The sequence below is a fragment of the Cornus florida genome, unplaced genomic scaffold (genome assembly GCF_030987335.1).
Source record: "Cornus florida cultivar Cherokee Brave unplaced genomic scaffold, ASM3098733v1 CherokeeBrave_3.0.0_Hap2_Chr08, whole genome shotgun sequence".
NCBI lineage: Eukaryota > Viridiplantae > Streptophyta > Magnoliopsida > Cornales > Cornaceae > Cornus > Cornus florida.
In genome coordinates, this window is record NW_026775578.1 from 7,111,076 (window position 1) to 7,183,164 (window position 72,089).

The 72,089-nt window shown below is 35.0% G+C and overlaps 3 protein-coding genes and 1 long non-coding RNA gene across 15 annotated transcripts in view; all 4 read right to left on the reverse strand.

Annotated features, from left to right (window-relative positions):
* LOC132269141 (uncharacterized) overlaps window positions 1-6,191 on the reverse strand; it is a 9,155-nt gene extending 2,964 nt beyond the window's left edge. The window contains exon 1 of the mRNA XM_059770198.1: window positions 4,935-6,191. Within this exon, the coding sequence (XP_059626181.1) occupies window positions 4,935-5,476 (542 nt within the window). The 5' untranslated portion in view covers window positions 5,477-6,191. The remainder of the gene's footprint in view (window positions 1-4,934) is intronic.
* The window catches only part of LOC132269142 (uncharacterized), a 27,071-nt gene extending 9,276 nt beyond the window's left edge, over window positions 1-17,795 (reverse strand). The window contains exons 1-3 of one of the 3 annotated variants that reach the window (XR_009469424.1): window positions 17,581-17,795; window positions 16,528-16,607; window positions 15,261-15,486 (exon numbers count right to left, since the gene is read on the reverse strand). This is a non-coding gene — a long non-coding RNA (uncharacterized LOC132269142). Of the gene's footprint in view, window positions 1-15,260; window positions 15,487-16,527; window positions 16,630-17,580 lie in introns of all 3 variants that reach the window. The other 2 variants (XR_009469423.1, XR_009469422.1) reach the window with 2 other exon arrangements.
* On the reverse strand, window positions 6,648-14,588 carry LOC132269140 (uncharacterized). The gene is made up of 2 exons (XM_059770197.1): window positions 12,341-14,588; window positions 6,648-8,802 (listed from the first exon to the last, which is right to left on the reverse strand). The coding sequence occupies exons 1-2, from the start codon at window positions 12,571-12,573 to the stop codon at window positions 7,983-7,985; spliced, it is 1,053 nt and encodes a 350-aa protein (XP_059626180.1). The 5' UTR covers window positions 12,574-14,588; the 3' UTR covers window positions 6,648-7,982.
* A 6,998-nt stretch (window positions 17,796-24,793) lies between the features above and the next one.
* On the reverse strand, window positions 24,794-57,645 carry LOC132269143 (uncharacterized). Of its 10 annotated transcripts, none has more exons than XR_009469425.1 (9): window positions 57,543-57,645; window positions 56,183-56,248; window positions 54,509-55,639; window positions 52,823-52,860; window positions 52,413-52,576; window positions 51,750-51,821; window positions 51,573-51,635; window positions 25,151-25,363; window positions 24,794-25,033 (listed from the first exon to the last, which is right to left on the reverse strand). XR_009469425.1 is itself a non-coding variant. In XM_059770203.1 (8 exons), exons 3-8 carry the CDS (start codon window positions 55,540-55,542, stop codon window positions 24,974-24,976), a joined length of 1,431 nt encoding a protein of 476 aa, XP_059626186.1. In that variant the 5' UTR covers window positions 55,543-55,639; window positions 56,183-56,248; window positions 57,543-57,645; the 3' UTR covers window positions 24,794-24,973. The 10 variants fall into 10 exon arrangements, 6 of the variants coding, with proteins under 6 accessions (XP_059626186.1, XP_059626184.1, XP_059626182.1 ...); XR_009469428.1 differs by having other exon boundaries at window positions 25,151-25,367; XR_009469427.1 differs by lacking the exons at window positions 24,794-25,033; window positions 25,151-25,363 and adding exons at window positions 40,540-40,893; window positions 40,987-41,154 and having other exon boundaries at window positions 57,543-57,644.
* Window positions 57,646-72,089: the final 14,444 nt, after the last annotated feature.

Genomic DNA, 72,089 nt, shown 5'->3' on the forward strand with positions numbered 1-72,089 from the left:
TTTACCCCATTGCTATTTTTCTTCTATCATGAGCGCTCATGCACGTAAACAATAGCCAAGAACTCCATTATCTCTAGTCTCCATCTCGACCATCCATGGCTCTCTCTTGAATAACTAAATAAATAATTTTCTTTCTATTCTTTTCATTGGCAATCCAACTCTTCCTCGAAGAAGTGCAAGTCCTAAGATGGTAAGAAAAGTACTAATTAATTTTTATCGTTGAGACAAAAAATTAAAAAAAAAAAAAAAAAGAAAAAAAAAAAAGAAAAAAGAAAAAAAGGCAGAGTATATTTATTAATTTATTTGCTTGTGACCTTGCCATTGATCCTATTAGTTAGGACTGTCACACAGAGATTGAGAAATAAAAATTTAGTATGTTGGTTTTTTTCTCCCCTGAAAGTAACACACGTACACATGTTGCCCTTGTGGAGACTTGAACTCGGAACTTTACACTTTGAGTGGTAGAGGAGATACCACTGAGTTACTACTCTTGGTGGTATATTTACCAATGTTTTAACATTTCAAAACATAAAACTAGTTAACGACAATTGTGAATGTATTTTACAAAAATATTATCAATCTATAATTAAGTTTAATATTATTTTAATTGATTTCTTTTACCTTATTATTATTTAAAGTCGCCCCCACTGAAACAAATTTTTAGGTCTGTCACTGGCGTTATTGCTGTCAATGAATGCAGCTGAACAATGATAGCAATAGCATTCATAGTATAATATGGTACTTGGGTTTTGGGTATGGTTTAGCAATCATATCGAAATGGGGTAAAGTGCAGAAAACACCCATATTGTATGCTTATAGTGCGTATCACACGCCACATGTACAGAAAACACCCCCTTAAGTATGAATTTGTGCAAATAAGTCTCACCTAACACATTTAAGAAAGACTTTGTCCAAATTACCCTTATGGATACAATTTACACATTATTTTAAAAAAATTCATTTTGTGAAATGACAAAAAAGGACATGAGGGGTGTCATACGCACTCTAAGCATACTATAAGGGTGTTCTCTACACTTTACCTTTTTTTTTTTTTTCTTTTTCTATTTCAGTAAAGATTATACACCAATTTGTTGTTATGTAATGAATTATATGTGTGTGTGTGTGTGTGTGTGAAAATGTAGAGGGCAGCAATACAATGTTTTTGGTGGCAGATGAAGGTGGGGGTGATTGAACACCCATTTGTTCCTATATAACGAATTATATATATATATATATATTGTGAAAAATAATAACTATATTAAATTTTAATTGGGAATAATTTTTTCTTTTTTATAATTATAGAAAGAACTGAGGTTTTCACTCCATATGATATATTGAACATTTGACAAGTATGAGGACAAAGATATACATATATATAGACACATATATATTTTTATTGAGATATTTTTATTATTAAAAAGGACATGAGGGGTGTCATACGCACTCTAAGCATACTATAAGGGTGTTTTCTACACTTTACCTTTTTTTTTCTTTTTCTATTTCAGTAAAGATCATACGCCAATTTGTTCTTATGTAATGAATTATAGGTATGTGTGTGTGTGTGTGAAAATTTAAGGAGTAGAGGGCAGCGATGCGGTATTCTTGGTGGCAGATGAAGGTGGGGGTGATTGAACACCCATTTATTGCTATGTAAGGAATTATATATATATATATATATATATATATATATATATATATATATTTTAATTGGGAATTTTTTTTTCTTTTCTATAATTATAGAAAGAATTGAGGTTTTCACTCCATATGATATACTGTACATTTGACAACTGTGACGACATTGATATATATATATATATATATTGAGATTTTTTATTTGCATTTGACCCCTAAAAGAAATACATGTATTAGAACTTTCTAACTTATCAGTGGTACTGAGTCCTAAGAAATATAAAACAGTTAACTCGTAGTGAGACAATACAGAGAGATAATATACTATTAGGGAACATATATAAAGAGATTTTTTTTTTTTGAAAGGCGAGAGAAAATCCTAAAAAGTGGGTTAAATATAGTTAATGTGCACATAACACCCCTGTACTATGAGATTATGGTTAATTTAACCGACACCCGTTCAGGTTTGGACAAATATCACATTGAAACGCCTTTCAAAAATTAATATAATTCACATTACAAACGTTTGGTCCGTTTTTCACTCACACCCCAAAAGTTACTTTTAAAATGTGTTTTACATGTAAAAAGACATTGTTACCCCTTTGACTTTGTGTTGACTCATTAAAAAATTGAACTACCCATAAAACCCATATTACCTGACCAAAGTACCCATTGCAACTAGTCTCACACACACTTTCATCAATAGCCACTATGACCATTGATCCCCACCGTAGCCGCCGCCGCCACTAGTCACGTACACACACATATATTATGGGTATTAAGCTTGGTTGGCTACTCCGCACGTGAAAAAAAAAAAATAAAAAAATAGAACTCTCTCCCTTCATGTAACGACCACCCTCTCTGAAACACCAACGCCGAAGTGGAGGTAATGTTACTTTTTCTCTAGGAGATTAAGGAAGTAAAGGAGTGCGTAGACAAGGGATCATGTGCCTAGTAGGGATAAAGTGAAAACCTATCCATATGGATATCCATTTGGAGTCGGACTTTCAAATAAACCAAATTAGAACATCACATAGTCTCTTATCATTGATGTTTCTGAAAATTAGTCCGTTTTCCCTATAAAGAGATTTTCATATTACATGAAGTTCTTTGCTGTTAAAAGTGAGTTTTGCATTTGCCACCACCAAAAATGCCCCCACCACCGGTTTACCAACCCCAAACCCATCACCTCCACCAAAATCTATAGAAAGAAAATTAGAGAGAAGAGTTATATAAGCTCCACATGTCTCTTCACCAACAAATCGTTCCTACCGTACAACAAAAATGCAAGACCCAATGCTGGACCATCAGTTTCGACGCCACCGGAGACTTTGACATCACTTTTGTCTTCTCATCGTCTTTTAATTTGATGGCGTAATTGGCCGAATTCCAACTCGCAGCAGTGGCACTCATCCAAGTGCAGCTCGATCAACCTGAATATGCCATTGCCAGAATTCCAGAACTCGTAGGAGTTTTCCGGAGGCTTCGCCGGCTGTTAACAGATGCTAACTCTAGAACACATGCATAGGTATATATATATAGGTGAATCTCTAAGAGCTATATATATATTGGCTTGTGCAATACCAATCTGTGTACAAACTTGGATGTAATCTTGTTGGTTTCTTAATCAAAGCTCATGAATCCATGCCCTCCGGCAATACATCACAAAGATCATCCCATTTTGATTTCTTATTGTGGTGTGTATCAAATATGATTAGCTAATATGGTTAGACTACCAATAAAATTAAGATATTTTTGCAATCTATATCCAATGATTTATCTCAAGGTCTTGCGCGATTCTTCCATCGAATGAGTGATTACGAGAGAGAGGGGAGTGGGTAGGTTAGAGGAATGAATTAGGGCAAAATAGCCATTTTAGATTGCTGATATTTTGGAATAAAAATTATTTAAAAATTAGGGACAAATTTTTCTTTTCGCACGTTTTTAATGGTATCATTGACAAAAAAGTTGTTTTGGACCTACGTGATAGTAATTTTCGAAAGTTGTTTCAATGTGATATTTGTCCAAACCTGAGGGGGTGTCAATGAAATTAACCCATGAGATTATAAGCATACACATCGCCTTGGGCATTTTCGGAAGGGTAAATGGGTAAAACGCGCATTATAGCATTACTTTATGACAGATTTCTGTTTGAGAGGTGTTTCCACACTATGTTAAAAGAATAAGGGGGTTATTAACACACTTTTTCAACAAAGGGTGAAAGTGTTACGTGGAGTATACATTAGGGGTGTTTTCTGCACTTCACCCTATCGAAATGTATGGTATTTAGGTTTTGGGGTATGGTTTAGAGACATTTGAATTGAGGTATTTAGGTTCTACTCTACTTGACTCATCAAAAAAATAAAAAATCTTCTCTACTTGATATTATTGCTTGCCTAAATCCCTTGTTAAAAAATGGGAAACCTTGAAAGACATTCTTGACTAGGAGTAGAACCTTTAAAGTTCTTTAAGAATGAGACCTTTAACAGCCACTTTGCTAAGGGCCTCTTTGGCAAGTCTTGAACAATCTCAAATCTGATCTTGACAAACATGATCGATTTGAATATGATGACACTGTGATGGCATTGGGCACAGAGAGAGAAAAAGTTGCCAAGAAAGAACTCTAGGAGCAAATGTACAGAAAAAGAGAGTTGTAGAGATTACTAAAAATGTTAGGGTATATTAACATTTCAACAAAACTTTTGAACTATTCCCTTTGAACGCATTCAACATTTAATAATAAGGTTTTTTACTTAAAATTTCAACCCTTTTAAATTGAAACTCAATCTTTTTAGATGGCATCAAACATAAATTAATTGGAGAATCGCTCAATTTGTCCAAACATAAATTAATTGGAGAATCGCTCAATTTGTCCAAACATAAATTAATTGGAGAGTCACTCTGTCATGCATTTGTTAAGTTTGAAAAACTCACCATACCATAAATGATAGAATATGCTCAAACAAGCAAGCCATGAAAACAATGAAAGGATATACAACACAAAGAATGCAAATACATACTCGAGGTCAAAACAAAGTGATCTTAATTGTGAAACAACCATAATTTATAGATTAGAGTTTGTGTCTTTACCTCTTTGAGTCAAAATATTATTGAAAAATAGATTGTAGATTGCCCAATGCTTCATTTCTGGTAATACTTGGTGTGTCTTTAATTCGAATGCATATCATTTGTCCCATTTACAAAAGGGGTTGAAAAAACTCACCATACCATTCATGATATAATATGACAAGCAAGCCATGCAAATAAGGAAAACAAAAGGCAACACAAAGAATGCAAATACTTACTGGGAGTTAAAACAAAGGGATGTTAATTGTGCATAACCTAAGCCATCCGTATTCAAGGCGCAGTCATCTGAACTCAAGATGACCGGTTCCATGCTCTCAGAAATTTTCAGGGTGATGATGGTGACATATTGAACTTTACTACGAGACCTTAAATCGAACTCAGTCCTCGCCACACAAAATTCTCTATTTCCCAAATGAACAAGACATGAGGTGTATCTGTCTTCTGGAAACATTGGTGAATGCAGTCGGGTAATTATCCGTGGAGCACTGAGAGATTGAATGATACCATCGCCAGAAAATCTGACACTATATGCAACCAACAGACAACAATCTGCCAAAAAGTATACCGAATCATCAACACATGCAGCCCTTCCATCGAAGTAGTAATATGGCACACCCTTTTCTTCCTTTTCGACGAACTGCCACTCCTCCATGGAACTCCCGACTTTGTAACAATAGAATTCACCTGGGCTACTAGAAAATAAACTTACAACTGAAATGAGGATATTGTCACCGATGACTGCTTGACCCGAGACATACATGCTTTCATTTTCCTACGCACGGTACTCAGGTAGGATAGCAGAAGAATCCCAATCGCCTTTAAGATGATCCAAACGTTCAAACGAAGGGGATTTTGTGAGAATGCCGGAACACATGGTATCTGAAGCAAGCACATAAAACCCTCTTCCATGCACTGCCATCACTCTCGGATAAGGTTTTTTTGCTTTTGGCATTGGCAACTCCATGAGCACTTTGGCATCTGTATTGAAAACAAGGGGTTCGAACGGGATAAATTTGTGCATATCCAGTGGTCTATACGAAGCCATCAAGCATATCTCCGATCCTATCAGATCACAATCAACCACTGACTTACATCTTTCTTCAAAGCAAGTAAACAATTTACACGGAGGATCGATGAATTTAGCTCCTCCGTCACCAATTTCGATTTCATAAATTGCACCACAATGTTCGCCATTATAAAAACACGCAACCAAAAACAATGATCTTACCATTGCCGCCGCCGCCAACGGTGGTTTCGGAAATTAGGGTTTTCTTGCCTTGAATCCTCTCTCTCGATCACAAAGGGGATTGTATAATGGGTGTCGTCGTCGTCAGTAGCGTGCGCTTTAGCTAGGTCTCAAACGGCATTGATACCCTTTTGAATCCTTTTAAGTACCACTAGGGTCTATCTATCTTTTTATTTATTTATTCTTTTTTCTTTTCTTTTAGACACGTCATTTAATTCGATACACCTCTCTTTTAATATTTATCTGTTAATGTTTCTCTCACATCTTGTAAAAAAGAGATAAATGTCATGAATTTATTGCAGTAACTTTGGCATAACTTTTGGAATATACGATTTTATAAACTGTATGTTATATCTGTGATGGCGCAAATGCGAATTCGTTTGGAAAGCGTTATAACACGTGGAGATTATTAATGTTCCAAAGCGTGATGATAGGGCCTTGGCTCTATTTATTCTTACTTACAAAAATAAAAGGCGCCATAATTTAATTAATTAAAGAGTTTTTGCATTATTATAATTTAGTCAGCAATATGATTGCCACATAAAGATGAGAAAAATGAGATGGTATGAAAGAGACAAAGAAAACTAGCAGTTTTAAAAGGTTGGCAGGGCCTGAAAGGACCTTATTTACATTATAAGTGTGAATTGCAAAAATACGGAGGCCTTCCATTAACATCAACCATTAAGACTCTATTTTTATTATCAACTGCAAAAATTCGACCCTTGAAATACATGACATCATGGATGCCACAAAAATCTCTTTTTATCTATGTAAGTCCAAGCTTCATCTCCTGCCCGAATAAATGCCAGGTTACAACAACCATCATAGATGGTGGTAACAATATAGTCATTAAGAGACAAAACATGATCAACTGACAATATAGCCTTATTCACTTCAAGCTCAACCTAAAAAGGACTATCATCTTCGTTTTCAGGAGGATATTCTAAGAGGTCCATAATTGGAGGAAGCTCGATGGTAACGCCAGAGAACGGATTCATTAGAGTTATGCTTAAGGACTCTTCCACTGTAAACACCCAACCATGTGAGGAACAAAAAAGCCTCTTTTTATAAGGCACCCGTAACTGAAAATCATATAACTTATTATGAGTGATGCTGTATAGACTACGTCTTTCGTCGCTATTATCTTTCGAAGGCACCATCAAGAATGGAACTTGTCTGAAGAACTTATTTTGAATGAATTTAAATTTGTTATCCATTGCCACAGACTGCCATGGTTTGCAAACCGCACCAAATCGAACATATTCAGAAAGCGATACCAACTTGTCCAAAATCATATCCAATAAGTTCTTTGGAAGCCATGCCAAATTTGACTCCTCCTCCATTGTCATATCCAATAAGTCCTTTGGAAGGGATGGCCAATCTGACTCCTTCATTGAACTCATCATCTTTATTTTGCTAATAGCACTGCGATGTCAAACAAATATATGATTTATAATCACAATATATGTTATGAAAAAAGGATCGAATGGGAGTTTATGAGAACAAGAGAAAATAAATGATAAGAAAAAAAAAATGACACACACAAACGAGACAAGGATTTACGTGGTTCAGCTATGCCTACGTCCACGGGGAGAAGGCAAAACAATATTTTACTATGGAAATAAAGAGATACAAGGCAAAGTGGCTCACACCCAAAACCTAATTACACCCAAAACTCTCTCACTCACTCACTGATATTACAAACTCACTCAATTGATTTGGGATGCTTTAACACCATGGAGGGCAAAGCTATTTATAGCCAAAAAAAACATCAACATATGCTTGCTGATCAAGTATATTCTTGTTGACCACGCATGGCACAGCTTCTTGAACACTCACCTTGGCTGCCAAGAAAAAACTGACTTAAGGGATGATGCAATATATTTGCTGATCACACAAAATTGTGGTCCCCAGCTGCAGCCACAATTTGAGCCATATGTTCAACAAATCTCCACCTTGGCGAAAATTCAAATGAACCACTGTATCTCTGCAAAACAAACTGTCTTCTTCACAAAAAAAATTAATTAAGAATTTTAGTTAAGTTTGAGTCATCCTCAAACTTAACCCTCGGGCTTTCATTCTTCAACCCATGTATGTCTTGCGCAGCCATAAACATACCTCCAGTATTTGTGTCAAACTCTAAATGTTTACCAAAAGCAACCTCAGAAATTCCAAGTTTGACATCTCCTTCAGCAACCTTCTCCAACCGCCCACAAACCACCGATTGGTAATGAAAAGTCATCATCTCACCCTTGTGGAGAATAGGACGTCCTTGACTTTTCCTCGCATCTCTGTTGTGACCAACTACTTGCCTCCCACGCATCTTAATGGCACTCGAATGGACTATCTTATTGCCATCAAGATTATTGCAAGTCAATATCACACCCGTCCTCATCGGTCTACCTCCCTGTAAGGACTGCTGCAATTTCGGTTGCCATCTGAAAACTGATTTCATTCTCCCACCATGTTGTGCAGTCCCCTCACAACCCTTTTGAGAACTAGGATCGTCACACCTCTTTCTAACTCTTCTTTTGCCAAGACCTGAACGCAGATTTCTGCTAGCTGTAAAAGACCCTGTAGAAGCTCCACCTGTTACTGTATTCTCTTGGAGAATATACAAATTTTTCACTTTGGTGCCCTGTAGCACCACAAGAGAATCCATCACGACCATCATTACTCCACCCTCTGTTACAAACTTGTAACCTTTGGAGTCTAGCACACCTACTGAAATAAGATTCATCTTCAGATCCGGTACTTGTCGCACATCTGACAATGTTCTCACCAACCCATTATGCGTCTTGATCTTGACTATTCCAATTCCCAAAATTTTGAAAGCTTTCCTGTTCGCCGTCAAAATCAAACCACCTTTTACCTCTTTATAGGAAGAGAAAAAATCCCTATTGGGACACATATGAACAGATCACGGGGTGTAAATGAATTAAACCCTTAATTTTTTTTAAAAATCTTCAGCTAAGATGGTGCTTAATGTACACCCAGTAAACCGCAACAAGGATAAAAAAACATTTGGCCTCCTTCAAAGTTCAACCCTAATGGGTGACCAAGTTTAGGAAATCAGTATGATAGATTAAGCCAATAAATTGACTATTTTCATTAAGACACAAGTACCATGGAAAAAAAATAAAGTGACCATCTAACTGCAAGATCAACATTTAATAACTCAATCAAAAGAAAGCCAACTATTAAATACTTTTTCAAATAGTTTAAAAGCAAGAAAAAGTAAAATATAAAATATAAAATATATATATATATATATATATATATATATATATATAAAGGAAAGAAAGAAAGATAAAAAATATTTTTTTATTTTTAAACTTGACAAGAAACACGTGCATTTATCCTAGTGGGGACTTTAACACTCAACACTTCCTTTGCAAGGTTTAGGAGATACCAATAGACTACATTGTTCGGTAGATTAAAGAAAATCAATATGAATTCACTAAAACTACCAAGAGTTGTAGCTTTGGTAGTGTCTCTCCCAAAATGGAAGGTGAGGTCTATGAGGATTCAAATTCCCATATGAACCTATGAGCGTTTGAGTTTTATGTTAAGTAAAAAAATTACACAAAAGGTGAAAATAAAGTTTACTAAATGCATTAACTTGAGTGACATATCTTGCCACTCTCCATGGGGAAGTTGCAAATCTTGATTCCCTTAGGGAGTTGGGACACTTAGGTCTATCCTACCCAAAAAAGACAAAAGAAAAATAAATTTAATGAAATTGTAAAACACCATAACAAAATTAAACCACATTCTTTCTAATGTGGTAAAATGCAACGGCAGAAATAATATTTTGAAAAATTTGAAAACAGTAAGATTTGTACATTTTCATCGGTTCGTTTTCCAAAAAAGGCTGAGCTGACAACTCTTTTTCTAGCAGGCTGACTACACTCAGATACTGACTCCAGCTTTGGTGGATCAGTGTTCACTGGCTGCAAATATGTGTCAGCATTGAGACCCTCAAAGTACTCAGGCCAATCCTTAAACCTCCTGAAATAAACCCTTTAACACTTTTGAACACTTTTGAGTTCCTAGATGGAAAATCCATCATTAAAGCTCCAAAATAAAATATATCTGACACAAACTATACAAGCCATTGACAGAAAAGTCTTATATGATGGGACTTCACCTCAAATACTAGGGAAATGAGATTTATAGAAAAAGGGAAGTGCATGTAAGATATTTATTACTAATTGACTTTTTTTCCAGGGTATTATTAAATGACTCATAGCGGTAGAACAACCATAATTTATATAATATTGTTGTGTGTGTCTTTAGCTCCTAGCATCGCAATATCATTTTAAAATAGATTGTAGATTGCTTAATGTTTTATCTCCGGTAATACTTGTGTGTCTTTAATTCAAATGCATACATTTTGTCACATTTTTGTAAGGGGTTGAAAAATTCACCATACCATAGCTGATAGAATATGACAAACAGGCCATGAAAATTAATTGGAGAATCACCTGATTTGTTCAAACATAACTGTTTTCCTCAATCACAAGTCCTTTATCCTTAAAACCTCATTCCTCTATTCTTTAAGCTTTGAGTAATGCAACCATGTTTTCCCATATAAAAAGTTGTCTTAATATGAAGTTGGCTTGTCAAAATGGACAAGCTTCAGTTCACTATAGTCTGATCAATGGGCTTGTACGATATCGTTGCTCAAGTTTAAGGAGGGTTTGAATTAAGGTCTAGATGTTTCAAAAGCATAATTTTTTTCTCTCAAAATTGTCAGTTGCAAAGGTCAATACAATCAAAATAGTGTGTAAATGATTGAAAAAACATTTAATAACTCTCTCTCTCTCTCTCTCACACACATTCACGCGTGTCAACAACCTAATTTCAAGTGTTAGCCAAGGTAAAGTGTAGAATTAAGGGTATGGTGCATGTGGGAGGATGTATATTTTTAATGTGTAAGTAAAATAAAATGAGGAAAAAGGCAGAAGGAAAAAAAACGAAGAAAGAGAGGAAAATAAACGTAGTTGCACTATAATTATAAATAAATAAACAAATGGCATGTCTTTGTTTTTAACAGTATCATTGACAGAAAAGTTATTTTGGACCTAAGTGATAGTAATTTTCGAAAGTTGTTTCAATGTGATATTTGTCCAAACCTGAGGGAGTGTCAATGAAATTAACCCATGAGATTATAAGCATACACATCGCCTTGGGCATTTTCGGAAGGGTAAAAGGGTAAAACGCGCATTATAGCATTACTTTATGACAGATTTCTGTTTGAGGGGTGTTTCCGCACTATGTTAAAAGAATAAGGGGGTTATTAACACACTTTTTCAACAAAGGGTGAAAGTGTTACGTGGAGTATACATTAAGGGTGTTTTCTGCACTTCACCCTATCGAAATGTATGGTATTTAGGTTTTGGGGTATGGTTTAGAGACATTTGAATTGAGGTATTTAGGTTCTACTCTACTTGACTCATCAAAAAAATAAAAAATCTTCTCTACTTGATATTATTGCTTGCCTAAATCCCTTGTTAAAAAATGGGAAACCTTGAAAGACATTCTTGACTAGGAGCAGAACCTTTAAAGTTCTTTAAGAATGAGACCTTTAACAGCCACTTTGCTAAGGGCCTCTTTGGCAAGTCTTGAACAATCTCAAATCTGATCTTGACAAACATGATCGATTCGAATATGATGACACTGTGATGGCATTGGGCACAGAGAGAAAAAGTTGCCAAGAAAGAACTCTAGGAGCAAATGTACAGAAAAAGAGAGTTGTAGAGATTACTAAAAATGTTAGGGTATATTAACATTTCAACAAAACTTTTGAACTCTTCCCTTTGAACGCATTCAACATTTAATAATAAGGTTTTTTACTTAAAATTTCACTTTTAAATTCAAAATTAATCTTTTAGATGGTATCAAACATAAAGTAATTGGAGAATCGCTCAATTTGTTCAAACATAAATTAATTGGAGAGTCACTCTGTCATGCATTTGTTGAGTTTGAAAAACTCACCATACCATAAATGATAGAATATGCTCAACAAGCAAGCCATGAAAACAATGAAAGGATAACAACACAAAGAATGCAAATACTTACTCGAGGTCAAAACAAAGTGATCTTAATTGTGAAACAACCATAATTTATAGATTAGAGCTCTGTGTCTTTACCTCTTTGAGTCAAAATATCATTGAAAAATAGATTGCAGATTGCCTAATGTTTCATTTCTGGTAATACTTAGTGTGCCTTTAATTCGAATGCATATTATTTGTCCCATTTACAAAAGGGGTAGAAAAAACTCACCATACCATAAGTGATAATGTGATATAATATGACAAGCAAGCCATGAAAATAAGGAAAAGGAAAAGTAACACAAAGAATGCAAATACTTACTGGGAGTTAAAACAAAGGGATGTTAATTGTGCATAACCGAAGCCATCCGTATTCAAGGCGCAGACATCTGAACTCAAGATGACCAGTTCCATGCTCTCGGAAATTTTCAGGGTGATGATGGTAACATATTGAACTTTACTACGAGACCTTACATTGAACTCAGTCCTCGCCACACAAAATTCTCTATTTCCCAAATGAACAAGACATGAGGTGAATAAGTCTTCTGGAAACATTGGTGAATCATTATCCGTGGAGCACTGAGGGATTGAATGATACCATCGCCAGAAAATCTGACACTATATGCAACCAACAGAAAACAATCTACCAAAAAGTATACCGAATCACCAACATATGCAGCCCTTCCCTCGAAGTAATGATATCGTACGCCCTTTTCTTCCTTTTTGACGACCTGCCACTTCTCCATGGAACTCCCGACTTTGTAACAATGGAATTCAGTTTTGCTACTAGAGAATACACTTACAAGAGAAATGAGGATATTGTCATCGATGACTGCTCTACCCGAAACATACATGTTCTCAGTTTCCTCCGCACGGTACTCAGGTAGGACAGCAGAAGAATCCCACACGCCTTCAACATGGTCCAAACGTTCAAACGACGGGGATTTTATGAGGATGCCGGCACACATGGTATCTGAAGCAAGCACATAAAAACCTCTTCCATGCACTGCCATCACTCTCGGATAAGGTTTTTTTTGCTTGTGGCTTTGGCAACTCAAGGAGCACTTTGGCATCTGTATTGAAAATAAGGGGTTCGAACGGGGTTAATTTGTGCATACCCTCTGGTCTATACGAAGCCATCAAGCATATCTCCGATCCTATCATATCACAATCAACCACTGAATGACATCTTTCTTCAAGGCAAGTAAACAATTTACACGGAGGACCGATGAATTTAGCTCCTCCGTCACCAATTTCGATTTCATAAATTGCACCACAATGTTGGCCATCATCAAAACTCGCAACCAAAAACAATGATCTTACCATTGCCGCCAACGGTGGTTTCTTCTAAGTCGCAAATTAGGGTTTTCTTGAATCCTCTCTCGATCACAAAGGGGATTGTATAATGGGTGTCGTCGTCGACGTCAGGAGCGTGCGCTTTAGCTAGGTCTCAAACGGCATTATTGATTTATTTATTTATTCTTTTAAGTAGGGTCTATCTATAGTAACTCTGGGATAAAATTTGGAATATACGATTTTATAAACAATATGCTATATCTGTGATGGCGCGAATGCGAATTCTTATTAATGTTCCAAAGCGTGATGATAGGGGCCTTGGCACTATTTATTTTACTTATAAAAATAAAAGGCGCCATAATTTAATTAATTAAAGAGTCTTTGCATTATAATTTAGTCAGCAATAGGATTGCCCCATAGAGATGAGAAAATGAGATAGTATGAAAGAGACCAAGAAAACTAGCAGTTTCAAAAGGTTGAAGACGGTGGTGGCGTTTTATACCACAGGACCTAACCACTAAGGATCCGGATTGTCCAAAATAGAAGATATATTTATAATTTCGCTTAACAATAAGAAAGGACCTTATTTACATTATAAGCATGAAGGGCAAAAATCACAATTGTAGTTTTAAAAGTGTACATTCTTAAATTCTATTTTCGTAATTTTAGAAGTCTGAAAATGAGGACTTTTGACCTTAAAAATTGACCTGTGTGGCTCGTGCAAGTCATGTAACCAAAAAAAAGTTTTAATATCAACAATGCCATTTTATAGTACCCAAACAACCTTTTACTTATTTTCTTCCTCATTTCTATATATATAATACTCCTTATTTAATTAATTTTCTTTCCATAAATACTCTATTTTAAAAATATTTTACATTCAAACAATCGAACTTAGTGATATACTGTAACCAGTATTTGTTGAGTTTCATTATTGTCATTTGATTATTTGAAGGAGGATATTGGGCTATTTTATGTCTTATATTTTGAATAATTATTGAAAAAAAAGAAAAGAAAAAAAAGAAGAGAATCTGTTGCATCAAGTAGCTGTGCTCCTCCACCACGACATTAAAAATAGGGATAATTTAATAAATAACAACTTATTTTGGTGGTACTATAAATACATCCATATGTATAGGAGTGAAAAAGCTAATAAATAAAAGTAATTACCAAAAAAGTAAAAATACTCTTTTTGTCCAAATTATCCTCACTATTTTTAAATTTTCCACCCACCTCCTTTCCCTCTCTACTCTCTCTCTCTACCCCTCTCCATTCCAACCACCCTCATCTAAACCCACCACCGCCTACCACCTCAAGCGCACACCTCTCCATTCCAACCACCCTCATCTAAACCCAAACCCAGCCCTCCACCATCATAGCAATATACATAAACCAAACTTCGCTTGTTAAGTGAAGTTAACATCACACTCGCATAAATTTCAATATGATGATGCTGAGTTTTGCGTTACATATTAACTAAAGAGTAATGACACAAAAGTGAAGATTCAAATGGTGGGTACAAAAACCAATTGATATTTATATCATTTTCCTTAAAATTAAGGACACAAAATGAAGACGTAAATTACCCTTCTAGTAGAAGAGGGGTATTCATAATTAGCTTAATAGTAATAAGAAAGGAACTTAGTTACATTACAACTAAATTAGCAGAAGCTTTAAAACATTGTTTCGATTTCAAAAAGGGCAATCCCTTCACTACTCTGAAAAAGCCGGTGAAAAGGCGATTCCTCTGAGAAAAAAGATAAGTAGTGCAAAAGTCGAATGCATTTAACTGTCCTAATCTTGTTATTATAATTAATGACATGATTAGGTCGTTTCCTACTCACATCAAACTTTCACTCTTCCCCCTAATAAAGTAAAGGCTATATATTCCAGCTGCGACTGCATGGAAAAATAGAGAAGAGGAAAAGTGCAAGAAAAGTATTAACCTGAGTAACCCATTCCACCGTGATCAAAACTTGATGAAGCAAATTCAGATACAATGCATGAGATACAATGGCACAGATCCATACAAAATCTATCAGGAAATTCGGCTACAAAATTAAGGGTTCAGAATACCAACTCCGGCATCAACAACTCCTCCCATGGAATCAACCTCAGCATTTACTAGAAGAGCAGATTCTAAGCTACATCCATGCATTCCTGTGCTAATACCTACAAATGTTCCCCGATTCAAGGTTTCAATCAAATTCCAAGGGAGAGAGAGAGAGAGTAGTGAGTAACAATGAGGATAAAAAATATCATTACCAGAATAAGGAAAAAGATAATGTCTTGAAAATATATATATATGTCTACTTTAATTAGGAAAAGGCTACAAATTAATCTAAATATTATACGGCAAAAGATGTTTAATGCATGCTTATCAGCAAAATTCAACTCCTTGGGATACAGCTTGCATTATTTCCCATGTATGGACCAGAGATTTCAAAATCCAAGGCACAATAATTTAAATATTGCAATATCAATACAAATAAAAGGAATACAGCGGAAATAACAACAGTTCATGACAAAAATGTGTGTGTTAAAAGCATAAATAAATTATCCCACGCCAACATTTTGTGTCTAAAGGCGCCAATCCTATAATTAGTATATAGTAAGAATCTGACACCATTGCTCTGTACAAGCATGCACGCACATACATAAATAAATTGATTGCCCTCCCCGATATATTGAATGGAGGTTCTCCATTCTCATGCTGTTGTGTATAAAAATTATTCAAGGTAGGAAGGTTACCATGCCATTGGTACTAGTGGTTTATTGTATAGTACGTACTTATAGTCCGCATAACAATTTGATCGTCGTAACCGTAAACAAGCATGCATCATACTTGCACATAGATCAATTTACATTGCATTAGTACATGAAATAAATCCTTTTCTATAAAGAGGGAAGTTTTAACTATGAAATTTTGGAAGTTGACAAAGGGCTAGTAATCTGAGAAGGGGATACAATTCTACAAAGGAGCCATTTTCAAACACCTAATATTTGCAGGTACTCCTGACACGTCCAGTAGATCCTGAAAGTGTTAAATGTTAATTATTGGACACTCTTTGGCACGTCTTACATTTTGGACCGTCATATACAACTTCCATTTAATTTGTCTCAAAAGATTACAACAGTTTATCCTGATTATTTGTATGTACATATTTAATTTAAACATAAATATTATGTATGTATAATGTTGTCGTTCCATACCATGCTCGAGTCTTGTAAAAATATGTCAACTTGCTGTATACCATCCATTCATATCCCGTGTTTGCATCAATACAGCAAAGCTATGAACAAAAATGACATCATCTGCAGATAATCTCAATTTGATATGCCATATTCAAGATACATGTCTATGTCATGCATGATAAATACTAAACATTGATCAGCAATATATTTACTTTCAACCAAACTCAGATCCTCTATTATGATTGAGCCCTTAAAAGTAAATTCAAGACATGCCAGGGAATTTTAAAAATACAAAATAAAAAATTCAAAAAAAAAAAGCAACAACCACACTAATATTTAATTAAAGGTCTTACAAGCTTGATCCCATATTTTGTTACAGCAAGAGATAAAAACAGATTATTTTACCACATAAAAATGTTAAGCAGAAAAAAACTAAACTAAATTAACTCTAAACAAAATTTCCTAATAGCACTGACTCCTTCGTTGAACTCATCATCTTTATTTCGCTAATAGCACTGCGATGTCAAACAAATATATGATTTATAATCACAATACATCATATCTGCAATACTCCATACTCAATTCGAATGGGTTTATAATTTAAAACTAATTGATTAAAAAAAAAAAAAAAAACTTTCTGGATATAGTATGAATTGGTTATTACTCTGAAGGTAACAGAGTTGCTACTACAATCTATATAATCGCAATAACTTACATCATATCTACAATACTCAATTCGAATGGGTTTATACTTTTAAACTAATTGATTCACAAAATACAAAATCTTGCTGGATATAGTATGAATTAGTTATTGGTGCAATGTTTCTTTCATCATCGTTTTTTTTTTTTTTGGGTAATTTCAGGTAACAGACTATGACTCTTACCCCGCTATGACGAATAAGTCCTCACAGGTCGATACTTTACTCTTTCTTGTATCTCTCTCCAAGGAGATGGAAAAACTATTCTAATAAAATTAATTTTCAACATTAAAATCTAATTGAGCCACTACCAAATCCAAATCCCATAAAAACAATATATTTATTGTGAATATGAACAATCAAAACAACTTACCTCAAGCCTGCAATAATCTTAAACTTCACAATTGGCGGCGATCCAAAACTTATGAGTAAAGCTGATCAATATATATATATATATATAGATGTAATCTTTTTCTAATCAGGAAGGAATCAGAGGGAAATTTCGAACAATCCTAATAGAACAATGAGTGGAGAGTTTATTTCCTCGTCAACTCTCCGAAGAATAGAGTACAACGACTTGGATTTTTAGAATGTAAAAGTCAGCGTAAATTGCATTTCAACCCACTCACCAACGATTAAATTGCACACAGCGTCCTTGTCAGGTAAATTGCACTTCAACCCCTCACCAATGACTAAATTGCACAGAGCATCCTTGATTACTTTGTAATTTAATAAAAAAACCCTCCCATCACAAAATTTTGTAATTTATTAATACATTCTTATGGGTTATTTTTTCAATTCGAGAATCTGTATTTAACTAATTCACCAAATATTAATAGATCAGGACTATCTAATAATTTCTCACAAATAAGAAATATTAAAGACAGTTTGATCACATTTGTGTTAATGGAATAGTTAAACTTCCTTCTTTATTTTATATCTTCATACATACCCAGCTGATGCAATTTCTAAACCCAGATCTCATATAACACAACATTCCTCTGGCATCCCTGCACATTAAATCAAGGGAAATAATACTCTCATAGTTTTTTATTTTTTCACGAGGCAAGGTACAAAAAAAAAATTTAATGGCACTATTTAATAAAACTTTATATAAAAAAATTGATCTTATCATATATATAGATATACCTTATTTATCTACTAGTTTTCAGATAAATTTAAAATGATTGACCGTTTGATCATTGTAAATGAACTTCAGTACACTCATGGAGTCCCTAAAATCACATGAAACTTGACCGGTATTATCTGCATGCATAAAACTTAAGTTGAAATAAATTTGTGTGATGAGTACATTGAATTATTATTATTATTTTTTGACGTGTGACATTACTTCTAAAACTAAACACCCAAATTAAAAACAATAAAATTAAATAAAAAAGAGATCAATTAATTTATAGAGAGACAAACCTCTCTCTTCTTTGTTCAGGGATTAATCCATCCTCTTTTGGATGCTTGGATTTGTGACCAGCTCTGTTAGAGCTGAAATAGACTTTGCAATCTCCTCTGTTAGAGCAACCGGTGTAGAGCTGGTTTTACCAACGGGGAAGTCAAAGGGGCTAGTGTGGCGCTGACAAATAGTGGGTCCCATGTGAAGATTCGCAAAGACAATTAGCAGGAAGCATACATATTGGGAGTGAAAATAGGCCCACAAATTGCAAAGGTTGAAAATATACTCTACACCTCTACACTGGTTAAAAAAATAAAAGGATTAATTTTCTTAACACATCCTTAAATTTAGTTAAATATTACATTAAAATAGCATTCCAAAGATTAGTATCACTCACGCAATAAAGATTTGTTTCGTCTTTCAGTCACATCCAACCGTTACCTATACATAGTGTTAGAGATGTAAAATGACTTAAATACCTTTTGAATTTGTCAAAAGAATTCTTTTAACTTAAAAATTATATTAAAAGACTAAAATATCTTTAAATATTTTATAAATTTACAAATTAAATTATACATCTTTATTGCTTCTTATATACCGTACTATATACAAATATATAGATTATAGTACATATATACTCCTCAGGCCAAGCCAATGCCCATGCAAATTAACCTTGACGTGTTTCTTCAGGAACCGAGGAATAATCCTGCCTTTAGAATTATTTACCCATTGGCTTGAAGAATAAGGTGACAACTGACGTGTTTCTTCAATTCAAGATTTTTATGATTTTTTGGTAGGGCACTGCAATAGTTAAATTTGTTACACTTTGATCGTTATCATGGCATCTTTTTGCCCCTTTTTTTTATTTTTTTATTTTAGATCTTGCATCTTTGCTTTTATTTATTTATTTATGCCATTTCTCTCATTATTTTCTCTCGAACTAGGACAGTATTTGAGCTAGGTATGGTTTTATGTGCACAATTAGAGTCTCTCTCTTTTCTTTTTCTTTTTTTTTTTTTCTTTTTTTTTTTTCCTCTTCTCTGGCGTAAATGGGTTCATGGAAGTTTGTTTGTTTTTTTATTTTTATTTTTTGAAAATATATTATCATGGCATCTTTTTGCCCTTTTTTTTTTTTATTTTTTTTATTTTAGATCTTGCATCTTTGCTTTATTTTATTTTATTTTATTTATTTATGCCATTTCTCTCATTATTTTCTCTCGAACTAGGACAGTATTTGAGCTAGGTATGGTTTTATGTGCATAATTAGAGTCTAATTTATTTATTTATTATTATTATTATTATTTTCTCTCCCTCTTCTCTGGCGTAAATGGGTAAATGGGTTCATGTAAGTTTGTTTGTTTTTTTTTTCTTTTTAAATTTTTGAAAACCTATTATCATGGCACCAATCCTCTCTCTCCACTTGAATCGCTGGAGGTGTCTATTTTTGTATTAGAATTTGCATCTTTGTTTTTTTTTTTTTTTTAATACTTATAATTCTCTACTTTTTGTTGTTGTAATGTTTGTTATCGGTTCATTATTTTTCACTTTTTTGTTTTTTTGTTGTTGTCATTTCTAGCTATGAATGATCCAAGAGGTGACCTGTACCAAACTTTTAGGAGACAATTGGCTGAATTAAAATCTGAATTAAACAAGACTAATGAAGGAACTGAAGTAACTGGGAGCAAACTGGTAAGTTGCAGTTTAATTAAATTTAATATGCAACTGAATTTCAAAATTTATTAAAATGTATGAAAAAAATATATATGCACATATGTATCTATTTTTCCAGATTGGTGGTATGAGGGCATATGAATTTAAATTTCAATGCTCTGAAGAGGATGAGCGACATGAAATAGCATGTGAAGGAGATTTGTCGCACCTTGGAAAACTGATGGAGAAAGCAAGATTCTTAGCTTACAAGAAGCTGGATCCAGTTGAAGACATCTATTTACAAGAAGCAGTTGAGTTTGTCTGGGGTACTAGAGATCTGAAGTGTCCACATTTGTTGATTGCAAAAGATTTATCTTTAGATGCCTTAAGGGAAAAAATTGTGGTGGTGCATGAGCACTTCCAAGACTACTTTGACAATTGGCTGGCAAACCATCCCCAAAACATTTTTGTAAATAACCAATTGAGCGATTTCTGGAAGCGGTCAATCAGGTAAAGGAATATGGTTTAGATTATATATATAGAGATATTTTTCAATTCCTTGTACCTAATATATTTTTTTTATGTTTTTCAATTTTAAAGGAATATGTTGAAGGCTGTGAAATACCTCCATGATATGGACAGAGCACATGGCAGGCTGGATCTTGATTCCTCCTATTGTATGGTTGGGGGAGATTTAAGAATGATGATGCTTGCAATGAAAACATCCACCAACCAAAAGGTTTTGGAGCATTATAAAAAGAAGGATTTGGATGAATTTTTAAGTTTTTAACCAGACATATAACTGATCCTGCTCAAGCACAACAAATTCCTGCTGCGTGGACTAATTTTGAAAAAAATTTCAAGGTCAACACTTTAGTGTAAGTTATCTTTAGTCTGAAGTATTTCCAATTAATGTTACTTTTTTTTTGATATATTTGAATCTTATTGTCTTGTATTTAATGTTATAGGGTTAACCAGTTAAAAAAGTCTCCATTATTGTTGACTGATCTTGAAATGCACGCTCATCTGGTGATAATTTGCAATCGCATTGCTTGTTTTACTCCGGCATCACGTAGTAGATTTTCCAAACGGCTTCGTAAGTGTACAAATGTATGGGGAAAATGGGACAATGCGCTCACTGAGGGGTACATGGCGTATGAGGTTTTTCAGTATCAGCAATCCAGCAATAAGCCATATGACACACAATCTCTGGAAGACCTGATACGCTTTCTTCGAAACATTCTACATCACGCATCAGAACATTCACAAAGGAAGCTTCAGTGGGTATGAATTTCAATTTCTGATCTTTTTTTTTAAAAAAAAAAATTATTCGTTTGTTTATTTATTTATTGTAGTTTTTCTCTCTCCTCAACTAGCCCCAACCGGAAACGGAAACTATAAATGAGATCGAGACGCTATATCCTGGAATCTTGTCGTTCTTGCACAACTTCATGGTTGAGAATTTTCCAGAAGCAGATATCTGGGAACTTGAAGGTTTCTGATTTGAACTTCCAAAGGGTAAGTGATTGTTTCTGTTATGAAGTTGCAACATATTGGGACCTTTCTTTCCAGAAATAGTTTTGCGCTTTCAACATGCAATGCATAGGGTAATATTTGGGAAACAAAAAAAACTTGTAAAGGATAATTGATAGTCTGTGTTTTGAACTTGCAAAGGATAATTGATAGTTTGTTTTGAAGTTGCAACATTTAACATGTTTTCTCCTTTCTTGTATTGGATTGGTATCACGTACTCAGTATATTGGATTGGTAACTAATATGATGCCTTTTGTCTTATTGAACTCTGGGTAATTTTGATGGTTTCTGTTTCAAACTTGTTTTTAAGTTCGAACATGATGATGATGCTTTCTTCTACTGGATTGGTATCTTTTACATTGGAGCTAGGGTAACTGATACGAGTGCTTGTTTCAAGTAGAAGAATAGTGATTCAATTATTATTATTATTATTATTTTTTGGATGCTAGATTGTCTAATAGTTTCAAAAAGTTCTATGAAACTAAGATACCATTTATTAATATCTTTTATATTTATAACTATAATAAAAATGAGTTGCTGATCTTCCAAATCTTACGTCACCGGGTGAACAGATGAAGATGCAGAGTTTTGACTGACATTTTGAGTTTCATTTAGCTCGTAGCTCTTACTTCAAATAGTTTATTAACATCTTTTATATTTATAACTATAATAAAAAGAAAATGAAAGGAAAACCTTTATATACCACTATATCTACGTCCATACTGCTATTAAAAATAATAAATTTTCTAATTTTTATGTACACTTCAATTCTTTTTTCAAATAATGCAAAAAAAAAAAAAAAAAAAAATTGTTGAAGAGTTAGTTACTTTCTTAATTATAGATCCCTCTTTTATTTTAAAATAATTATTTTCTATATTTTGCATAAAAAAGTTGTGTTTCTAAGTCCCAAAAGCTCTCTCTACCAATTCTTACTACTACTTAGTAAAAAAAAAAACTAAGTGATCAATTTTTAATAAAATTTTAAAACAAGATCCTCTTGACATATTTAAAACATATGTCCTAATGAGCAAGTAAGCACAATAGTGAATGACAATGACGGTCGGTATCATGATCAAATTTAGACTATTATTTGAAATATAAGGTCAAATTCAATTTTACTACTATCATCGTCGTAGAAAAACAAAAACTGAGTTTGAAGAGATAAATAGAGTTGGTACGTGAAACATTGATACATGTCAAAGGAAAAGGATGTTCCACCCCTATACCTCTCAAGATATGATGGGTTAGGCTGAGTTTATCCCGCAGTTATGCGGATCAGGATCCTCTCCGATCCAGTCTGGTTCCATCATTGTTTTTTATATACAGAACCACAAGCCGTATATATTATATATAAATCACAAATATGTCGTCTCCTTCCCTGTCTTCCGAGATGGGATAGTTAATAATATTGATTTGTTTTCAAAAAAAACCAGAACTCTATTTCTCCATTACTGTGTTTCTATAAATTTCTTCTGTTTCTTCATTTATGCAAGTCATTTAATTCCAAATTAACAAGCAACACAGGAGCATAGAGAATTATTTTCAGAAGAAATCAATGGCAGAAAAAAGAAAATAATTACTAAGAAGGAAGGAAGATAAGTGAACCATACTTAGAAAAAAGAAAGTAATCATCCGTTTATTCGTTTGTTTCGTGCATAAATTATTTGGGTTTAAAGTAGATACAAAGATTTGCTGAGCAGTTTCAAATATGTTCTGGACTGACATGGTTTTTTTGTTTAATTATTTGTGTACTGCATAATATTTCAAGCAGTTTGTAATTTAAGTTAATATAAGTTGTACACAACATCACAACATAATCCTACTAAATGATATGCAAATACTTCTGTGCATAACATCTAAACAGTTTGTATTTTAAGTCAATATAAATTGTACGCAACATCCCAACATAATTCTACTGGATGGATGATAATCATTTACTCTAATCGGAGAAACACAAGTTCAAATTATAATCACCATAATCGTACTCGATGATAGTCATTGACTCTCTAATAGAAGAAACACTAGTTCAAATTATAATCTACTTAACATCCCAAACAATGCATAGTTTGTTTCATACTTATGTTATATGTAAAATCCCAAGCAGTATGTACTTTATTTCATGCTTATGTTATATGTAAAATCCCAACAAAATTCTACTAAAGAGAGTAATTGCAGTACGTAATTGAGTAGGAGGAGGATCGGGAACAGACACGAAGAGATAAAGAGAAGAACACCAACACAGACCGAGTTTTTTCTTCAATTCCATAGCAACAAATTATGAATCAATGAACAAACAATTTTTAGACAAAGTGAAGGGAATTGACTGTTATCACAGGAATTCAAGTTAAATCACGTAAACAATATGAATTTGGAATGAACCAACAATTGTTAAAACAAAGGAAACAAATTTAATGATAATCAAAGGAATTTCACTGGAACCCCCAAAATAAAATACGAGAGACCAAGGAGAGAGAGGAAGACGATCTAGAACATAAAAATGAGAGTTAAATAAAATTAAACAGGACCCACCTTCTCTATAAAAATAGCTTATATCGTAAATATCTATTAAAAAAAAACTTTGAAAACAAAAAACAAAGATGGAGTCGTCACATGAATTCATTTTCTTGGGGTTAAATATGGCAATTAATACCACATATATTATAAACACTTCTCGAATAAAAATGATACTTGGGCATAAATGGCCAGCCAGCCCAGGCCCTTGCATCCAATGTGAGCCCCAAGAATTGTCAGAAGCAAGGTTTACTTGGTTCTGAAGGCTGTCGTGAAAAGAGAGAATCGGAGACGCGGCTCAATTTAGTGTCCCAGGCAGAAAAAACAAAGTGGCCTTCAAGGCATCAAGCAGCGTCCCATATCAGTGCTCCATGGTCGGTTTCTTTAGAGGCTCTTTCACCAAGTATGATCATGTCTGCATGTGTTTCACTATTAATATATTTTAATCCAATGCATTCATTCTCCCATGAAAGGCAGACCGCAATTATCCCCCAAATGATCCATTAAAAGGTAGTATGAGTAGAACATTTTGGCAAATAAATTATATTTTGAGTTCTAAAACATATAATCTTAGCCTGGGTGTTTCTATTATCTTACTAATTATAATTTATAATAAAACGTATATTACACATTGAAATTCACCCAAGCAAGCAAAGGAACCTAGTCAACTCCCTAAGGTCAAACCTTCGGACTTAAATGCCGAAAGTATCATCATTCTTGGACCCTGAAACAATCAAAATGAACATAAAATGAGCAAGAGACTAAAAGTTTGGAGGGCCGGAGTCAAATATCTTACAGATATAATAAAATAAAAATGGGAAAGAATAAAGGAGAAGCATACTTGAAGTTTTGAGTTCTATATTTTTGGATCAAGTTCATGATAAAGCCACAGATGCATCATGCATTGATCTTCATCTAAGCATACTTCATTATAACGTTGTCACAGTGAGTGATGTATGTAGGGGCAAGAAACGTTCTGACATCACTTGCTGTAGGTTGGTATGGGTTTGGAATCTTCTTTCCATCCCAACAGAGTCTGCAGCTCCGACCTAGCCTGACTTTAAACGGGAGAAAATGAAAAAGATGAAGCCCCCTAGCAAGCCTAGACGGTGAAACCCAAATAAATTTTTTTCTTAGTTTTCCTAAACTACAAAGCCCTAGACGTATGCATACACATCGCTATATGTGGTGTGGGGGGTATACGTCGCTATATGTGGTGTGTGTGTGTGTGTGTGTGGGGGGGGGGGGGGGGGGGGGGGAGGAGAATAGAGATGACATCACCATGATTATGATGCATAGAGAGGTTCATTCAGTGAATGGTTCATACATTCGGCTTATGCTTCCATTCTCACATAGTGCTCCAAAACCCGTAATGGTTGATAATTAGATGTGTATTAACCAAGCGGTCCAAGCAGAAGAAACTCAAAAGTCACCATGTCTAATATTCACCAACTCTGTTCTTGGTAGAAGAGTAATTAGGTTTTACATATTGCAAATGAATAAACAAATATCAGGACTCAAAAAAACAACACTTTGATGACTGATGTTGCATCAACCAAGAGAAGTTATCGTAACTAATTGACCTGGTTGGAGGAAATAGCTGTTACTATATTGAGTGAACACGTACCAAACAACAAATAAATAAATAAATAAATAGCAATGGGTCTTGGCTCAACAAAGAATTTTAAGGTGAAATGTGAAAACTAGTAAAAAATAGCTTATGTAAAAGCTTACATGTAAATAGGTAATACCAGAGGGGACGGGCGGAGCTAGAATTTTAATTCAGAGGGGATGCAGTGTAAAAAAAAAAAGGATAAAGTACAGCCACACCCCTTAAAGTTTGGCAAAACGACACTCAGGTGAAACTTACTTGTTTTTTAGACAAAGACACCCCCTGAAAGTTTAAAAATGGGCGAAGACACTCCTTTACATGAGAAATTGACCAAATTACTCTTTAATCGTTTAGGAGATTTTTTAACTATATCTTTTAATAAATTGGACTAATCTACCCTCATGAACAAGTTATGCATTAAAAAAAAAGTAACAAAAAAAAAAAAACCCTTTATATTGTTCGCTTTTTTTTTTTTTTTTTGTTATTTACTTTATAAATGTCCCAACTTCTTAAAAATGTAGACGTCTAAAATGATTTTTTTAATCCAATACATATATTTCAAATAAATTATATTTTGTTATTACTTATTTTCTTTTTCTTTTTTATTTTTAAATTAAAATGCTTAATTCTTTCATCTAAAAAAATTAAACCAATGTCTTTTCCTTAAAAATAAAAAATATGGTACTAGTATAACTTTATGCATCTTAAATTAAATATAAAAAATTATGCATTTCCCAACATAAAAGGGAAAATAATAATAATAATAAAAAAAAAAAAAAACAAAGGCATGCATAAAATTATACTGGTACATATTTTCTTTTATATTGGGAAATGCATAATATTTGATATATACTTTAAGATGCATAAAGTTATACTTGTACCATATTTTTTATTTTTAAGAAAAGAGATTGGTTTAATTTTTTTAGATAAAAGAATTAAACATCTTAATTTAAAAATAAAAAGAAAAAGAAATGAAGTAATAACAAAATATAATTTATTTAAAATATATGTATTGAATCAAAGAATCATTTTAGACGTCTATACTTTTAAGAGGTTGGGATATTTATAAAGTAAATAACAAAAAAAATAGGTGAACAATTTTATTTTTTTTTTTTTAACTTTTTTTATGCATAAATTATTCATGAGGGTAAATTGGTCCAATTTATTAAATTGTAAAATTAAAAAAGTCTTTTAAACGGTCAAAGGGTAATTTAGTTAATTTTTTATGTAAAGGGGTGTCTTTGTCCAAAAAATAAGAAAATTTCCTTTGAACGTCATTTTGCCAAACCTCAGGGGTGTAGTTGTACTTTACCCAAAAAAAAAATTACATACTATATACATCATTCTTAAGTGCAAAAAAAGAATGTTAAGAAGTATGGAGCCAAAAAATAAGAAGAAGAAAGAAGAAAAAAAAAATGAGAAATTTGAAAGGAAAAAAAAATAGAAGTTGAGTAAAGAAGGAAAATTTAGCCTTCCGGGATGGGATAGTTGATAATATTGATTTGTTTCTAAAAAGAACCAAAACTTTATTTCTCCATTACTGTGTTTCCATAATTTTTTTCTATTTCTTCATTTACGCAAGTCATTTAATTCCAAATTAACAAGCAACGCCGGAGCACAGAGAATTATTTCCGGAAGAAATCAATGGCAGAAAAAAGAAAATAATTACTAAGAAGGAAGAAAGGTAAGTCAACGATACGTAGAAAAAAGAAAGTAATCCTCCGTTTATTTGTTTGTTTTATGCATAAATTGTTTGGGTTTAAAGTAGATAGAAAGATTTGCTGAGCAATTTCAAATATGTTCTGGACTGGCATGGTTTTTTTGTTTAATTATTTATGTACTGCATAACATCCCAAGCAATTTGTAATTTAAGTCAATACAAGTTGTACACAACATCACAACATAATCCTACTAGATGATATGCAAATACTTTTGTGCATAACATCCGAGCAGTTTGTATTTTAAGTCAATGTAAGTTGTACACAACATCCCAACATAATTCTACTGGATGGATGATAGTCATTGACTCTAATCGGAGAAACACTAGTTCAAATTATAATCACCATAATCATACTAGATGATAGTCATCGACTTTCTAATAGAAGAAACACAAGTTCAAATTATAATCTACTTAACATCCCAAACAATGCGTGATTTGTTTCATACTTATGTTATACGTAAAATCCCAAGCAGTATGTACTTTATTTTATGCTTATGTTATATGTAAAATCCCAACAAAATTCTACTAAAGAGAGTAATTATAGTACGTAATTGAGTATGAGGAGGATCGGGAACAAACACGAAGAGATAAAGAGAAGAACACCAACACAGACCGAGTTTCTTCTTCAAATCTAGAGCAACAAATTATGAATCAATGAACAAATAATTTTTAGACAAAGTGAAGGGAATTGACTGTTATCACAGGAATTCAAGTTAAACCACGTAAACAATATGAATTTGGAATGAACCAACAATTGTTAAAACAAATTAAACAAATTTGATGATAATCAAAGGAATTTTACTAGAACCCCAAAATAAAATACCAGAGACCAAGGAGAGAGAGGAAGACGACCTAGAACTCAAAAATGAGAGTTAAATAATATTAAACAGGACCCACCTTCTCTATAAAAATAGCTTATATCGTATTTTGAAAATAACAATTAAAGCTTTTATATATATGAAATACAACTTAAAAGAGGGGTGGTAAAAAATTAGTTACTCAATACTTTTAATTGACGTGACACTTTCACAACCACTCATTCCAAAAAGGAGAAAACTGGGAGGAAATTTTGTACCGTGGTTAAGCACTCTTTGAATAAAAATCCATTTTTTTTTATTTCCTTTGATGACCTATGTTGTTTTGATAAATATCTATTTTTAAAAAAAAAAACTTTGAAAACTAAAAACAAAGATGGAGTTGTCACATGAACTCATTTTCTTGGGGTTAAATATGGCAATTAATACCACCTATATTATAAACACTTCTCGAAGAAAAAATGATACTTTGGAGCCTAGGCGCGAGGTGCACCGCGAGGCGCGCGCCTGAGTGAAGTGAGCGCACAATTGAAAATTTAAACTACCATAAAAATATTTATATCTCATAAGTCATATCAATACTTTAAAAATTAATATCAAACATAAAAAAGAAAATCCATCAACTAAACAAACATCCAACAATCATAAAATAGAGCACAATTTTGTTTTCTTCAAAGGCAAAGCAAGATTTGTTTTTTTGAATGGCAAAACAGAGCACAAAAAGAAATAAATCTGTTAACAAAAAAAAAAAAACTGCTAGAAAAGAGAAAAAAAAAAAAACAGAGCCAAAAAAATAGACGCAAATGAAGAGAGAAAAGTAGACGAGAAAAGAGAGAAAGTGTTAAAGAAAAAAAGGAGAAACCCTCCCCCGCCCAACCCCCCCCCCCCCCCCCCCCCCCCCCCGCCCCGCGGGCGGCGTAAAAAAAAAAAAAAAAAGGGGAGAAGATAACTAGACGAAGAAAGAGAGATGTTAAGAAGAGAGGAGAGACAAGTAGAGGAGAAGAAAGAACTGACATGGCTTCATCGTTCGTCTCGCGGTCCCACTCTTTCTCTGTTCGGTTGACACTTTGACTCTTGAGCTTTCTTATTTGTTTATTATTTTGAACAAAAGTTTCTTATCTCGTATGATTGGGCTTTCTTATTTGTTTATTAAGTTGCCAAAAGTATCATTTTTGGCTTAAGAAATAGAATAATTATAGTTTTTTAAAAAAATCAGTGAGGCACACCTAGACGCGCCTGACAAACAAGACGAAGTGCACCCGAGGTACACGCCTAGTAAACATCAATGAGTCTGGGATGACAACAGGCGCTACACCTGTGCCTTGAGCCTAGGCGCGCCTTTAACAACACTGATTACTCCTACTCTTTACACCTTTTTAATCGATTCCTACAGTTCTCAAGGAGTAATGAACAGTGCATCTCTCTCGATGGCTTTTTAATTCATTTATTGACCATTCAACCATTTTATTGACTAACTCTAAGTTGTTTACTTGCGATAGATATGGAGAGAGGAGCTGGGAGTTCGAAAAAATAAAATAAACAAGCAAGGTAGAAGCACTGATTAGAGAAAGGTGGTGAGCTGGTGTGGGGAGAGAGAAACCTTCCCAAAAAAAAAAAAAAAAAAAGGTGTTTATGAGGGTTGATATAGAAATATTCCTCCACATTGGTGGTTGTGGTGTTCTGAAAGTGATGGTTTGATTCAGATGAGGTGGGATTCAGGATTAAGAGAGTTTTAATAAAGTTCAAACCACGGACTATAATATAAATCCTGACTAATTTTTTAATATATTTTTTAAAGTAATTAATGTATAAAAATGCATTCAAAAAGGGATCGTATCCCTCAAAAAATACATAAGACCAAACAGAGCCTCTAGACCCCCAAAGAACACAAAAGATCAACAAACTCCTCTGTGGATATACAATTTTTCCCTAGAACCAAACAAGAAAGGGGTGCCAATAATGGAGAACTTCAAAGACCCAATAGGATTTCCCTTTCCTCCTATTTCTCTCAAGCTAGATGAACCACCAACACATAAATGTGAACCCTTGAAAAATCACGGACTCAAGCCCCCACTGAACAACCTTTCTAAGCCTCAATCAAACATCTTGAAGACTTCGGCATAACCCATTGATACCTGATCAAACCCAACATCAAACTCCAACAATCCCATGTCACCGAACAATTCAAAAAAAGGTGATCAACCATTTTTTCATCATTCTTGCACATAAAGCACCAGTTAACCACAATATGTCTCCTTGTCCTTAGGTTATCTAAATTCTTGAGTCAAATTTTTACCAAAGATGGATGTCCATGCAAAAAACACCACTTTAAGAGGAACCTTCGAACGCCAAATAGCCTTCCACGAAAAGGGGGAGGTCAAGGCATCCGAAAAACACCTATAAAGAGAACTAACATCAAAGCGACCCTGACAAGAGGGAAATCACACCCAAGAGTCAGAAACATCTCCCATGATCTCCTGGCAATACAACAAATCCAAAATAACAAAAGGACTAATTACACTCACACCCTCTGAGGTTTAACCTATTGACAGGCAGATGAAACTTAGCCCCTTTTTGAACAATCACATCCCCTTAAGTTTGCTAAAGTTAACAAAAACACCCCTACCACATCTGACACAGGGTGAATTGACTTTTGTGCCCTTTGACTTATTAATTGTCCTATTTAAATAATAAAATTACCTTTTTAACCATCACACCCACCACCACCACTCACAGCCCCACCACCGCTTCTCACCCCACCCCACCCACAAACACATAAATCTTCAAATTCAGCCTATATATAGATATATTATATATACACATATGTAAAAATCCCGTTAGAGAGAGTCCCACACAAACACAAACGAATAATATATACACATATATATTCCTATATTAGAAATCATTTACTTGAATGCTTGTGTTTCCGTATATCTGTATATTGTTTGTATGATTGTTAAAGGATATATGTATAGTTGCTGAAAATGAAAGTTGAAGAATTTAGTGTTTTTTTTTTTTTTTTTTCCTCAAAAGGTAAGAATTGAGTGTGTTTATGATCGCATATACGTCCATCGTACCAAATTCAATAACTTTCCTTCTAATCAAATCCTCTCTCTCTCTACAAAAAAACCGATTTCAATCACGCATTAGTCCACACACATAGATAATTAATACACAAATATACATACACAATGAAGAGTCGTCAGTCATAAATTTAAAATCTCGACGCCGAGAGAGCTCCGACCCAAATTCGAATAAACAGAGGAGCAAGAAGAACAATGAGAGGAACAATTCCTTCATCGTCACTTCCTCCGCAGTCCGCAAACCATAAATCAATCCGAATTCTTTCACAAAATTTCACAAACCCTAGTTCATTGCAACTTTCACCGCTGCAATCCACTTCCTTCTCGTACCGCCTATCTACAACCAACCTCTTCCTTACATTCACAGCAACTTATTGGGCCACCTATAGGCACAAATCAACCATATTGGTAATGATAAGAGAGATACATGGTGATACGGTAATCACCAGTGGGTGGAGAGCGATGGTGGCAGTGGGTGCAGAGATATGGTAGCTGTGATCATGATTGAATAGAGATGGTAACGATGGGTGAAGAGAGATGGTGGTGGTGGGTTGAGGCGGCGGCCGCTGTTGAGGAGAGATGATGGCAGTCGGTGGAGAGAGAGGGGAAGAGAAGCGGTGGGTGTTGCTGCGTAAATACGGACAGAGTACTTCAATTAATGGGGACAAATTTATCATTTTACAAATTGAGATATATATTTTTATATTTATTATTAAAATGAATTAGAGATTCGAGGGCAAACTCATATTTTTCTGCATTTTAAAGACTTGTTTGGATGATATTTCTGACAGGGGGTTTGCATGTTAAAAAATGAGCTAAGTTTCATCTAATTGTTAATAGAACAAACCTCAGGGAGTGTGAGTGTAATTAACCCATAACAAAAACATCCTCAATTTCCCAATCCTAAAAATGCCTCAAGAAACGAACATCCCATACTGTTCTCCCACTATCAAGGTGATAGCAGTCGACCACCATAGCCTGACGATTTGAAGTAATCTGGAATAGTCTAGGGACAGTAAGCTCAAGAGAATGATCACCACACCAAACGTCCTCCCAAAAGCGGATTCCCCGGACATCCCGGACTCAAAATCTAATATGTTTGGAGAAATCATGTCATCCCTTTCGAATAAATTTCCAGGCCACTCATCTTAGAAGTCTCTCCTCATAAGAGCACTAACCCCAAATCTCCAAAGCCATTTCCTTAGCAAGGCAATACTAAATGGAACCAGTCTTCTAATACCTCCTTTCAGATTGGAGTGCAAACACGATCCCATCTCGCCAAATAAAACTTGAACTCCAGCCCCTTACCTTCGCACAGAAAGTTCTGTTGTAATCTCTCAATTCTCTCAGCCAAAACAGAACAAGGAATCTGTAAGATAGATAGGAAATAAATAGGAACACTCAAGAGAGTACTTTTCATCAAAGTAACCCTCCCACCTTTAGAGAGATACTGTTTCTTCCATTCGGCCAACCTCTTCTCAAATTTCTCAACCACTGAGTCCCAGTTACCAATTCTCCTAGATGGAGTCCCGAGAGCAATCACAAATAAGTAAAGGGAAAAGAACCAATACTACAGCCCAACGTATTAGCAATAGTGGAAATCTGAAAAGCATCCCCAACAAGAACCAACACACTCTTCTCCACATTCACCTTTAAACCAGAGACGACTTGAAACCAAATCAAAATGCATCTCAAGAATCTTGTTTGAAACTCATATGCGTCACAGAAAACCAACGTGTCATCAGCAAACATTAAATGAAAAATCTCCAACTAGCTAGCACATCTCTGCCCATCCTAAAGCCTCTTAAAAAACACAAGTCCACAACCCTTGCCATCATTTTGAGGAAACCCTCCATTATAATAAGGAAAATAAAGAGAGAAAGCAGATGCCCTTGTCTCAACCCCCTGAAACTGCCAAAAAAACCCGTTAAGGCACCATTCACGAGGACCAAAAATCTAGCACTAGAGATATAGAACTCAAACCATTTTCTCCATCTCTCCCCAAAGCCCATTCTCTCAAGAAGAGAGAAGAAAGCTCAAACTCAAGTGATCATAAGGCTTCTCTATATCCAGTTTACATAAAACCCCTAGGACCCGACTACTCAATCTAAAATCAAACACATTTGCTAGCAATAAGAACTGAGTCCAAAATCTATCGTCCATTAACAAAAGTAATTTGAGAGTCCGAATTAATCCCGTCCAAAATCTCCCTTACTCTCAGTGCCAAGACCTTAGCAATTAATTTGTAAATGCATCCCACCAAACTGATGGGTCTAAAGTCCTTCACATCCATAGCTCCCCCATTCCTTCTTATGGATAAGAGCAATAAATGCATGCTATGTTTGGTTTGCATGAATGGAATGGAATGAAATGAAACTTGGAATGGAATAAGAATGAGAATGGAATGAAATGAGTATTACTATTCTAATGTTTGGTGTGATACGGTGAATCGTTATGGAATGGAATGATTATTACCATTCTATTGTTTGGTTGAGTATCATTAAATCTGGAAGGGAATACCTTTTCTCAAAAATACCCTTTTCATTGGAGGAAAGAAAAATAAAAAAATTATAACTAAACCAACTCACCATAATTGAATATTTAACCTAAGAAGTTGATGTAAAGGCTAAAAAATACAAGAACTTGCTGGAAGGAACGAATAACGAATACATATATATTCTTTATACCCCTTTTTTAATTTTTTTTAAAATTTATTTATTGTAGATTTCTTGAAAATTCTAGTTTTGATAAAAGTCTAATCAAGCAAGATTCTCCAATCATCCAACGATGAACTTGACTAAGGACCCAAAAGTCAAGCAAGTCCACTTTTGGTTCTAGATGATTACACAAATGTTTCAACACAAAGATAAAAATAAAAATAATAAAAATAATAATAATAATAATAATAATAATAATAATAAAGTGATATACTCAGAAGATAAAAGAGATTTAATACATACTTATCAAAAATAAATAAACAAAGAAATTAATACTTGCAATTTAGTTGAAAGTCCTGCAACTTTTTGTTAATGGCAGCTCTGGGTATATTCATAAGAGAAAGAAGATGAAAGACTTTTACCACGTCTAATAAAAAAGTCGATAAACATGAAAAATGGAATGTGAAAGATTTTTGATGAATGCGAAATATTTTTGCCTTATTGGAATGTGATTAAGGGCTTATTGGGAATATTACAAAAATATTTTATCTTACTATGGAATGGAATAGCCATTCCATAGGTTTACAAATTGAATGGATTTTCATTCCCTGGAATGGATTTTCATTCCATTGGAATAGCCATTCCATTCCATTCCTACACACCAAACAACTAAATGATTGAAATGAGCATTCCATTCCATTCCATTCCTGCACACCAAACGTAGCCGCAGTGTTTAGGCTCTTCTCGAAATGCCCTTAAGAATGAAAGGCATGGAAAGTGTTAATCATTTCCCCCTAACCACCTCCCAGCTTTCAATAAGGAACCTCATAGAGAACCCACCACGATCCGGAGCTTTATCTCCATTACAACTCTTCATATATGGGTGTAATCAAGGGTTACCAAAGACTCCATATCCACAATTGGTGGAGATTTATCAGTTCTTAATATTTCAAATCATTCTTACCATTGGATTGTTCAATCGATTTCAAATGAGGTTTCCCTCACAATCGTGTTGCATTCATCATTGGATCAACGTCGGGCCATCAGGGTCGTCCGATCGTGGGTACAAATTCCCGAACTATCAACCCTTCATGTTGCCATAATTTAATCATCAAATTGATGGTTTCGTGATGAAAATAAGGGTCATTTTATGCAAAATCCCTCAAAATTTCATTCGGAGTGGGTTATTTTCATCGTTAGATCAACAAAAGAGTCACCAGACCATCCGATTGCTATAAGCATTAAGAAAATACTAAAATTCTGATTTTGGTGCCATTTGGGGAAACTTCCCATGACCTTCAAAAGTCTTTTTCTAAAAAATCGAGACGTTTACTACACATATGTAAAGTCCTTTTTGAAAAAGAAAAAGACGATGGCCAGGAAGCCCATTTCAGAAAAGCAACAAAAAGTTGCTTTTAGAACCACCTTTTAAGAAGGCAATTTTTTTTATAGATAAATTTGTTATTTTACTAATTTGTCCATGTAGTTTTAAATTATTAACAAGAACATCCTATATTCTCTCTCGGTCCTTCGTTCCTCCACCATAACTACTGCCACCTTCCACCACCACCACCATTTTCTATGTCATCTTCCACCATCACTACATTTCACCATCACCATATTCCACTACCACTACCTTCTGCCATCATTACCTCCGCCGCCATTTGCTACCTCCGCTGCCAGCACCCACCACCACCTTCCACCGCTGTTGTTACTGCCATCGCCAACCTCCACCACCACCTCTACCTTCCACCACATTCTTCCACTGCCACCATCCGTTATCATCGCTACTGTCGCCTTCTGCCAATGCCATCTCCCACTATTGTTTTAACCACCACCTTCTATCACCAGTGCCACAACCACCTTCCACAACAACTGCCACTGTCGCCTTCCATTACTGCCTTCCACCATTGCTGCCACAACCACCTTCCATTGCCGCCCACTTTCTATTTGATGCTTGCAATAATTGTCAAGGATAAGGGATAATATTGTTAAGAAAAAAATAATTTGAAAGTTGGATGTATATTTAAGAAATACACCTGTGAAACAACATTTTTCCCATGAATTCCTTTTAACAAAATTCCTTTTATGAAGGCCTTATCAATGAAAGGATTTTTGATATCAAGAAGCTCCACCAAACAGGGCCTTTATTTATTTTATTCAAATAATTCCCAAATTATCTAAACCTTAATTGGTTCTGTTACGACAAACGTAGCGAACCAAGCAACATGACAGAATAAACACACCACACAAAGAACACAAAGATTTATACGTTGTTTGACAACTGCCTCCGTCCACGATGGAGATCTGGCAAAAATCTTCACCATGTGTAAAATCGGAGATTACAAGTTTTCAGGCCCTCACTTTGTTTCTATACGAATTTCGGAGTCTCTCTTACACCACTCTAAACCATAAGCGCCCTTGTATATCGGGCTACCAGAAACTAATTAGGGTCCACGACCCATGAGCAAAAAAGGGTAAAATAAATAAATAAATAAATAAATAAAACGGGTCAAACAGGCCCGCACAAAGCTCATCCAACGGGTCGTAAACAAGTCGCAACGCGACCCAGCACCAAATTCAGGCCACAACATCACAAATCTCCACCTTGGCTCGAATTACGCTATGCACCATGATCTCCAGCTACTTATTTCGCCACCTCCACATGCCCCTAATGGCCTCAGAAACTGTAAGTACCAATCAAGTCCAGATAGTGCCTCAGCTTGAGAGTAGGAATAACCTTAGTCATCATATTTACCAGAGGTCCCAATATTCCTCACTAGAATCTTCCTCTCATGGAACATCTGATTTTAAATCAGATGTATGGCACTATGACCGTCGCAAAACACAGTCAAATCATCATGCTGCAAGCCCAAATCACCAACCAAGCCTCTCATCTATACAACTTCTTCCACTGCCTCTGTAGATGCCATGTACTCAGCCTCAGTAGTAGATAATCCAACTACGTACTGCAAAGCCGCCTTCCAACTGATCACTCTCCCATAAAGAGTGAAGATATACCCTGTCAAGGACCTCCTATCAAGATCTCCAGTATAATCCGAATCAACATATCCAGTAACACTCCCACGTGTGTCGTTACCTTTGTCATAGACTAACCCAACATCAATAGTACATCGTAAGAGTCGCAATATCCACTTTACAACCTGCCAATGGGCCTTCCCAAGTCTATCCATGTATGTGCTCACTACACTAACTACATGTGAAATGTCTGGCTTAATGCACACCATAGCATACATAAGGCTACCAACTGCACTAGCATAAGGAACATGAGACGTGTTCCACCTCCTTCTCGGTCCGTGGTGACAATCGTGTTGAAAGCCTAAAGTGGGCAACCAATGGAGTATTCATAGGCTTTGATGCCTGCATACCGAAGCGTTCTAACACCTTCTCAATGTATTTCTTCTGTGACAAATACAATCTGGCCACTCCTCTGTCTTGTGAATTTCAATATCTAAAATCCTCTTTTGAGCACCAAGATCCTTCAGCTCAAATTCACCACTAAGCTGAGCCTTCAACATGTCAATTTCACGCATGTTCTTGCAAACTATCAACATGTCATAAACATATAGCAACAAATACAAATACGAACCATTTGAGAGCTTCATGTGATACACATAACTGTCAAACTCACTCTTACAGTAGCCATTCCCAACCACAAAGGTGTCTAAGAGAGTGTTTCAGCCTATACAAGGACTTCTTCAGTAGGCAAACATGATCTGTCTTTCCCAAAATCTCAAACACCTCAGGCTGATGCATATAAATTTGTTCTTCCAACTCACCATGCAAGAAAACAGTCTTGATATCAAGCTGCTCAAGCTCCAAGTCATACAGCGCAATTATAGAAAGTAACACCCAGATTGAGTTATGTTTCACCACGGGAGAAAACACTTCATTGAAGTCCACCACTTCCCTCTGTGTATAGCCCTTCGCCACCAAGCGTACCTTGTACCTTGCATTTTCCACCCCTAAAATTCCTTCCTTCTTCTTAAAAACCCATTTATAGCCCACAATCTTCTGGCCCTTAGGCTTCTTAACTAGATCCCAAGTTTGGTTTTTTGAAGAGACTCAATCTCCTCACTCATGGCAACAGACCACTGTGCTGACTCTCCATCTGTGATGGCCTCATGATAAGTACACGACACATCAATATCCTCTTCCACACTAAGTGCATAAACAACCGAATCAACATGTGAAAACCCATACTTCTCAGGTGTCCTAATATCCCTCCTAGGCCCGTCCCTAGCCACACTAAACTACTTCAACTGTTCATTTCCCTTAGCCCGAAACTGCACTTGCTTGTGAGTCAACCGAACAGGATTATCCTCTAACAGAACCTCTACAAGCTCTACCGACTCATTGACACCCTAAGCTCTCCCTAAACAAACTACATCCTTCTGGGGAGTAAACATCGCAGACCATGAAAGATCACGTCCCTGCTAACAAATATCTTCTTTCTCGAAGCCTCTGGGCACATAATCTGTATCCCTTGACCCGAGGCTGATAACTATGAAATATGCATTTTTTAGCCCTCTCAATTGAAGTTTCCCCTCATTCACATAAGCATACGCTGGGCACCAAATATTCACAGATTATTGTAGCTAGCAGGAGAACCAGACCAAACCATACCTCCTCTGGAGTTTTAAGGAGTCGATGGAGATCGGTTAACCAAGTAACTAGCTACAGAAACAGCTTCAGCCCAAAAACACTTTGTCTAACCCTGCATTGGACAACATACATCATGCCCTCCCAATAATGTTCTGTTCATCCGTTCTGCAACACAATTTCACTACGGAGTCTTCTTCACTGTGTGGTGTCTCGCAACCTCATGACTCTTGCAGAACTCATTAAATTCTCCATCACAAAATTCCATGCCATCCATCCCCTTCTCACTCACATGCCCAAGCCACATACACCACAATCTAGTAGTATCTAAATCGAATCTGGGGACGATACAGCAACCGAACCAGTGATTGTGCTACCCTCCAGAGCATCATGGTTTGCAACAAAAATGATAGCTTGGGAGGTTTTACTTACTTCACAAAGGTTTATTACAATCAACTCATACTTCAAGAGAGTTTAGTGCACTTTACCCAAAATAAAATTGAACACAGCAAATCAATTAAATACCAAATCAAGATAATCAAATGAATATCAAAGTTGTTTGATAATGAAGTGGATTTTTTCCTATCAAAAAATAAAATTGAAGAAAGAAAATCAAATATTTTTCAAGTACCATGATTTTTTAATTTTTAATTTATTTTTGATAAATAGCAAGCAAGATAAACAACTGATATATAGAATCAGTCACACATATCAATTAAATGTTTCATCTCTTTTAGCAAGATAAAAAAATAAAAAGAAAATTGAATAATAATTTGTTTCCAAGAAAGAAAAAAAAAAATAATAAATTCTCTTTTGACTGGACCAAAAAAAATATATATGTAACAATTAAAAAGATTTTCTCACTTTACAAAAAATAAAAACCAAAAACAAAAAAATACTTATTGTCGAAATTATCTCTTCTGTCAAGACAAAAAAGCACGGAAAAAAGAAGATTAAAAATATATATATTTCTTTTGAATAAATTATCCCTTTTGATAAGACCCAATATATATATATATATTGAATAAATTATTTCTTTTGACGAGACCCAAAAAAAATCACCAAAAAAAAAAAAAAAAAACCCTTAAATTTGTTGAATAAATTATTTTTTTGATTGTACAAAAAAAAATTAAAAAATCACTATTGAATGAATTATCTCTTTTGACTGTCAATAATAAAATTATAAGTATGGAATAAATTATCTGAAGTCCTCCGAAAAGAAAGGAAGGTATAGCACTCACATCCATCAGTAAACCCATGGAGCTCCCAGCTAATAGAGCCGAAAGAGTGAGGGCGCGCACTCTGCGCCAAAGACCTCAGGAGATGGATCTGGTTGATCCCACCCCGTGCTTCCAGCTTATACTAAGTGGGCGAATGTAAGACCGTAGCATAGCCTCAGGCAGTTAGAGGGCTTCTCCAATACACTTCCCATCTGTCCGTTTTCCCGACCGCCATCCTGAGGAATGAAGATTGGAAAAGAAAGTAAACCTTACTTGATTGATGCACGGAGCGAATGAGCGGTGGATTAGGCCTGCTAGGAAGCATCCAAAAAAATGAAGTGCAAGTATCCAATTTTTGCTTTCCACATTAACAGAGGTTGACATTAGCAAAATCTGTCATACCAGCGGTGACTATCATCAAAAGGGTAAAACTGTTGCGACATGCCAACTCTTGAAGGAGAGCAATGTAAGAAATGAGACCGTATCAAACACAGACGTAATATGGGAATAACTAGGAAAAGTGATTGTAATTATCCAATTATCTCCGTGTAAATGTCCAATGAATCTCCTAGAATTAGTAAGGCACTGAATAGTCTTATACCTTTAAACACTGTTCCTATCCCCTTCGTCCCAAAATTACAGTTTAAAGTACAAAATCGTTTAAAAGGATGGAGACGGAGGGGCCGACCTAGCCAAAGTTGAACAAGCTCTCAAACGCCAGATAAAAAGTTAATGATCAAATCAATCTTCTAATGGCTACACAAATGATAAGCTCACTAGCACTTCCAGCAACATAACCGAAAATTTTAGTCCCAAAACCTTGAGAACAAAGTCACACCAGTTGAAAAACATACCTGTTGAGTAGTCAGATGTTAGTCCAAAGGCAATAAATAGAGTCCAGCAACAACTCTATGCAAAGTAAATGATAAGAATACACACTCTCTCACAGTGTAAGTGCTTATATAGCTGCCAAATTACTCGGTACAAACACCCTATCCATAATTATATCATTTTTCTAGTCCAAAACATTGAGTTCCATGCAAACAAGCCAAGGAACATAGTAACTCCAAATGTTAAACTGACTTTAATGCCAAAAGTATCTCCTTTCTTGGATCCTGAAAAGAGTCAGCGATCAAAAGTGAATAAAATGAGCAAGACACTATGGAGGGCGCAAGTCAAATCTCTTACTGGCATTAACAAAAAAATAAATTTAATTTAAAAAGCAAAAAAGAGGAGCATTTCCAAAATCACAACCCATGAACCCATTGATCCACAAATATAGAGATGCTGCCAACAAGCTGCTATATCCAACAAAGCCACACTTATTGATCTTCATCTAAGCATACTTCATTATAATGTTGTCAGATGATGAATGTATGCAGGGCAAGAAAGGTTCTAACACTTGTTGCAGGGGAATGCTGTGATGTAAAACCAGAAGAGAAGAAAGATAGGAGAGAGAGAATACAAAGGGAGAAAATCACTAAATCAATATGCTCAATCATCAAAAAGTGTCCAAATCAACGAACCAGACACTACACATATAGGCAATGAAATAAAACACTAATCGAACAGTACTACCAAGTAAAACCCTAAAACAAGAACATACAGAAACAACCCTAATTTTTATATATATATATATATATATATATATATAAACTCTAGTTTTATCTATTTTGGCTCCAAGTAGAGGCCAATCATGTACAGCTTTTGATAACTGGAATTGTACTAAACAAGACTCGGAGAACATTCCTGTAATGTCCCGGATTTTTCGACGCTTTTATTTTTATTTTTTATAATTATTATTTTCGTGCCTCATTTTGTGTCACATGGGTCCCGGGGTTTGTTTGGGACATTTCTTCGAGCTTAAAACTCTTAGAAGTGCATTTTGGCACATTTTACCATTTTTGAGTTTTCGAGTCTGGGAGACCCCGTGTGGGACCGGGACCGGATTTCCGTGCTTGGGAATTTGCCCGATTTTATTTGCATCCTATTATTTTTGTTATTATTGCATTTACATAGCATGTATGTATATATGTACGTGATTGGATATTTGTTTTGGAACTCCCCGTGGTTAAGGTTACCATAAAGGGCAATTTAGGGAGCTGTTACAAGTGGTGGGGGACCACCATTTGACCAAAGAGACTTAGAGGACCACAAATTCAGATTTTGTGGTCTCATTTGCATCAATCTCCTCTCTCATCTGGATTCTCTCTCCCTTTCCCTCTCTCCTCCTCCTTCATCTTTTCCTTTTCTATGCCAAACCCACCGCATAAAACCCCTATATTTCATCCACTTAGAGCATATTTAGGCCTTGTGCTAGTTAGAGAAAAGGAAGAGGAAGGTGAGAGCTTTCATTTGATCCAAGAATCGTGAAGATTGGAGCATGATGAAATCTTGGGGTGGATGCTAGGTTGGGATTTTGGAGGAGCTCTTGTTGGCACAGTTAGAGAGGAGGATGAGAGCTTCATCTTGATACCCATTTGGAGGCCATTGATGCATTTCGAGTTTTGCTTCCATTGAAATCCCCACGCACACACCACAAAAGGAGCCACAACCCCCTCACCAAGCCAAGCTCCTTCCAAAGCAAAAATCTCTACCCAACATCCATCGGACCATGAACTCCGAAAAAAGCCCATCTAAAACCATCCTCCTCCATAACAAAGGCACAAGAAATTTAGAACCTACCTCTCCAAATATCCACCCTCAACACCATCTCCTACCACACATGACGAGAATACCCCTGGAAGTCCCCACAGCATCCAATGCCTCCCACCCGATGAATCTTCCACCCCAAAGACTCCTTACCATCCTATCTGACATAGATGCACTTACCCAAAACGTTTGTTGTATGACTGTTAGAACATTTTATGTTGGGTCATGCTGTAATTACACATAGTTGGTAGGGTCATTATGTAATTAGCTCATTCCTGTATATAGGCTAAGCTTTGTTTGTTTAGGGTTGATTGAGAAATGAGAAACAATTGCAGCCTCCATCATCTCTCTCTCTCTCTTCCTCGCCAGTTTGAACATGGTATTAGAGCTTCGATCTGAAGCTGTTTCCGTCGCAAATTGTGTAGTCGAAGAAGGTGTGTGAAGCTTCGAGGGACCTTGGATCTTTGGTCAACGGTAGCCCAAGCAAGCTCACCGACGACCCTCTGTTTGTTGTAGCCAGAGTCGCGTGACTCTCTGTTGCTGTCACCAAAGTTGTCATCGCAGTTTATATTTCTTCTCTCTTCGTTGTGTTAATTGGTTAGAGTTGACGAGGAGCCACCTGAGGTGCGATTGGTGCCTGTAAGAGTCGTCGTCTACGAGAAGTTGCAGAGATTGACAGTGCAGTGTAGTTGATGTTGGCGGCATATTTGTGGTGAGTCGTGATCCTCGCTTACACCTGTAGAGTTGCAGTTTGCTAGATCATTGCAGAGGGCTTCTGGCTTCATCATCGGCATCTCTAAGTCTGTAACTGCGAAGAAGAAGAGGGGTGTTTGGCTACAGGTGTACGGTTATCCCAAACCAGGTTAGCATATCTGACACATGGTTATACTATCCCAAACCTAGTTTACTAAAACCGGTTTTGCTGAGATCTGGTTCAAGCTCAACCAGGATCTGTAGGCCCGTTTCTGGACCCGACAGAGCCAGTTTTTGGCAGCATTTCCCTGCCTTCTCTTTGGACAGGTGCACTCTGTTTTGTTTCCTTCTTATCGGACAGTCAGATTTTTTTTCCCTCTCTCAGTTCATCATGTCAAACTCTTCAATCCCCACTGCCACTGTATTGCCCCGAGATGACTATGCTCAGCTTATATCTCAACGACGACTTTCCACCTCATCTTCCATGGCTTCCTTTGCCCAATCAGGTAGTGCACCTGCATGTCTCTTGTCCTCTCGTCAGATTCCCTAGATTCTTGACTCTGGCGCATCCAATCACATGACTAGTAGTTCTAATCTCTTTTCCGATTTTCACACTGGTTCTTCCTCTCAAAGTGTTACTCTTGCTAATGGATCATCAACAAAAGTTTTGGGTTTAGGAACTATTCATCTCACCTCTTCCATGTCCCTCTCCTCTGTATTATATATTCCTCAATTCCCTTTTAATTTGATGTCCATTAGTAAACTTACTAAATCTCTTAATTGCTCCGTTGCATTTTATCCCACATGTTGAATTTTTCAAAATCTCACGACGAAGAAGAAGATTGGTACGGAACATAAAGTAGGTGGCTTGTATTACTTTGATTTTGCACCATCTCCCACGGCTCTTCACTCATCTTGTCTTCTTTCCAATGGCACCGTCGTCTCGGCAACCCATCATTCTCAGTTTTGCAGCGTCAAGTACCCAATCTTAGTCGTGTTGAGTCCATGTCGTGTGAAGCTTGTCAGCTTAGTAAGCATTGTCGCATGTCCTTCAAACCTAGAACTAATAATCGTGTTGCTAGTCCTTTTCAGTTAATTCATTCAGATGTCTGGGGACCAATCAAACATATTTCTATTACTGGATTTCGTTATTATTGACATTTGTGGACGCCCATTCTCGTATGACTTGGTTATTTTTAATGAAAAATTGTTCCGAGTTATTTTCTATTTTTCAAATCTTTCGAAAAGAAATAAAAACTCAATTTGGGTGTTCAATCAAGGTTTTATGTTCTGACAATGCCAAAGAATATTTCTCGGACCCTTTTGAGACTTATTTTCATGCTAAAGGTATCATTCATCAATCTTCTTGTACTTATACTCCTCAACAGAACGGAGTAGCTGAACGTAAAAATTGTCATCTTCTGGAAGTGTGTCGCGCCCTTTTATTTCATATGCATGTTCCCAAAAGATTTTGGAGTGATGATGTTCTTACGGCCTGTCATCTTGTTAATCGGATGCCCTCGTCGGTGTTACAAGGGAAATCTCCTCATTCTGTTCTATTTCCCAATTCCACGTCGTTTAATCTTATTCCTTGGGTCTTTGGCTGTGTGTGTTATGTCCATAACCTTAGACCCGGTCTTGACAAACTCGACCCTCGTGCCACTAAGTGTGTTTTCCTTGGGTATTCCCGCATTAGAAGGGTTATCATTGCCACAGTCCTCATTTTCAACGTTATTTCACTAGTGTTGATGTCACCTTTTCTGAGTCTCTCCCTTATTTTTCTGATCCTAGTCCTCATCTCGATATTGCTCCTGAGCCACCTATGCCAACTTTTTCCTCTCTATTCCCTACTCCCGCACCTCCTAGCTCTGTTGTCCCATTGCAGGTTTATACTCGACGACCCCGACCACTTACTTCGCTCCCTCCATCTCCTTTGGAGTCCTCGAATCCGACGCCATCTACTATGCCGATGATTTGCTTATTGCTCTCCATAAGGCTCCTCGATCGTGTGTCACTGCACATCCCATTTCTAACTTTGTCTCCTACAATAATATTACATCCTCTTTATCTTGTTTTTTATCTAGAGTGTCTGCTACTTTTTTCCCGAGACTTTGCAGGATGGTCTCTCTCATTCGGATTGGCGCCAAGCCATGGTAGATGAAATGGATGCCCTTCACCGTAATTGGACATGGGATCTCGTTCCCCTACCTCCGGGCTTCAAAACGGTTGGTTGTAAGTGGGTCTACACTGTTAAATACCTTCACGATGGGTATATTGAACGGTTGAAGACTCGTATTGTGGCAAAAGGGTACACTCAGACTTATGGTGTTGATTATGATGAGACTTTTTTCCCTTTGGCTAAGATTTCTTCTATTCGGGTACTTATTTCCATTGTTACCAATTGTAACTAGCCGTTGTTTCAATTGGATGTCAAAAATGCCTTCTTACATGGTGACTTGGTTGAAGAAATTTATATGGAGCAACCACCTGGGTTTGTTGCTCAGGGGGAGTATCGTCACACTGTTTGTCGCCTTAAAAAGGCTCTGTATGGATTGAAACAATCTCCACAAGCTTGGTTTGGAAAATTCTATGTGGCGGCATTAGAATTTGGTCTTGGCAGATGCCAGACCGATCATTCGGTATTTCACTAGCACACTAAAGCTGGCTTCATTTTTCTTGTGGTGTATGTGGATGATATTGTGATTACAGGCAATGATTTTGAAGGCATTGTTAAGTTGAAATTGTTTCGGCAAGATCGGTTTCACACTAAGGACTTGGGTAAACTTAAATATTTCTTGGATATTGAAGTTGCTAGATCCAAGAAAGGTATAAGTTTGTCTCAAAGAAAATATGTGTTAGACCTATTAGAAGAAACGGGTATGTTGGGTGGTCGTCCTGCTGATACTCCTATGGATCCAAATACAAAACTCTTATCTTAATGAGGGTGATATATTTAACGAGCCTGGTAGATATTGACGATTAGTTGGGAAATTAATTTATCTTACTATAACTCGACCTGATATTTCATATGCAGTTAGTGTTGTAAGTCAGTTCATGGGAGCTCCTAGAATGCCACATTGGAATGTTGTTCTTCGGATTATCCGATATCTCAAGCAAGCTCTAGGTTTTGGGTTGCTATAATACCAAATGGACATCTTAGGGTGGAAGGTTTCACAGATGCTGACTGGCCTGGTTCTCCCTCAGATAGGAGATCTACTACAGGCTAGTGCACATTTGTTGGTGGAAATCTTGTTACATGGAAAAGTAAAAAGCAAACAGTGGTAGCACGGTCTAGCGCTGAAGCAGAGTACAGGGCCATGGCCCATACCTCTAGTGAGTTAACGTGGATACAACATTTTCATAAAGAACTTTGGTTAATAGTCGAGACTCCTATTCAGTTGTTCTGTGATAACCAAGCCTATTCACATTGCATCCAATCCGGTATTTCATGAAAAAACCAAGCATATTGAAGTTGATTGTCACTTCACTCGAGAAAAGATATTAAGTGGGAACATTTCTACTCCATTGTGAAGTCTGAAGATCAATTAGCTGATATGTTTACTAAGGCTCTTGGTCATAATCGGTTAAAAGCGATTTGTTCCAAGCTGGGATTATTTGAATATATTCTCCAGCTTGAGGGGGAGTGTTAGAACATTTATATATTTATATTGGATCATGTTGTAATTACACATAGTTGGTAGGGTCATTATGTAATTAGCTCATTCCTGTATATAAGCTAAGCTTTGTTTGTTTAAGGCTAATTGAGAAATGAGAAACAATTGCAGCCTTCATCATCTCTCTCTCTCTTCCTCGCCAGTTTGAACAAGGACCAACAACACGATCATGACTATGGGTCACCTTCTTCTTTTTTTTTTCTTTTTTTTGTTAGTACTCCCACACACATAGCTCCACTGAGACTCGAACCCCTGACCTCCCATTTAGAAAGTAGGAACCTGGTACCCCTAGGCAACTGGCCTATTGGTCACTTTTGCTTGCTATTCCGATCACTTGAGTAGATGGAGTTTCATATGCGAAGAAGAAGGATTAGCCCTTCAAACATCATCAATTGGGGAGTATCTGATAAGAGACTCACTAGAGACCAAAGGAACGTACCCAAGAAACCTCATGTCTACCTTGCGGCCCACTATTTGGCAGCACCCGTGCCATTTAAAAATTGGAGCTCCCCAAACTAATTATCCGTTTTAACTGGAGCAGTGTTCTAGCCTAAACCATGCCCAATCCTTGCCCTTCAAGACGTGGCCCATTCCCACAATCAGGCGTAAAAGTCTTCCTTGGCCCATTTTTGCCCTTTAAACTGAGGCCCAATAAAACAATCAGAATTTTTTCTATTGGTATGAACAGATGGGCAAAGACGATTGGGCCCCAAAAGCAGTCTTATAGCCCAGCGATGAGGATTTTAAATACCTTTGCCAATCACGCGACCCCCCTCCCATCTCCACCCTTTTTGGGTCACGTGCCCGACAGTTATGTGCTCCTCATTACCATTCTAAGGACGGCTAACATGTAGCCATACATGATTAATCAATTTCTGACGCACATGCGCGTAGAAAATCGATCATCCATGTCCTTCAATCCATTGGACTTTTAAGTCGTTGCCTTTCATTAGTCGGCCGATCTCCCTTCTTATCAAGATACCTCATCTTCTCCACCTCAACCTGAGGAAGCGGAACCGTAACTAGGGCTGCAAATGAACCGTTCATGAACGGCTTGGGCTCGGCTCGTGAACATGGGCTCGTTAAGGCTCATGAACAAGTATCGGGCTCGTTATATACCTATACATATTTATATATATAAAGTAATGATGATTCAGAATAGTGACTTTGAGAATACATGTGACTTTGAGCTTTATTTTTGGGCTTATGGGTTGGGTTTTACTGATTGAAGCTGAAAGCATCACTGGGGTGCTTTATTTGGGATGTATCATTTAATTTGGGCTTGTCTATGTTATGGGCTTGATATACATTATTCTTATATTTATAATACAAGTTTACCTTTTAATATATATTTTTTTTTAAATAATAATTAATTTTGAGAACTCAGTTTTTTTTTTTTTTTATTATTTTTATTAAACGAGCCAAGCCCGAGCTTTTAAAATCAAGATGAGCACGAGCAAACTCCGTAAACAAACAAGCCGAGCTCGAGCAGACCCAAGCTCCGCTCGACTCGATTCATTTGGAACCCTAGTCGTAACCCTCTCGTTCACCCACGAGACCGTTGCCCCCATCGTCGGAGGGATTTTTTTCGACAACAAGCCCTAATACGAGACCCACTCATTCTCCACCATCACAAACTCCGGTAAGGAACCACCCACTTCCACCACAACAACAAATTTCTTAGTATCAAGCTTCTCATCCATTTCAACCCCTCTAAATCCACCACATTTCTCACCAATGGCTTCTACCAAGGAGTCGCACCACATATGCAATGGGAGTTCATACACCATGATCCGCTGGATGCCAAGCTTCTTCAAAATCTCACAGCACCCCGCAAGATAACCTCAAACATCTAACAAGAGACACGCCTCCCCCATCTCCATCTCCCCATACTTAACGTACCCTCTCTGCTACCTGATGTGATGGAAATCGAAACAAGTTCAGAGAAACCCCACTGTCCACCTTCCAAGTATAAGATGCTCACAAAGCAATTTTTGCAATACTTCCTGCTTCCATGTTGAAACGACTGACCAAATACAATCTAAGGACATCCCTTCTCCGTTCAATATTGTCGTCGTCAACTCTGAACGTTAATCCCCTGTCCGAGCACAGGCAAATCACCTCGCCACCAGTAGGTTGTCTGGGGATTCTTGTGACCTCCATAAAGGTCCTTCTCTCGCCTCTTAAGTGTTTCTTCAACAGCCAGAAGAAAAACCAGGAAACAAGCAAACCCAACTCCCCCACTAATCTGAGAAAAAAAAGAAACAAAAACAATCTGAGATCAGTGAGATTGTTTGTAGATGACAAACCGAACTATCAACAAACAATCTCGATCTAAAACTCAGGTTGGAAGAAAAGAAGAGTCGATTTCCTCACCTCTCAAAGGTGCTTCTCCATACTCTAGTGCGTAGTGAGAATTTCCAGTCATATTCTGCTAGAGTTTGCTTCACTCGATTATAATTCAAATGGAAACATAGGCAAAAAAAAAAAAAACTATCCTACTGATGACAATAGTTGTTAAAGGCTCAAGGCGCACTAAGGCGCCAAAGGCCTTCTGGATCCTAAGCGCAAGGCGCAGTATAAGGAGTGAGCCTAATTGAAGTATGGCGCATGTATATAATAATGCACATATTATTTTATCTGTATATATATTCATAATCAAGCTATAATTGCCGTTAATGTAAGCAGTAAACCATAAATTTATGAATTTTGTCAAATATTTCATAAGGTTAAACAATACAATATATGATATAGAAGTTTAGAACCTTTTAATTTAGTAGTCAATAAGTAAAAAAGAAAATGATATGAATAAATGATTAAAAAATACAAGGCGCGCCTTTTTTGAGCCTGGAGCCTACTAAAAAACGTGAGCCTAAGGGCTTTATGTAAGCTTGATTGAAGGGGCCTGGCGTGTAGTAGGTTGAGGCGCTCTAGCTGAGTCTTGACGAGTCTAGGCTTTTTTGTAGCCTAGGTGCACCTTTAACAACATGATGTTACTTTTAATTCATTTCCATTTTTACTTTTAATTCATTTCCATTTTTTTTGTTAAGCTATTTGTTAGATGCTAGATTATTCCTAAGCGAAAACATCAAGACCTTTCAGATAATTATCAAACTTAGCATTCATAGCATATATATACTTTATCTATTCATCATAGCATTCGTAGCATATTTTTTATATATATACTTTATCTATTCATCATAGATTTTAAATTACATGCATTGCCTAGTACATGCATAAGGACATATATATGCCGCTACAAACAACACCTCCCACTGCATCCATCTCTCTCCAATCTAATCTATTGTGGTTCCTTCCACTATACATAGTCTCTCTCTTCCATTTTCTTAGGTTTACTTTGAAAAGCCTAATTCATTTTTAGTGATTTTGTTAACCCACTCCAGATTGAAAGAGCTAGGGTCTCAAATGGAACACAACTATCATCGAAATGGACCACCAACTGTCACCGCTATCATCTCTTCTTTCTTTTTCTCCATTCTCCTTTTCTCTCTCTACCAACTGCCACTATTATTGCCGTTACCAGGCCTTTTATATACACTATTGTAGAAACAAAATATAAATAAATAAATAAAATTGATGCATCGATGTAACATCCTAAAAAATAAATAAATAAAATTGATGCATCAATGTAACATCCTAAAATAATCCCTAAAGATATCTACTTCAAAAACAAATGCATAATTGTGAATAACGACATGGCATATCCTCAGTTTCCAATTTCCATAATCGAATCTACTATTAGAGGCATCATTATCTTGCCACTACTGCTACGAGAAAAGGGGTAAATTGGAGGGTTCAGCGGGTGATCCTTATGGACAAGTTTGTTTGCTATATATTCCTTAGATAAGCCCAATTCAACTTCGAGACTAAAGATAGCAGCTTTCTCTAGAGAAGATTGGGATTTCGACAAAGAGATTTAGGGTTGTGTCAATGATGGTATCAGCTAACATTCGGAAGGTTGGTGGCACTCTCCTTTCTGCTGCAGTAGTGATGGCACCGCTGGTGGTGGTCCTGGTAGTCCTTGGGACCTCTTCCCCTGCATTCTGCACTCTTGTCTCATTCCCACATTAAGGGTAACTGGAATGGGCGATGGGGAGAGAGAATAAGAGTGGTAGGGTGAGCAATGGTGGTGGCAATGGAGAGAAATATGTCTTTATAGATATATGTGTGTGTGTGATTTGGTTGTCATGGTCATTTCATAAAGTTAATAGGGTCCTTTTCCTTCATATAAGGATATTTTTGGAACTTAAAATTTACCCCTTTTCACTGACCTAGTTGATTGACAGTAGGGATGGTTAGGGTGATTTTGTAAAACCTCAAGAGGATTTTTCAACTAGATTCATCTGAAGGTAATTTTGAAAAACCTCTGAGGGTGCATTACCATAAATTCTATTTTTGTAAGTCATCATACAGCCAAGTAATAAAGTTTCTAGAGGTGTAATGGTAAATTAAAGAAAAACAACATATAGTAGGCTGGTTCTAGTTGAGTTTACCTTTGGTAACCCTATCTCCTTGAGATCCTCATCAGTCATTTGTACAAGAATGTGCATACTAATCTGCAGAAAAAAGCATAAGACATGACATCAGTGATGGGATTTCATAAGGTAAGGGTTAAAGCCAAAGCAAGTAAATAAAATTGCAGTAAACAAAAAGGTATAAAATTCACACACTTCCTCATATTCGAATATTTTTGAATATTTTTCAAGACCCAGCGGCTTCAGGAAATCATTCACCAATACATACTGCACCAAATATGTATCAGTTGTGAGTACAAGAAAACACTTCAGAGTACATAAGTTACGGCGATTGTTCGGAGAATTGGTAATAAATTGACTATTTCCAGTGAGACATAAGTTTCATTGGAAAGAAATAGAGTGATTGTCCTCAAACTACATGATCAACATATAATTACTATATAAAAAGCAAGTCAACTCTTAAATAATTTTCCAAACAGTTTGAAATCGGTAAAAAAATAAATAAATAAATAAATAAAAATAAATAAATAATAAAAAATCAATATGAAATGCACCATGTCCCAATTCCGTTGGGACACTTCTGTCAATCTTACCCAGAAGAAAAAAAAAAAAAACAAAAAAAAAAAAAGAAAGAAATAGTAAAAAATTAACGTAATTACAAAACACTCTAACAAAACTAAAACCTCATTCTTTGTAAAAGTGATAAAATGCAACATCATAGGTAATATTTTTAAAGAAAGAATGGAAAAAAAGAATTCATGTGGCCGAGCCCATCTCTGTGGGATAAAGGCAAGGATAATGATGATGATGGTAAGTAATATTTCAAAAATTGAAAAACAGTAAGATTTGGGCATTTTCCTTAGTTCTTTTTCCCAAAACTGAAGCTGAGCTGACGGCTCTTTTTCTAGCAGTTTCACTGCCCCCAGGTACTGACTCCAGCTTTGGTGGATCAATGTCCATTGGCTGCATATGCGTGTTAACAGAGAAATAATCCTCAAGGTACTCAGGCTGATCCTTAAGACCTGAAATAAAACCTTTCCACTTTGAGTTCTTTGCTGGAAATCCTTCATATCTAAGACCAACTATACAAGCCACTGACATTCAATCAAAATACTCTGTACAAAAAGGTGCTATATATTATTATTGTTATTTATAATTACTAAAGACACACACACACACACACACACACACATATATATATATTAAGTCAGATAAAAGTAAAGTTGCAGTCTTTAGAAGAATGCAACTGTATCTCAAACAATTCGTACTTGTCCAGCATTCAGAATCGTAGTCAAATTCACTCCACCTGCAAAACAAATGACATCAAGTCAAAATAGAAAAAATAAAAAAATAGTAGGCTTTGTGCCTCGATATACAATGGCACTCCACCTCACAGATTAAGGAAACGAGATTTGTAGAAAACGAGAAGTGCATCTAAGATATTTTTTTACAAAAGGGCTCATAACTGTAGAACAGACATAATTTATATATCTATTACTCAATTTATATAAATCCATATGCCTCAAATGAAAACGCCATGCTTATTAGAATGTCAAATGCAATAAGTACCATACATAAATGAGAACAGGTCTAGGAAACAAGGAAAATTCTCTTATGGTGCCGTGGCGGTATCGGATACTCCGACACTTGTAGATATGCGGATACAGCTCGAACACGGTTAGAAGTATCATGGAAATTAAATATTTTATTTTCTGGTTGGACACGACTAGAACCGGCATGAAAACGGCAAGGATACATTTTGGACAATCTCAGGATACGACGGGTGGTTTTGTAATTATGTTTTTTGGAATAATGGGATTAATGCTATTTAAAATATAGGACGGGTTAATTTTTAAAATATAAAATTTAAGAAAACAAAATAACCTTTTGAACGCTTTCTAATAAAATTTTATTTATCAAAAAAATTAAAATTAAAATCAGAAAACAATTTTAGAAAATTTTATCTCAACATTACTCAAAATCAGTTCGGCTTTCATTAACTTCCTCGGGTTCCTATAATCTAAAATCTTGCAGAGACAACCTGTCGTTAATATTGCTAGAATTGGTAAGGAAAAGAGATTCGAACACTAGGAATCTGAACAGATCTGAAATCGTTGAAGCTTGACCTACATTGCAACAATTTGTAATTTAAAAGACGTCTTTATTTTTATTTATTATTTTCTAATAAGTAAAATGCTTCTTTCTTGTAATTTTTTTATCTAGCATAATATATCATAGTGTAAGACATAAATATCATTGCATGTGTAAATATTGATACGACAATCTGTGTTTCATTATTGGTGGGCCAAGTTCCTTTCCGTTCGTAAGTTCTCATACAATCATTTTAAATTAATTGGAGAATCGCTAGATTTGTTCAAACATCTAAAACTGTTTTCCTCAATCGCAAGTTCTCTATCCTTAAAACCTCATTCCTATATTCTTTAAGGCTTTAAGCTCAATACTCCTTGAGTAGAGCAATCACGTTTCTCATATAAAAAGTTGTCCTAAGATGAAGTTGGCTTGTCACAATGGACAGGCTTCAGTTCACTATAGTCTAATTCATGGGCTTGTATGACATCCCTGCTCAAGTTTTAAGGATGGTTTGAATGAAGGACTAGATGCTTCAAACTCAAAATTATCAATTACACAGGTCAACACAATCAAAATAGGATGTAAATGATTGGGAAAACATTTAATAACTCTCTCTCTCTCTGAAGAAAAAAAAAATGAAGAAAGAGGGGGTGGTTGACTTGGTTGGACCATCAAGATTACCACATAGGAGTTTAAACATTTGACCACAATATATGAATGTGTCTGTGTGTATATAAAATAAAAAAAATCCTCCTGGAATCAGCATCAACTAGTTAAAACAAGTCCTTGAATTGCAAATTAGAGAATCCTTTATGACAAGAAAGCCACGAAACTAATGAAAGGAAAAGCAGGAAAATACTTACCGGGAGTTCAAAAAAAGTGATTGTACATTTGCCTGACCAAGACCCTCCGTATTCAAGGGGTAGAAGTCTGCACTCACCGTTACAGGATCCATGCTGTCAGAAACTTTCAAGATCATGATGGTAACATGTTGAACTTTAGGGGGCACCCTTTTTATTTCAGTCCTCGCCACACAAAATATTTTGTTTCCCAAATGAACAAGACTCGAGGTGTATAACTCATACAGATCAAATGGTATCTTTGGAGAGTCCGTATCGACAATTCTCACTGGAGCACCAAGAGATTTAATGGTACGATCATCATCATCTCCAGTGGAAAATGTAACGTGGTATGCAATCAATAAACAATTCTCCACCAAAGTGTATACGAAATCGTCAACAAATTCAGACTTTCCAACGAAGGCATAATATCTCACATCCCTGTCTTCCTTTTCAACGACCTGCCACTTCTCCATTGAACTCCCGACTTTGTAACAATGGAATTCAGTTGAGCTATTATAAGTTGCATCTACAGAAATGAGAATAATGTCATTGACGACTGCGTAACCTACAACAGCCTTGCTTGTCTTCACCGGCACACGGTACTCAGGTATGATAGAATCCCACTTCCGATGAATAGGATCAAAACGTTCAAATGACGGAGATTTTATGCGGAAGCCAGAACACAGGGTATCTGTAGAAAGCACATAAAAACTTCCACCCACTGCCATCACTTTGGGAAAGGGTTTTTTTGCTTGTGGCTTTGGCAACTTATCGAGCTGTTTGGTAACTGTATCGAAAAGGAGGGGTTCGAACGAGATCATTTTGCGTTTATACGCTCCGGATAGCTCACATGAAGCCGCCAAGCATATTTGCGATCCTACCATATCACAATCAACCAATGAATAATGGTCCTCTTCAGAGCAACTAAACGCTTTCACCAGAGGACCATCAATTTTGATTTCCCCTCCATCACCAAATTTGATTTCATAAATTGCAGCACAGTGTAGGGAATCATCAAAACTTGCAACCATAAACAAACTTCTCGCCTCCTCCATCTTTAGTTGTCTCCTCCGCCAACACTGGTTTGTTCCAGGGCCGGCCTGAGATTCCAATATTTTGAGAGGCCCTAGGCAAACTTTCAATTGTGAGGCCCTAAGTTTCACACACGCAAAAAAAATTATAAGAGTGTGGAATTTTCACACGATATTTTCAAATTCTATAGCTAATTTTTTTTTTTTTTTTTTTTTTTTGATAAATAAATTCTATAGCTAATTTAATTGTGTGCATGTGCATTGTGCATAAGACAACTAACTAATAACTATAATCTTCATTCATTAAATCTTCATGTTCATTGACTAACTTCGTATGGTCTCATTCATTAAATCTTCATGTTTATTGAGATTTTCTTCATTTGCTTTCGCATTCATATGTTCTTCATTCACCGAATCTTCAACTAAACTCTCTATTTGTGTATTGCTCCTAAAAAAAATTAAGATTATCTCCATTTTGAGATTGAATCAATTCTTCTTCTCTCTTCTTTTTTTTTTTTCCTTTTTTCATGCCCAGATTCAAATTTTCTTGTAGACATAATGAAATCTCTTGAAATCTAAATAACAGGAACCATAATCAACATAAAACTAGACTTCAAAAAAATAATAATAATAATTTGCTTTGTTTAAAGAAAATATATATTACCTCAATATGCAATGATTTGATTCAAGTTCAAGGCAAATAACCTCACGAGATCCTAAGAAGAGTGTCCTGCTAGCATGTGAAAGAAGATCACAATTAACATAAAATGGATGGAGAATCAAAGAGAAACAATAATAACTAAGCATTGCCGATCATACAATATATATATATATATATATATATATATATATATATATATATATATATATATATATATATATATATATAAAATAAAATAAAAAATCTAAAATCAAGCAGTTTGGTCGAATGATCTCCTGGCTGGAGTTTTTCACTGGAATCTGGAGGAGAGGAGAGAAGACAAAACAGAGTATCCAAAATACAGTCCAAAAGTGGAAATGGGGAACAGAAAACTGCAGCTTCTTTTTTACATTCATTGTTTATATAGCTGCCAAAATTTGATGACTACAGATGACAAAAATATGTGGAGATGAGGTGACTATATATATAGGAGGCTGAACTTGTAGTGCTGAAGAAGTAGTGGGACTTTTAGGTAATATGTGGCATCCACTATCATATATAGTTTTGTCTTTCACTCTTTATATTAACTACACTTTGTGTGTGTGTTTTTTTGGAGCCAATTACCCCTTTCTTGATTTCAGGATAAGGAATCAACTTTAGTAGCAGTGATTGATTGATCATTGCTACAGAAGACCTGTGCAAATTAATAGAAAAACCATTAACTTTTGTTCTGTTAAAGCCTGCTCTTGATTTCCATGTGTTTGTACATTCTGATGGCAAGTGCTTTGACAGTATTATTAACTGAAATTCTAGCTGAGCCAACTTCAAATAACATCAATAATGGTGGTATGTATCTTCATATAAAAATAAAATATAAAAAAACCCTTAATTTGGCACTTTTAAGTATGAGCATAATTTAGAGATCGAAAAAGTTAATTATTACCTCAACGGCTCAACCCACTAGAAGGGATCCTTAATTTTCGTAGGATTGAATGTGAAAATGCAAAAACTTATGAGGAAAAGGGGTATGATTGCTGCTGTTGTGAGATTGGAGTGGAATTAGGGAGAGGAAAAAAAAAGTGCATGCCATAGATTATGGACTCGATCGCCATGAAAGACACATGTAGAAAGGCACACATTTATTAAAATACTAAGAGAACCATAATATATTCATTCAGCTTTTGATAGCCATCACACACAGTGACACACACAAAAAACCCCTAGTTTGGAAGCTACTTTTCACTATTGGAACAAAGGTAAAGGCCCGAATCAAACGAACCAAAGTTAGAACAAATCAAATGATGACATGAACGAAAGAAAGAAACATATATAAAAGATCGATTCATGCAAATGGAGAGAGAAGAGAGAAAGAGGATGAACATACCTTGTCACCTGAGGCGATAGCGGAGGCTGCGTCCTGCGGAGTGTCGAAGCAGATTGTGTCGTCTGAAACTTGCCCTAACTTAATACTCCGGTTTTTTTTTTTTACCCCTGTGGGCCTCAAAATTTGAGGCCCAAGGCGACCTAGACTTTTTTTTTTTTTTTTTTTTTTTTTTTTTTTGTTAAAAAAGCGGCGACCAAGACTTGTCCTAACTTAAATTTTGTTTTTTTCCATCCTCTTCGGGACTCTCAAAAATTTGAGGCCCAAGGCAACCGCCTTTGTCGCCTTGGGCCAGGGCCGGCCCTGGGTAGAGTGATCTTTTGAGCCGAAATATCTATTATATACAGATAATATAAATTAGTCTGATTGAATAAGGAGAGGTCTTTTCTTTTTTTCCTAATTAAGAGAAGTCATTTTTAAAATGCAACCTCAGATGATTCAAAACTTCACATTTTGAAATGTGTATACAGTAAGATATTATGTATACACATAATAAGATATATGTATACATAATAAAAAAGAAATATGTATATACATAATAAGATATTCACATTCAAATACCTCCACAAGAAAACATCTTATGTTTTTTAATTGAAGGATATATATATAGATATGTGGATGTAACAATTTTCTTTTTTTGTTTATTTGACCGAAGGAAACAAAAATCAGAAGCACAAAAAAGAGGCATCAAAATGCATTTGTCCATATGTATATCTGTACGCTATATTGTAAATGAAGTTTATTTTTGCTTTGAATTTGTATCTATTTCGAATGGAATTTACAATGTTCAATTGATAGTTGTCTTTTGTCTTCTTGTCCTTTTTGAATTCATATCCATGAGTTAAGAGATTGAAATTTACAATTATGCAGAGTTTAGTAGTTTTTTTCTTAAAGTACACTCATTCATACATTGCATGGTAATTTATGTCTAAACTAACGAAAGAGTCCAAATCCATCGGCTAATTATTAGATTTTGGGTGAGTAATTTGAGTGGATGGGTCAATTGAAAATGAATGGTTTAATTAGCGAGTTCAAAGCGGATATCCCACTCACAATATGCCCAAACATTAATTAAGGAATTGTTTGGTAGGCAATTTGTTTTAAAAAAAAAAAAAAAAAAAAGAAGGGCATTTGATAAAAAGTATTTTGTTTTGTATAATGTCAAAACTTTCCGTGATAAGTGCTCAAAAGTTGAAACACCAAATTGGAGTTTTTACATGATTCCACACTATAACAATAGCAATGAATAGTAAAAAAATAAAAAATAAAACTCCCAAATGACATTTTTAAATTATTACAATATTTTTTTACTAAACATGTTTTTATAATACTGTTTCACAAAATTTTACAACAAATTGACATTACCAAATATTCTCTATTATTATTCAAACCACTTTGAATTAAAATAAAAATACAAAAATAAAATTTCTTGTTCCTGTTAAAATAAAAAACAAAAAGCCATATCAAACACGCCACGCCCTCAGTTACTCAAAACATAAACTAGCAATTTTATCTCTCTAAAAATTTTAAAATTTTTTTAATTTTTTTGTCTTTAGTAGAACATCAAAACAACATTATGAATTTATGAGATGTGACACTCTCGGGTGGGAGTGGGTGACGGGAAATATACCACTCATATAACAACTCATGATGTATTTTTGAAAAAATTATTCATCGTCTAAATCACGTAGAGCGAAAACAAGAGCAAGAGCACGAGCGTGAGAGTGACATATTTAAAAAAATCTTAGAGTAGGAGTGCCGCTAGAGCACCGCATTATAAATATATAAAATATTAATTTATAATAATAAATATATGTTTTAAATAAATTTCATACAAATAAAAAGACAAAATAGTGAATCAAATATGAGTCCATTACAACCAATATAACCTGCTTTATATAAATGCATAAATTAACAAACATGACAATTAAATAAGCTGCTTTATAAAAATAAAAACATAACAGTGAATAAGGCATAATAGAAAAAGCAATGTTCAAAAACATTGTCTTTTATACATTTAACTTGTTTTAAATTCTCAAGATGACAATCATTGTCTTTGAAATAACAATTTTCTAAAACATATGAAAAGTATATGAAATAGAAGAGAGAATATGAAATGATGGAACGAGACTATAACTATAAGAGTAAATCAAGAGTCAATTACTAGTAAAAGAAGTTCAAAAATCACGAACTAAACACTTAATAACAGAGAGAAAATTGAGAAATCACAATTAAAATATGCAAAGTTATTCATTCATTTATTTCATTACTAATAAATAAGTATTATTAAATGTTAAGTGTATTGTTATATTATTTATTTTTTACCTATAAAGGATAGAGTTTACTTAATTAAATTAAATTGATTACTTTTTGACATAATTAACCGTATTTGGTCTATTTAAGTTGGGGGTAAAATCGAAATTTTTCAAGATTCACACTAAATTCGTGAATTTATTGTCAAAAGTCGTCGAATTCTTGAACAAAATACGCGATTTTACCTTACATAATTCGTCGAATTGAACTTTAAAAACCAACGAATTATTAAATTGAATTCGCGAATTCAAAATTATGAATTCACGAATTCAAAAACATGAGAGCGTGAATTTTTTGCGAATTCACTCTCAAAACGCCAAATCGCATACAAAGCGATGGAGCGCCAGTGATTTAAGCAAATTACGTGACTTAGTTCATAGTAATCGTTGCAACGTGCAGTGCAACAAACACTCCACTTAAAGCAAATTGAAAAATAGAAAATGTACATTTATTTCATATCAATTTCATACAAAAGTTTTTCTCATGTCAATCACCCCCTCATCTGAAATATATTCTCTTGCTGACATAAAAAATTGTATTCCAAATTTGAAATTTATAGTATATTGAAAATGATAAAGAAAGTAAAATTAAAAGAATACCAATTAAGGCGGCTAAAATTGGTGTGTGACGAATATGTGCCATTGTGGTTTACTATATAAATTAACTGAAAGGGTAGTTTAATAAACTAAACAAGTGATTAATTTTGTTGAGACCAAGTGATTATAGCTTAGTATTAAAATATTTCCAATTCCTATAATATCTAACAGTATATATAATATTATTATAATATATATATATATATATATATATATATATAGTCAACTACGGAGCATTCAAAAGCTGCTTTATAGAAGTCACGCGGACGGCGGGACCGGCTTGCTTTAAATGAAGGGAAAAATAAAATAAAAAATTATCAATTGCTCAGCAGATTACTGTCATTTTGCCTTATTCATTATTCTTACCAATCTGCATGTTGTATTTTTTTGGGTAAGTTTTCAGATTTGGTTACTTTCATCAAAATGTGTTAAGAGATCAGAAATGAAAGAAATAGAAGGAGATGGGTTTGGTTGTGATTACATTCTTATTACCTGAGTCATGGAAGTACACGTGGGTCTGTGAATGAAGAGAACAAATAATTTGAATTTAGAAAGCCGTTGGTTCTTGGTTTAGTTCGGAAGAGACTAGAGAGTAGAGAAAGACCCGAGAGAGAGAATAGAACCGTCATGTGCTAAAATGCGAGAAGAGAGCATATATTAAACAAGAGAAGAGCCAATTATATTAAATGCGAGAAGAGCCAATTAGTATCCAGCGCAATACTTAATTACAAATAGAATCTAAATTTAGAAAGAGAGAGGAATTTTTTTTTTATATATATATATTTTTTTATTAGAGAGGAATGTTAGTTAAGCGTAAACTATTACCATAAATTATTTTCGATTGAACAGCAGACAAAAACAAATCTCAAAATAAAAATTCAATATAAAGATACATAATACTCGTGTTTCACATCTATTTCGAGTTAAAGTGGTTGAATTTACCATATGCAATTTAGAGGATAGTTATTATTATATATTGCAACTTAAGAGATTGGAAATTACAATTATGCATAGTTTAATATTTTTTTTCCCCTAAACACACACCCGCACACTCACCCATACATAACATATTTCTATTCAAACTCAAACACTTAATTTCTATTGTGAAAAATGAGAAACCATGCAATCCGAACTATTAGTCCGAAATAAAGTTTAACTTTGAAATTTATTTATCACAATAAATAAATTTAACTTTGATATTTAGTTTCTTATTTCTCTATGTTGCAAAATGAAGTTTTGGCGCATTAAGAGCATATAAAGGTTTAATTTGTCCAAAATATTTCTTACTTGATTATTTTTTTCAAATTTATATTATTACAACATTGATGTTTTTGATAACTGAATTCCTTTGACCAGTCTTCTAAGTGAATTTCTTAATAAAAGTACACACATTAAATCGGAGGGCGATTGTATGCTGATGAGTATCTATTTAATATATATTTGATTCTCCGCCAAATTTATTTTTCGTTCCTATGGAGAAAACCCTAGAAAAACTATTATATCTAGAAGAGAAAGTTATTCAAGTTTAGAATTGTAAGTTAGAATATTTTTTATGTTGCCATCTTTTAAAATCCACCCCATTAAACTTTTCGGGCTTTTTCCCATTATTGACAGGAACACTAGTCATAGTTGTACTTATACTTGCCATTCGTCTGTTATATATAAAATATACCGACCACAATTTAATTCACGGAAATATAATATAACAACAATAATATTTAAATAACAATGTTGTAGTAAACTGGAAAATAACGACGAATCTGTCTTAAGATTGTTATCCAAATGGAGGTGTATAGATGTATCATATACTATAATATTACTATTTAAATATTATAGAAAATATAATATATATAATTATTATTATAGAAAAATAATATATATATATATATATATATAATTATGTGATAAAGTATATTATACTAAATAATATATTATTACATATTTGTATAAAAATAAAACCGAACTATATAAATAAAGGAACCTGATAATAGCCCGATGCTATAATTTTATTCTATATCCTTAAGACAGATTCGCTCTGCTATGGTGCTGACGGCCTCTGTAACGTCTGTCTCCCATATTACAACGACCTTTCTTTCTTCGGTAGCAGCATTGCAAACCGGAGAAATGGACGAACATGGGCGGTGAAGTATTCTTTCTAAACCAGACTAGCTCAAACTCACATACTAAAACTCTGTGTATGCAAACAAAGGAGAATAAAATATCGAAGAGAAAAAAACTCAGAATTAGAGAAGAAGATTTCTGAGTTTGGTGTGATTTGCAAATGACCCAATGGGGTATTTATAGGCATGCATGTGCTTTTTCAGTTGACTCGAACAGTCACATGACACAATGGTTCAGCCTGAGCCATCACCAAATGTAATACCCCTAATTTTCAGAAGATTAATTTGGATTTATTTAATTATTTTATTTGAATTTTATTTGATTATGTGATTATGCGTTTATGTGCTTATTTGATTTAATTGTTTAATGTGAATTATTTGATTTAATTGTATACTTGCTTATTTAATTGTGTGTGGAATGAAAGTTAAGAATAAACTACTGTCATAAATTATTTTCGATTGAACAGTGGACAAAAACGAGTCGATTCCAAAATAAAAATTCAATTTAAAGATATATAATACTAGTGTTTCATATTTATTTTGAGTTAAAGTGGTTGAATTTACAATATGCAATTTAGAGGATAGTTATTTTTAATATAACCATTTCATTATTATTATTATTATATATTGCAAGTTAAGAGATTAGAAATTACAATTATGCATAGTTTAACATTTTTTCCCCTAAATACACACCCGCACATTCACTCATACATAACATATTTCTATTCAGACTCAAACCCTTAATTTCTATTGTGAAAAATGAGAAATCATGCAATCCGAACTATTAGTCTGAAATAAAGTTTAACTTTGAAATTTATTTATCCAAGTGCATTCAAGGGCTAAGATTGTTTATGGAGATTATAGAGAATTTAGAAGCATATTTAACAAGAAAATAAATCTTCTGATAATTATTTTAAAGAAATAAAATCTCGATATTCAAATATAAAAAGTATTTGGATAGAAAATTATTGACCAGTTTCAGTAACTCGTCATAACTTATAACTCGAATATTGAAATTGGACAAACTCAGCTTTTGTGGAAAGCTGACTCGAAACTCGTCATTTTTTTGTCTAATAGAGATTATGTAATTCACATGTAACAACCCGAATCCGTGGGTCCGAACCGTTAACCGAGTCCTTACTCAAACCTGAGATTACCTAAGTCAATCCCGTCATGTCTAGTGTCAAAACATCATCCTTGCATCATAATTACACTTCACGAAGGCTCTATACAATTTCCCAAGACCTAGGGTGAAATGCACCAGAAGAAGAAACAAAGAGAACAAGGCAGTAGTGTTTCGGACGACCGAAATGGGGCTTCGTTCGGCCGAAATAAACCCCCTGTACCGGTCAACCAAAATAGCCACTTCGGTCGGCCGGTTATGAACCCAAAATCTTGGGAGGCCACTGGAAGATTTGATCGGCCGAAACAGGCATTTTGACTGGCCGAAATGGCTCTACGAACTGGGTTTCAGCTACTGGATTGATGCAATTGTGAAAATGAAGAAAAATTTTGGTAGGGACCATGAAACTGATCTAAAACTTGTCCCAATATGATGCAAATTAATGTACTACGTTCTATGGTTACATACATCAATAATGAGACACAAGTAACTTCATTTACCCCCATTCAACTATGAAATAACAATAGTCTTTACATTTTTGTCCAAATTTACATCAAAATAGGATCAAAGGTTTATAATTACATTACATAGCCATTGTAAGCAAACTTAATACATTTCAAGATGGTGCTTTACAAAAGAATGGCTCAAGACTACAAAGAGTTACAAAACACACTTCAAGTTTCCCCCTCATGCTTGTGGAGAATTGTCATCCGCCACTTCATTTCCATGACCTGAAAAATGTTAATATAAAGGGGTGAGCAAAATTGTTTAGTAGGTGGTGCCTAAGACACACCTCTTGTGACCCTGTGAACCCAAATAATGAATAGAAATAAAGAAGTCTGGATTATACCATATTGGGGAGAAAATAACTATAATATCACACCAACAATCGAAGTCATGAATGAACTATGCCGTGCAATGGGATGCAATGTCATGCAATGTCGCTCTCCATTTTCAAAACCTTTTCCGTCATCATTTCTAAACCGTTAGTGAACACGAGAGGAGGATTGGCTACTATCCCTGACCCATGGCAACTCCATGACGTCATTTTGGGCCCAAATAACTCAACCACGCTAAGGCAATCTCCCTAATCCCCTCTAGGTAACACTAACGTCGCGATCCCTAAGCAACTCCTAGGTGGCTTGGTTTTCGCAAACCCTTTATCAAAAAATTTCCCTAAAAATCTCCTTTTTCCATTTCAAATCAATTTTTTTGCATTTCCTTACCCAATGTCATGCATGAATGCATCATGCTATTTCATGTCATGCCAATATCCACTTTTTCACATCTAAATCAAGCTCAATTCTCATAGCATATTGTATAAAAGATGCTAAAAGAAATATCATGCTTTCATATTATGAAATTTGGCAATTTAATTATCATAGACATGGAATACTATCACTTATGCATGCTAAATCACATAATATCAACCAATACACATAATCAAATACTTCATTTACAACAACTAAATCATTATAAGAGAAATTAACACAAATATAGCATGCTAAGTGACATATCATGTATGATAACTCACAAAAATCTAAGAATGTGTGGATTAGAGACCCCTACCTCCAAATATGCAAAAACTCCTAATTTGATGCCCAAATTTCAAAATTCCTAGGGTGGCCAAAAGTGTGATTTGCTCCTATCAATGCGTAGATCTCGACGAGCTCTCTGTTTTGCCGTAAACGGCACCAAAAAATTTTAAAAAATGAGAAAGTAATTGGAGATTGAAGTTCGTGAACAAAAGAAAAAGAAAAATAGAAGAAAAGTAAGGGGGAGAGAGAACTTGCGGGGAGAGAGCAGAAGTGAGGCCAAATGTGGCCTCTTGGCCACTAATTCATTTTAGTGGTGGGTCTCGCCACTAATTCATTTTAGTGGTGGGTCCCACCACTAAAAATCCCACCCACATTTTCTTCTTTATATAAATATATGTGTACACTAAATTACAACCACACAATTAACACATTGCCATAAAATTATGTACCAAATAATTATGCATGAAATGAAATGGACTCGTGACACCACTCCTTTGCACAACAATTCCGGTAGAGGGTCCCACCGGGGACCGTCCGGCCCGAAAAATGAAAAATTGCTGAAATTACAACCTTTGCATTTATAAGAGTCCTGAACTCAAAGAAATGTCCCAACCAACTCTCAGACACACCCGACACACCCCACGGTGTCCGGTACGCAAAACGAGAAAAGAAAAAATGCCCTTGCAAAAACAGAAAATTCCTGAAAAATGAAAAATGGTGAAAAACAGAAACATTACATCACACTCCAATAGGGACAAAAGTGAGATTGAAGTTGCTACATTTATGGAAAAAAAAAAAAAAAATCTGGCAGATTTGATTCTCCGCCAAATTTATTCTTTATTCCTTTGGAGAAAACCCTAGAAAGACTATTATATATAGAAGAGAAAGTTATTCAAGTTCAGAATTGTAAGTTAGAATATCATTTTATGTTGTCATCTTTTAAAATCCACCCCATTAAACTTTTCGGGCTTTTTGTACTTATACTTGCCATTCGTCTGTTATATATAAAATATACCGACCACAATTTAATTCATGGTAACATAATATAACAACAATAATATTTAAATAACAATGCTGTATAAACTGGGAAATAAAGATAAATCTGTCTTAAGATTGTTATCCAAATAGAGGTGTATAGATGTATCATATACTATAATATTACTATTTAAATATTATGGAAAATGTAATATATATATATATATATACTAAATAATATATTATTATATATTTGTATAAAAATAAAACTGAACTACATAAATAAAGGAACCTGATAATAGTATGATGCTAGAAGTTTATTCTATATCCTTAAGACAGATTCGCTCCGCTATTGTGCTGATGGCCTCTGTAGCATTTGTCTCCCAAAATAAATGACCTTTTTTTCTTCGGTAGCAGCACTGCAAATTGGAAAAATGGGCGAACAGGGTTGGTGAAGTACTCTCTCTAAACCAGACTCAAACTCACACACTAACACTCTGTGTATGCAAACAAAGAAGAAGAAAATATCGAAGAGAAAAAAACTCAGAATTAGAGAATAAGATTTCTGAGTTTTGTGTGATTTGTAAATGACCCAAGGGGGTATTTATAGGCATGCATGTGCTTTTTCAGTTGACCCGAACATCCACGGGACATAATGGTTCAGCCTGTGCCATCACCAAATGTAATACCCCTAATTTTCAGAAGATTTATTTAGATTTATTTAATTATTTAATTTGTATTTTATTTGATTATGTGGCTATGCGTTTATGTGCTTATTTGATTTAATTGTTTAATGTGAATTATTTGATTTAATTGTGTACTGCTTATTTAATTGTATGTGTAATTTTCTGTAATTATTTGTTAGGATAAATGATTATTTGTTTTATTTTAATTTTATTTAAATGATAGATTTGTGTTAGTAATAATGGATCAACCAAATGGGTTTTATGGACGACTTAAATAGGAAGCCTAGATGGGTAAGAATTATGGCCCATTGATGTATTAATTATATATATGTATATATTGATGAGTGTGTGTGTGTGTGTATATAGTATTATTATTATTAATACATGGATGAATCAGTTATATATATATATATATATATATATATATATATATATATATATATATATTAATGTATACATATTTATATTATTATTATAGTCATTATTATTATTATTATTATATTTGTTAGTTTATTTTTTTTTTTCCTTAAGCCACTAGGATTAATTATATGTAAACTTTATATATGTGTGTATAGGACTGTGAGGGGCTGTTGTTACGTGAGTTTTATATATGGCAGAGAGAGAGAGATACAAAGAAAGAGAAAGAGAGGAACTGTGAGGAAGAAAGAGAGAGATCATGAGTCAAGGCCAAAACTTAGGAGGAAGAAACAAGGGTTGTTCATAGGGATAGAACCTGACCAACAGAAAGGAACGACGGCAACCAGAGACTGCCCGAATTAAGGAATTGGCTGGAAAAGGAGTTTCAATCCGAAATCTTTAAGGCAAGTTCTATGTTCTACTATCTCCTTTGATCTAGTGTTTAGTACATGACTAGGATGGATTTAGGATGATTAAACAAGGTTAATGAATCTATTTGAATGTTTAAATCAGATTAAAATAGAGATTATATATGTTCTTGATTTATATAAACTGAGATTTGATGCATGAATTATTGTTTAATCTTATTCTAAACATGTTTAATTGTTATAAATAATTTATTTGGAACGTTTGGGACTTAGAATGTGTAATACCCCTAATTTTAAAAAGGATATCCCGGGGATTTTAATTTAGTAGTTAATTGTATTTTATTTGATTATGTATGATTAGTTGAATTAATTTGATTATTTAATTGTTTAAGTGTTTTAATTAGTAAATTGATTATTTAAGTGTTTAAGTGTTTTAATTAGTAAATTGATTTAATTGTTTTAATTTAATTGAGTTAATTGTTTTGATTTAATTTATTATAGTTAATTATTTAAGGGGTAAATTTATTTGTTTTGTTTAATTTGGTTTTCACGGGACTGTATGGGACACATATAGTTATATTAGGGTTTCAGTTTATAGCCGGCAATGTATATACCATAGGTCGGTTTATGGGCCAAGGAGGGCTCTGTCTCTATTAAACAAGGATTAGTGTTTGGGATTTGTACGCCTATATATATACATGCTTCTTGGTATTAAGGATTGGAAAAAAAAAAAAGGACTCTACTCGCGTAACATAAAAACAGAGAGATACAGAGTGAGGTTTTGAGAGAACAGATTTTGTTTGGTGTGGGATTCGACGGGGATTTCAGGGTTGGACCTAGGAGAAGGGAAGGGCAGAGGTATTAGGAGGCTAGACAGTGTTGCAGTGGTTACCGGAAGTTGGGAAGACGGCGACAAGTTTTGAGTCCAAAACTTCAGGCAAGTTCTTTTCTTCCTCCTTCCCGTTGGCCTGTGTTCTGTGCACCTAGATATACTCGAGGGTTTTAATGGATCAATAATTGAATTAAGCATGCTTTTATATGTCAATTTAACCTTATCTTTGCCTTGAATAAATTCAGTGATGGGTTTTTGAAAGTTCATTACAGTAGTTGTTTTTCCTAAGCATGATTTGTCTGTGGAACTTGTAGTTTTTGTTTTTGATTTCAACTGTTGTAAACACTCCATGGGGATTATACTGGACATAGTTAGGACCCTTGGGAACAGTCTAAAACTAAATAGAACGGGTGGGAAGCGGCCGGCGTTGAAGAAGAAGGTCGCAGAAGTCACAGACGGACAGACGGCTCTCAGAGAGGGAGAGAACCGGCTCCATGGAGGAGGGAGCCGGCTCCCCCCTAGTGTAGAGCCGGCTCTAGGAGGTGTAGAGCCGGCTCTACCCAAGTAGAGCAGGCTCCAATAAAAATTGGAGCCGGCTCCACCTTTGTTCATAACCTGTTCTCGCTCAGTTTGCTTCCGGAAGGTGTTTAATGCACTGTTTGAAGCTGTTGTGTGTTTGAACTGTTTAAAAAAAATATTGGGACTTGCCATAGTGATTAAGAAGTTAACTTTGGGTATTAATAGGACTTTTAATTGATTAAAGTTTACCTCTAAATTAACGGAACAAACTGTATAAAATTTATGCACATTGTACACGATTAAGGGATGGAAGAAGACTTAATTGCTCAAGCTTATTTTTGAGCATTCCAGTGGGATCTAATATGTTTATAAATTGTTCTAAATACATTATAGGGTCATTGATGTATTGAAGTTGACTTATGCATGCTTTGGAGGCTAATTGTTGAAATAGTAAATACTTTCTGCAATGATATGGATTATCGTTTGGATTTTTAATTGCTAGAACATCAAATATCTTCCTGCAATTATTTGGATAATGTTTTGGAATGTAAATTACTAAATTATGATTTCTATATTGTAATTGGCATTGATATGGAGGATTATATGCACCGGTATGGGACGGTGGCATTCTAGGGATGGTTTAGCTTCAAAATGCTAAGACTTAACCTAATGGATTAATGGAATGGATTGTAAGATATCGAATCCTAATTGTGACTAAGTCAGATCAGCTGTAACCAAGTTGGATGACTTCCTGGATTAACGGATGGTAGTTAAGTCATATCAACTGAATAAGTTGAGTGAGTAACTAGTTGGTTTATTGTAGGTCAGTTTAATAAATGGTTGAACTGCTTACCCTGGATTTGGACGGACTTTATATATATGTTTATGGTACCACGAGTTGAGCTTGAGTCTCAGACTCGTTGGTTAGGGTGCGTATATGCAGTGGATGCGTAGCTGGTTATAATAGGTTGAGGTGTACCCTGTTAGGTCTAGGTACTCATGCCCACCTTTGGGTGCGTATTCGCATGTTGCCTTCTGTTCAGGTTGAGACCCCTATTATAGACTAGTGAATGTCCCTTAATGTGGATATATTTATACGTATGGACTGGATAGATATTGTGAGATGTCTACGGTATATCTGCGTATCGGGTCACTGTATGGATTGCAGTTAGATTAGAATTTGCTCGTGGGTCTGACCCACTCCTTTATTACTCTTTTCAGGTACAGGACGGTTCCAGCCTTAGAGCTCGATCGTGCTTGTCAAGGACAGTCCCACTTTCATCGGATTACGTAGGACTTCCCCCGATGTTTCTAGTATTATCTATTTTCAGTTTCAGTCTCAGTTGAATTTTTAGTTAGGGGTCCATCAGTGGATTCCCAAGTTGTAACTTTGAAGTTTTGAAGGATTGGAGTTTTAATTTTCAGATACACATGGAGGATTTTATTATTATTATTTCTTGCAGTTTTATTCTATCTTTATTGTTCTTTTTGTCATCTGTGTTCGTTTTAAAATACTTTAATTATTTGATATTCCCTCGGGTTTGGGTCTAGGCCTGATCAACCCGTGTCTCGGATCCGAGGGGTATTTCAGAATACATGATTATGACCCTTATTAGTGGAGTACAGAGGGATCTACAGTAGTTGGAGATAAAGAAGATGACCTACATGCAGCAGGAAATAGTCGGCTTAGTTGTGAAGGAGCCGACTCAATTGCTGAATGAGCCGACTCAATTGGGAATGAGTTAACTCCGTTACCGAAAGAGTCGGCTTAGTTGAGAATGAGCCAACTCATTCAGAGAAGAAACCGACTCAATTGGTCTGGAAGTTGGATTTTGAGGTTTCGGATTCCATATGTTGTTGTAGTTCGTTTTATTGGATTTAATAAATTCTCAAAATGCATAATAAGCATTAATATGCAAGGATATAATATGTAATGGAACTTAAATAGACTAAAAGTTAATTACATGATGTTTTATATTGCTTTAATTGTTATGGCAATTGCAATGGATGATTTAATAATTATAATCATGATTATGGCAGTATTGTATGATCTTATATTTGATCTTTATCTATTATTTGTTTGGGAATTATTGTAGGAATATGGTTTCGGATTATTGTCATGCCATTGTTAGGATATGGATGGCGAATATCGATTTTACCGTTGTCAGGATATGGCTTTATATATATATATATATGTATCATGATATGAGTTTGAGTTGATCAATATCGATAATTAAGAAGGCAAAAATGATGAATAACACAGGGAGTTATATGCATTTTTTTTTTTTTTTAACATGGGAGTTTTTTGCACATCTTGTATATAGTGAATGTGTTTTTTGCACTTAACCCTAAGAACAATCATTTGGTGGATCAACCCAATAGTTGGCTTCAGTAGTGCAGCCCTAGGACTTAGTGCCTCCTCAAACATTATATTTCAAGTTCGAATGTCCTTAAGTGCGATCAATCCCCCACACTTGCACCATAGTCGAGCTTTACCAGTTTCGTATGGGAGCGTCTTGCATGAATCCTGAGATTAGTTGGGGTAAAGCTCCTGATACGTAAAAAAAAAAAATGCCCCATTTTGTGGTTCAATCGGTGGGAAATATAGTTGAACAATTACTTTTGAAAATTTACATCCAAGTTAATATTTTCATTTAAAAAGACATATAAGTCCTATATACTTTCAAACTATCCCATCCCACTTTTGATATTTTTTTGCATTTGAGTTTCAAATCAGTCAAAAATTTATTTATACCCTACTCCAAATTGTTTTTTTTTTTAAAAAAAACACCAATTATTTTGCTCAGGGTTCAGGGTTTTTAATCTCTCTCTATAATATATATAGAGGCTTATTTTTATTATTATTGGAAATTTAAGTAAAGGTGAACCATTATTTTGCTGGCTAAGACAATAGATTTCTACATTTTTTATTTAAAAATGTTCATAATCCCAACGAAAAAAAAGTTCATTTTTTAATGATTATATATATATATATATATATATATATATTTCATACAGTTTTTTTTAAGGCTAGATGATAAATGAAACGGGAAAGTTTTTAAG

Excerpts from the sequence above, each read along its gene's own strand:
- LOC132269143 (XM_059770201.1), bottom strand. The coding sequence starts at position 55,542 with ATGGAGGAGGCGAGAAGTTTGTTTATGGTTGCAAGTTTTGATGATTCC. Across the intron at positions 51,822-52,412 it reads TTTTGGGAAAAAGAACTAAG|TATGTATTGGTGAATGATTT; the intron begins GAAAATGCCCAA and ends TATTTGGTGCAG. Across the intron at positions 40,276-51,572 it reads AGGAGATAGGGTTACCAAAG|GATGGCGGTCGGGAAAACGG; the intron begins GTAAACTCAACT and ends TTCATTCCTCAG.
- LOC132269140 (XM_059770197.1), bottom strand. The coding sequence starts at position 12,573 with ATGTTTCCAGAAGACTTATTCACCTCATGTCTTGTTCATTTGGGAAAT. Across the intron at positions 8,803-12,340 it reads TCCCTTTGTTTTAACTCCCA|GAAAGCTTTCAAAATTTTGG; the intron begins GTAAGTATTTGC and ends GACGGCGAACAG.